The sequence below is a fragment of the Oncorhynchus gorbuscha genome, linkage group LG10 (genome assembly GCF_021184085.1).
Source record: "Oncorhynchus gorbuscha isolate QuinsamMale2020 ecotype Even-year linkage group LG10, OgorEven_v1.0, whole genome shotgun sequence".
NCBI classification, from domain to species: domain Eukaryota; kingdom Metazoa; phylum Chordata; class Actinopteri; order Salmoniformes; family Salmonidae; genus Oncorhynchus; species Oncorhynchus gorbuscha.
The window spans coordinates 89,762,905-89,834,993 of record NC_060182.1 but is presented as its reverse complement, the minus strand read 5'-3'; the positions used below and the strand labels follow the sequence as shown (position 1 = coordinate 89,834,993).

Sequence of the window (72,089 nt, the reverse complement as noted above, 5' to 3'; positions counted from 1 at the left end):
CATCGGCTCTCGGTGTGTGTACGTGTGTGATTTTAAAATAAGCGGTTCAAGGACATACATCTGGTGTATCAAAAAATATCGATATTTACACAAAGATGCCATTTTTTATTCACTAAAAGGTGGATATTTGACATATAAAACAACAGTAGGCCAATAAATGATAATAAGGACAATTGACATTATAGATTGTTGTTCTTACATATTCTTACCCATTCTTGTGCATTTTGCTGCATGTGTTAATACATACGATTGGAGGTGTACCTGTGGATATATTTCAAGGCCTACCTTCAAACTCAGTGCCTCTGCTTGACATCATGGGAAAATCAAAAGAAATTAGCCAAGACCTCAGAAAAGAAAATGTAGATCTGCACAAGTCTGGTTCATCCTTGGAAGCAATTTCCAAACGCCTGAAGGAACTACGTTCATCTGTACAAACAATAGTACCAAATTACTCAGTCATACCGCTCAGGAAAGGGACGCATTCTGTCTCCTAGAGATGAACGTACTTTGGTGCGAAAAGTGCAAATCAATCCCAGAACAACAGCAATGGACCTTGTGAAGATGCTGTACAGGTACAAAAGTATCTATATCCACAGTAAAACGAGTCCTATATATATGTAACCTGAAAGGGCGCTCAGCAGGGAAGAAGCCACTGCTCCAAAACCTCCATAAAAAAGCCATGTGCACATGGGGACAAAGATCGTACTTTTTGGAGAAACGTCCTCTTGTCTGATGAAGCAGTAATAGAACTGTTTGGCCATCGTTATGTTTGGAGGAAAAAGGGGGATGCTTGCAAGCCGAAGAACACCATCCTAACCGTGAAGCACGGGGGTGGCAGCATCATGTTGTGATGGTGCTTTGCTGCAGGAGGGACTGGTGCACTTCACAAAATAGATGGCATCATGAGGCGGGACAATTATGTTGATATATTGAAGCAACATCTCAAGACATCAGTCAGGAAGTTAAAGCTTGGTCTCAAATGGGTCTTCCAAAAATGGACAATGACTCCAAGTAAACTTCCAAAGATGTGGCAAAAGGACAACAAAGTCAAGATATTCGAGTGGCCACACAAAGCCCTGACCTCAATCCTATAGAACATGTGTGGGCAGAACTGAAAAAGCATGTGCGAGCAAGGAGGTCTACAAACCTGACTCAGTTACACCAGCTCTGTCAAGAGGAATGGGCCAAAAGTCGCCCAATTTATTGTGGGAAGCTTGTGGAAGGCTACCCAAAACGTTAAACCCAAGTTAAACAATTTAAAGGCAATGCTAACAAATACTAATTGAGTGTTTGTAAACTTCTGACCCACTGGGAATGTGATGAAAAAAGCTGAAATAAATAATTCTCTCTACTATTATACATTTCACATTATTCAAATAAAGTGGTGGTCCTAACGGACCTAAAACAGGGAATCTTTTACTGGGATTAAATGTCAGGAATGGTGAAAAACTGAGTTTAAATGTATTTGGCTAAGGTGTATGTGAACTTCCGACTTCAACTGTACTTTCATATACACTACCGTTCTAAAGTTTGGAGTCACTTAGAAATGTCCTTGTTTTTTTTTTAAAAGCACTTTTTTGTCCATTAAAATAACATAAAATGTATCAGATATACAGCGTAGACATTGTTAATGTTGTAAATGACTATTGTAGCTGGAAACAACAGATTTTTTTAATGGAATATCTACATAGGCGTACAGAGTCCCATTATCAGCAACCATCACTCCTGTGTTCCAATGGCACGTTGTGTTAGCTAATCCAAGTTTATAATTTTAAAAGGCTAATTGCTCATTAGAAAACCCTTTTGCAATCATGTTAGCATAGCTGAACCTGGCCTTCTTTAGACTAGTTGAGTATCTGGAGCATCAACAATTGTGGGTTCGATTACAGGGGTACTATTTCTTGAAGCTGCCAGTTGAGGACTTGTGAGGCGTCTGTTTTTAAGCCTAGACTGAGAAGACAGGATCTAGGTCAATGGAGAACCTTACAACTTCAGTTATACTGACAGCCTTTCTATTCTGGCATATAGTCAAACAGTCATTAATCAATAAATGAATCTAATTCTGCTCATATAGCAGTAGTTCTGTTAACAAAAAGCTAGACTCGGGATGTTAAGGGATCCATACATTGACTTGAGGTAATTATCAAACAATAGGACCAAATACTTCAATAAACCCTCTGAATAAAGCTTTTCTTTATACATGTAAAGACACTCCAGGTTGAATAGAGAAGCACACACACACACACACACACACACACACACACACACACACACACACACACACACACACACACACACACACACACACACACACACACACACACACACACACACACACACACACACACACACAGTGCTAAAATATGTTTTCAGCACAGCCAACCCATTTACAGTAGAACAAATCCATTTACTGTCTAATTCAATAGATAGAGAGAACAACAACAGAGGGGGATATAATATGGATATTAATCTAGCCCGCTAGCCCAAGGCTAGAACTGTTCAGACCGGGGTAGTAGGATCTAGCCCGCTAGCCCAAGGCTAGAACTGTTCAGACCGGGGTAGTAGGATCTAGCCCGCTAGCCCAAGGCTAGAACTGTTCAGACCGGGGTAGTAGGATCTAGCCCGCTAGCCCAAGGCTAGAACTGTTCAGACCGGGGTAGTAGGATCTAGGCCGCTAGCCCAAGGCTAGAACTGTTCAGACCGGGATAGTAGGATCTATCCCGCTAGCCCAAGGCTAGAACTGTTCAGACCGGGGTAGTAGGATCTAGCCTGCTAGCCCAAGGCTAGAACTGTTCAGGCCGGGGTAGTAGGATCTAGCCCCCTAGCACAAGGCTAGAACTGTTCAGACCGGGGTAGTAGGATCTAGCCCGCTAGCACAAGGCTAGAACTGTTCAGACTGGGGTAGTAGGATCTAGCCCGCTAGCCCAAGGCTAGAACTGTTCAGACCGGGGTAGTAGGATCTAGCCCGCTAGCCCAAGGCTAGAACTGTTCAGACCGGGGTAGTAGGATCTAGCCCGCTAGCCCGAGGCTAGAACTGTTCAGACCGGGGTAGTAGGATCTAGCCCACTAGCCCGAGGCTAGAACTGTTCAGACCGGGGTAGTAGGATCTAGCCCGAGGCTAGAACTGTTCAGACCGGGGTAGTAGGATCTAGCCCACTAGCCCGAGGCTAGAACTGTTCAGACCGGGGTAGTAGGATCTAGCCCGAGGCTAGAACTGTTCAGACCGGGGTAGTAGGATCTAGCCCACTAGCCCAAGGCTAGAACTGTTCAGACCGGGGTAGTAGGTTCTAGCCCACTAGCCCAATGCTAGAACTGTTCAGACCGGGGTAGTAGGATCTAGCCCACTAGCCCAAGGCTAGAACTGTTCAGACCGGGGTAGTAGGATCTAGCCCACTAGCCCAAGGCTAGAACTGTTCAGACCGGGGTAGTAGGTTCTAGCCCAAGGCTAGAACTGTTCAGACCGGGGTAGTAGGATCTAGCCCACTAGCACAAGGCTAGAACTGTTCAGACCGGGGTAGTAGGATCTAGCCCGCTAGCCCAAGGCTAGAACTGTTCAGACCGGGGTAGTAGGATCTAGCCCGCTAGCTCGAGGCTAGAACTGTTCAGCCCAGAGTAGCAGGATCTAGCCCGCTAGCCAGAGGCTAGAACTGTTCAGACCGGGGTAGTAGGATCTAGCCCACTAGCCCGAGGCTAGAACTGTTCAGACCGGGGTAGTAGGATCTAGCCCGAGGCTAGAACTGTTCAGACCGGGGTAGTAGGGTCTAGCCCACTAGCCCGAGGCTAGAACTGTTCAGACCGGGGTAGTAGGGTCTAGCCCACTAGCCCGAGGCTAGAACTGTTCAGACCGGGGTAGTAGGGTCTAGCCCACTAGCCCAAGGCTCGGGGCAACGGGCACATAGCCACTGGAAGTAGCTTGGGGATGAGGGTGCTGCAATTTTTATTGATGAAATAATGCAGTGCAGTTGCCCTCGCTTCAGAAGTAATCATATGTAGTGCTGAGAGAGCCTGAGGGCCCTCGCTTGTTTCCATTTGAGTATACAAGGAGCATTTATTTAGATCAATACTAAATCAATTATATTTCATCCCCACAAGAATTCCATGAAAATGACAATTACAAACCAAATAAACATGTAGACTACAGCAGTCTAGAGGTAGGTAAATGGTGGTTTCTTCCCTGTCTACCCTCTGGCTAATGACGAAGAACTGTAGGCTACATGTGTGCACTGCAGAGGCCTGTTGGGGAAACAATCGTTTTCACCGTGTCTGCCTTGATGTTCATAAAACTCCACCGACCTGCTGTTGTGCAGTGGAACCCAGAACGATATGTGACCACTTGGTAATAGAGACACTGTTCTACCGAGAGCACCCAAACCAGAGTGTCCACAGCAAAGCCCAAGACCCTGCTGTAGTTGCTTTGGCTACTTAGCCTATTGGTTATTGGTTGAGGCGCAGGGCCCATTGGTTATTGGTTGAGGCGCAGGGCCCATTGTAGCTTGGTAGGCTATGCCCATTGTAGCTTGGTAGAACTTTATTTAACTCTTTGCAAACTGGAAAACATTTATCCGGAGGCTGCATTCATTGTAGCTGGGGATTTTAACAAAGCCAATCTGAAAACAAGACCCCCTAAATTTTATCAGCATATCGATTGCGCAACCAGGGGTGGTAAAACCTTGGATCATTGTTACTCTAACTTCCGCAACGCATATAAGGCCCTGCCCCGCCCCCCTTTCGGGAAAGCTGACCACGACTCCATTTTGCTGATCCCTGCCTACAGGCAGAAATTAAAACAAGAGGCTCCCACGCTGAGGTCTGTCCAACGCTGGTCAGACCAAGCTGACTCTACACTCCAAGACTGCTTCCATCACGTGGACTGGGACATGTTTCGTATTGCGTCAGATGGGAATATTGACGAATACGCTGATTCGGTGTGCGAGTTCATTAGAACGTGCGTCGAAGATGTCGTTCCCATAGCAACGATAAAAACATTCCCTAACCAGAAACCGTGGATTGATGGCAGCATTCGCGTGAAACTGAAAGCGCGAACCACTGCTTTTAATCAGGGCAAGGTGTCTGGCAACATGACTGAATACAAACAGTGCAGCTATTCCCTCCGTAAGGCTATTAAACAAGCTAAGCGTCAGTACAGAGACAAAGTGGAATCTCAATTCAATGGCTCAGACACAAGAGGCATGTGGCAGGGTCTACAGTCAATCACGGACTACAAGATGAAATCCAGCCCAGTCACGGACCAGGATGTCTTGCTCCCAGGCAGACTAAATAACTTTTTTGCCCGCTTTGAGGACAATACAGTGCCACTGACACGGCCTGCAACGGAAACATGCGGTCTCTCCTTCACTGCAGCCGAGGTGAGTAAGACATTTAAACGTGTTAACCCTCGCAAGGCTGCAGGCCCAGACGGCATCCCCAGCCGCGCCCTCAGAGCATGCGCAGACCAGCTGGCCGGTGTGTTTACGGACATATTCAATCAATCCCTATACCAGTCTGCTGTTCCCACATGCTTCAAGAGGGCCACCATTGTTCCTGTTCCCAAGAAAGCTAAGGTAACTGAGCTAAACGACTACCGCCCGTAGCACTCACTTCCGTCATCATGAAGTGCTTTGAGAGACTAGTCAAGGACCATATCACCTCCACCCTACCTGACACCCTAGACCCACTCCAATTTGCTTACCGCCCAAATAGGTCCACAGACGATGCAATCTCAACCACACTGCACACTGCCCTAACCCACCTGGACAAGAGGAATACCTATGTGAGAATGCTGTTCATCGACTACAGCTCGGCATTCAACACCATAGTACCCTCCAAGCTCGTCATCAAGCTCGAGACCCTGGGTCTCGACCCCGCCCTGTGCAACTGGGTACTGGACTTCCTGACGGGCCGCCCCCAGGTGGTGAGGGTAGGCAACAACATCTCCTCCCCGCTGATCCTCAACACGGGGGCCCCACAAGGGTGCGTTCTGAGCCCTCTCCTGTACTCCCTGTTCACCCACGACTGCGTGGCCACGCACGCCTCCAACTCAATCATCAAGTTTGCGGACGACACAACAGTGGTAGGCTTGATTACCAACAACGACGAGACGGCCTACAGGGAGGAGGTGAGGGCCCTCGGAGTGTGGTGTCAGGAAAATAACCTCACACTCAACGTCAACAAAACTAAGGAGATGATTGTGGACTTCAGGAAACAGCAGAGGGAACACCCCCTATCCACATCGATGGAACAGTAGTGGAGAGGGTAGCTAGTTTTAAGTTCCTCGGCATACACATCACAGACAAACTGAATTGGTCCACTCACACTGACAGCGTCGTGAAGAAGGCGCAGCAGCGCCTATTCAACCTCAGGAGGCTGAAGAAATTTGGCTTGTCACCAAAAGCACTCACAAACTTCTACAGATGCACAATCGAGAGCATCCTGGCGGGCTGTATCACCGCCTGGTACGGCAACTGCTCCGCCCTCAACCGTAAGGCTCTCCAGAGGGTAGTGAGGACTGCACAACGCATCACCGGGGGCAAACTACCTGCCCTCCAGGACACCTACACCACCCGTTGTTACAGGAAGGCCATAAATATCATCAAGGACATCAACCACCCGAACCACTGCCTGTTCACCCCGCTATCATCCAGAAGGCGAGGTCAGTACAGGTGCATCAAAGCTGGGACCGAGAGACTGAAAAACAGCTTCTATCTCAAGGCCATCAGACTGTTAAACAGCCACCACTAACACTGAGTGGCTGCTGCCAACACACTGTCATTGACACTGACCCAACTCCAGCCATTTTAATAATGGGAATTGATGGGAAATGATGTAAATATATCACTAGCCACTTTAAACAATGCTACCTTATATAATGTTACTTACCCTACATTATTAATCTCATATGCATATGTATATACTGTACTCTACATCATCGACTGCATCCTTATGTAACACATGTATCACTAGCCACTTTAACTATGCCACTTTGTTTACTTTGTCTACACACTCATCTCATATGTATATACTGTACTCGATACCATCTACTGTATGCTGCTCTGTACCATCACTCATTCATATATCCTTATGTACATGTTCCTTATCCCCTTACACTGTGTATAAGACAGTAGTTTTGGAATTGTTAGTTAGATTACTTGTTGGTTATCACTGCATTGTCGGAACTAGAAGCACAAGCATTTCGCTACACTCGCATTAACATCTGCTAACCATGTGTATGTGACAAATAAAATTTGATTTGAAATTTTATTTGATTTGATTTGATTTATGTCAAGGTGGGAAATTGGAAATGTGAATTGGGCCAAGTTGGATGTAATAATGCATTTGTAGATGCATTTGTAATAATGCATCTAGTTTTTGAGATGCATGAATACATGCATTACATCTACGCAAATAAATTACATGAATTGATAGTTCACCCCTGTTAATATTTTATTCTGTAATAGGGTATATTCTAATCATGTGCTCAAGCTTATCAAAGCTGTCCTTTTAGAGTCACAAAGGGCGGTCTAATCCCCTAAAACAACCCTCCTTAAGACTTGTTGTCTTTACATCTAGTAGTCCTACTCATTAAGACCTGTTGTCTTTACACCCAGTAGTCCTACTCATTAAGACCTGTTGTCTTTACACCCAGTAGTCCTACTCATTAAGACCTGTTGTCTTTACACCTAGTAGTCCTACTCATTAAGACCTGTTGTCTTTACACCTAGTAGTCCTACCCATTAAGACCTGTTGTCTTTACACCTAGTAGTCCTACTCATTAAGACCTGTTGTCTTTACACCTAGTAGTCCTACTCATTAAGACCTGTTGTCTTTACACCTCGTTGTCCTACTCATTACGACCTGTTGTCTTTACACCTAGTAGTCCTACTCATTAAGACCTGTTGTCTTTACACCTAGTAGTCCTACTCATTAAGACCTGTTGTCTTTACACCTCGTAGTCCTACTCATTAAGACCTGTTGTCTTTACACCCAGTAGTCCTACTCATTAAGACCTGTTGTCTTTACACCTAGTAGTCCTGCTCATTACGACCTGTTGTCTTTACACCTCGTTGTCCTACTCATTACAACCTGTTGTCTTTACACCCAGTAGTCCTACTCATTAAGACCTGTTGTCTTTACACCCAGTAGTCCTACTCATTAAGACCTGTTGTCTTTACACCTAGTAGTCCTACTCATTAAGACCTGTTGTCTTTACACCTAGTAGTCCTGCTCATTACGACCTGTTGTCTTTACACCTCGTTGTCCTACTCATTACAACCTGTTGTCTTTACACCCAGTAGTCCTACTCATTAAGACCTGTTGTCTTTACACCTAGTAGTCCTACTCATTAAGACCTGTTGTCTTTACACCTCGTTGTCCTGCTCATTAAGACCTGTTGTCTTTACACCTAGTAATCCTACTCATTAAGACCTGTTGTCTTTACACCTAGTAGGTCTACTCATTACAACCTGTTGTCTTTACACCCAGTAGTCCTACTCATTAAGACCTGTTGTCTTTACACCTCGTTGTCCTGCTCATTAAGACCTGTTGTCTTTACACCTAGTAATCCTACTCATTAAGACCTGTTGTCTTTACACCTAGTAGTCCTACTCATTAAGACCTGTTGTCTTTACACCTCGTTGTCCTGCTCATTAAGACCTGTTGTCTTTACACCTAGTAATCCTACTCATTAAGACCTGTTGTCTTTACACCTAGTAGTCCTACTCATTAAGACCTGTTGTCTTTACACCTTGTTGTCCTGCTCATTAAGACCTGTTGTCTTTACACCTAGTAGTCCTACTCATTAAGACCTCATTAAGACCTGTCTTTACACCTTTAGTAGTCCTACTCATTAAGACCTGTTGTCTTTACACCTCGTTGTCCTACTCATTAAGACCTGTTGTCTTTACACCTAGTAGTCCTACTCATTAAGACCTGTTGTCTTTACACCTAGTAATCCTACTCATTAAGACCTGTTGTCTTTACACCTAGTAGTCCTACTCATTAAGACCTGTTGTCTTTACACCTTGTTGTCCTGCTCATTAAGACCTGTTGTCTTTACACCTAGTAGTCCTACTCATTAAGACCTGCTGTCTTTACACCTAGTAGTCCTACTCATTACGACCTGTTGTCTTTACACCTCGTTGTCCTACTCATTAAGACCTGTTGTCTTTACACCTTGTTGTCCTGCTCATTAAGACCTGTTGTCTTTACACCTAGTAGTCCTACTCATTAAGACCTGTTGTCTTTACACCTAGTAGTCCTACTCATCACCTATCATTACAAATAGAAGATTATCACTTCCCACAATGGTGCTTGTTTAGTAAAGTTAGATCAAAGCTGAATCAATATCTCACATGATCACATAACAATGAATTAGTATTTTCCATTACAGAACTGAACATAAACACATAGCAGTGTAGGCTTATAAAGTTACAGGTAGACCAAAAATACCTACTAATTTCAAATAAGATTTTAGTCTGTTTAGATGAAAATGAATAGTAAAACACAATTTATCATGCGCCAAAACTCCAAGCAGGATATATGCTTTGATTGAAACAAAATACAAGAAAGGCTAATAGTTGGTTAACATCCTCTGCTCTAATTCGCTCACGAAACAGTAATTCAAGAAAATCCAAATCCATTGGTTGTTCTCATGAAACTGGTTGAGATCAATCAAATGATTGCCATGAACAATTATCATTCATGATTGACAGTGATGATGGCCTAATTTGGTGTTTGAGGGTATTAAAAATATAACATTTTCTTGAGACAATATGTGTGGGCACAGGCAGACGTTGCTATTGGAGGATGCATTTCATGCATATTTTATAACAGGGATCTCAAATAGCCCCATTCATTTTATAAACCAGCTAGCCTGCTAGCCTGAGGCTAGTACTGTTCATGTGAGGTTAGTACTGTTCATGTGAGGTTAGTACTGTTCATGCGAGGCTAGTACTGTTCATGTGAGGCTAGTATTCTTCATGTGAGGCTAGTACTCTTCATGTGAGGCTAGTACTGTTCATGTGAGGCTAGTACTGTTCATGTGAGGCTAGTACTGTAAATGTGAGGATAGTGCTGTTCATGTGAGGCTAGTACTGTTCATGTGAGGCTAGTACTGTTCATGTGAGGCTAGTACTCTTCATGTGAGGCTAGTACTGTAAATGTGAGGCTAGTACTGTTCATGTGAGGCTAGTACTGTTCATGTGAGGCTAGTACTGTTCAGACCAGGCTAGTACTTTTCAGACCAGGCTAGTATTGTTCATGTGAGGCTAGTACTGTTCAGACCAGGCTAGCACTGTTCATGTGAGACTAGTACTGTTCAGACCAGGCTAGTACTGTTCAGACCAGGCTAGTACTGTTCATGTGAGGCTAGTACTGTTCAGACCAGGCTAGTACTGTTCTGTTCAGACCAGGCTAGCACTGTTCATGTGAGGCTAGTACTGTTCAGACCAGGCTAGTACTGTTCAGACCAGGCTAGTACTGTTCAGACCAGGCTAGTACTGTTCATGTGAGGCTAGTACTGTTCATATGAGGCTAGTACTGTTCATGTGAGGCTAGTACTGTTCAGACCAGGCTAGTACTGTTCATATGAGGCTAGTACTGTTCATGTGAGGCTAGTACTGTTCAGACCAGGCTAGTACTGTTCATATGAGCCTAGTACTGTTCAGACCAGGCTAGTACTGTTCAGACCAGGCTAGTACTGTTCATGTGAGGCTAGTACTGTTCAGACCAGGCTAGTACTGTTCATATGAGGCTAGTACTGTTCAGACCAGGCTAGTACTGTTCAGACCAGGCTAGTACTGGAAATGTGTCCACCTATCCGCTGCTGCACAGCTATTTTCAACTCAACTCAAATCAAATTTTATTTGTCACATATACATGGTTAGCAGATGTTAATGTGAGTGTAGCGAAATGCTTGTGCTTCTAGTTCCGACAATGCAGTAATAACCAACGAGTAATCTAACCTAACAATTTCACAACAACTACCTTATAAACACAAATGTAAAGGGATGAAGAATATGTACATAAAAATATATGAATGAGTGATGTGTAACGGGCGTCGTATGATATACAAACACATAGAATGCCCACCCAAATAACACCCTGACCAACCCCAAAAAAAGCTCTCTACGGTCAGGGTGTGACATGATGGTACAGAACGGCATAGACAAGATGCAGTAGATGGTATCGGGTACAGTATATACATATGAGATGAGTAATGTAGGGTATGTAAACATATAAAAGTGGCATTGTTTAAGGTTGCTAGTGATACATGTATTACATCAAGATGGCAAGATGCAGTAGATGGTATAAAGTACAGTATATACACATGAGATGAGTGATGTAGGGTATGTAAACATTATATGAAGTGGCATTGTTTAAAGTGGCTAGTGATACATTTTTCATCCATTTTTACATTATTAAAGTGGCTGCAGTTGAGTCAGTATGTTGGTAGCAGCCACTCAATGTTAGTGGTGGCTGTTTAACAGTCTGATGGCCTTGAGTTAGAAGCTGTTTTTCAATCTCTCGGTCCCTGCTTTGATGCACCTGTACTGACCTCGCCTTCTGGATGATAGCGGGGTGAACAGGAAGTGGCTCAGGTGGTTGTTGTCTTTGATGATCTTTATGGCCTTCCTGTGACATCGGGTGGTGTAGGTGTCCTGGAGGGCAGGTAGTTTGCCCCTGGTGATGCGTTGTGCAGACCTCACTACCCTCTGGAGAGCCTTACGGTTGTGGGTGGAGTAGTTGCCTTACCAGGCGGTGATACAGCCCGACAGGATGCTCTCAGATTGTGCATCTGTAGAAGTTTGAGTGCTTTTGGTGACAAGCCAAATTTCTTCAGCCTCCTAAGGTTGAAGAGGCGCTGCTGCGCCTTTTTCACCACTCTGTCTGTGTGGGTGGACCAATTCAGTTTGTCCGTGATGTGTACGCCGAGGAACTTAAAACTTACTACCCTCTCCACTACTGTCCCATCGATGTGGATAGGCGGGTGCTCCCTCTGCTGTTTCCTGAAGTCCACGATCATCTCCTTTGTTTTGCTGACGCTGAGTGTGAGGATATTTTCCTGACACCACACTCCGAGGGCCCTCACCTCCTCCCTGTAGGCCGTCTCGTCATTGTTGTTAATCAAGCCTATCACTGTAATGTCGTCTGCAAACTTGATGATTGAGTTGGAGGCGTGCATGGCCGCGCAGTCGTGGGTGAACAGGGAGTACAGGAGAGGGCTCAGAACGCAGCCTTGTGGGACCCCAGTGTTGAGGATCAGCGGAGTTGAGATGTTGTTACCTACCCTCACCACCTGTTGGGGCGGCCGGTCAGGAAGTCCAGTACCCAGTTGCACAGGGCGGGGTCACATAGGTATTCCTCTCGTCCAGATGGGTTAGGGCAGTGTGCAGTGTGGTTGCGATTGAGTCATCTGTGGACCTATTGGGGCGGTAAGCAAATTGGAGTGGGTCTAGGGTGTCGGGTAGCACTTCATGATGATGGAAATGAGTGTTACGGGGGCGGTAGTCGTTTAGCTCAGTTACCTTAACTTTTTTGGGAACAGGAACAGTGGTGGCCCTCTTGAAGCATGTGGGAACAGCAGACTGGGAAAAGGATTGATTTAATATGTCCGTAAACAAACCAGCCAGCTGGTCTGCGCATGCTCTGAGGACGCGGCTGGGGATGCCATCTGGGCCTGCAGCCTTGCGAGGGTTAACACGTTTAAATGTTTTACTCACATCGGCTGCAGTGAAGGAGAGTCCACAGGTTTTGGTAGCAGGACGTGTCAGTGGCACTGTATTGTCCTCAAAGCAAGCAAAGAAGTTGTTTAGTCTGTTTGGGAGCAAGACATCCTGGTCCGCGACAGGGCTGGTTTTCTTTTTGTAATCCGTGATTGACTGTAGACCCTGCCACATACCTCTTGTGTCTGAGCCGTTGAATTGTGACTCTACTTTGTCTCTATACTGACACTTAGCTTGTTTGATTGCTTTGCGGAGGGAATAGCACCACTGTTTGTATTCGGTCATGTTTCCAGTCACCTTGCCCTGATTAAAAGCAGTCAGTTCCGCGCGAATGCTGCCATCAATCCACAGTTTCTGGTTTGGGAATGTTTTAATAGTAGCTGTGGGTACGACATCGCCGATGCACTTGCTAATGAACTCGCTCACCGAATCAGCGGGGAGGGCCTTATATGCGTCGCTGAAGTTAGAATAACAATGATCCAGGGTTTTACCAGCCCTGGTTGCACAATCAATATGTTGATAGAATTTGGGGAGTCTTGTTTTCAGATTAGCCTTGTTAAAATCCCCAGCTACAATGAATTGCATGCTGAAGAACACCATCCCAGCCGTGAAGCACGGGGGTGGCAGCATCATGCTGTGGGGGTGCTTTGCTGCAGGAGGGACTGGTGCACTTCACAAAATAAATGGCATCATGAGGACGGAAAATGATGTGGATATATTGAAGCAACATCTCAAGACATCAGTCAGGAAGTTAAAGCTTGGTCGCAGATAGGTCTTCCAAAATGGACAATGACTCCAAGCATACTTCCAAAGTTGTGGCAGAATGGCTTAAGGACAACAAAGTCAAGGTATTGGAGTGACCATCACAAAGCCCTTAACTCAATCCTATTGAACATTTGTGGGCAGAAATTAAAAGGTGTTTGCGAGCAAGGAGGCCTACAAACCTGACTCAGTTAGACCAGCTCTGGCAGTTGGAATGGAACAAAATTCACCCAACTTATTGTGGAAAGCTTGTGGAAGGCTACCCGAAATGTTTGACCCAAGTTAAACAATTTAAAGGCAATGCTACCAAATACTAACTGAGTGTATGTAATCTTCTGACCAACTGGGAATGTGATGAAAGAAATCAAATCTGAAATAAATAATATTATTCTGACATTTCACATTCTTCAAATAAAGTGGTGATCCTAACTGACCTAATACAGGGAATTTTTACTAGGATTAAATGTCAGGAATTGTGAAAAACTGTAAACTTCTGACTTCAACTGTATACAGGGGGTTGCAGGTACAGAGTCAATAGGCACCGGTTAGTATGTACATGTAGATAGAGTTATTAAAGTGACTTTGCATATTTATTTATTTTATTTTACCTTTATTTAACTAGGCAAGTCAGTTAAGAACAAATTCTTATTTTCAATGACGGCCTAGGAACAGTGGGTTAACTTCAGGGGCAGAACGACAGATTTGTACTTGCAACCTTCTGGTTACTAGTCCAACGCTCTAACCACTAGGCTACCCTGCCGCCCCGCATAGATGACAACATAGAGTGGCAGTGTTGTGGAGAGGGGGGGGGGGGCAATGCAAATAGTCTGGGTAGCCATTTGACTAGATGTTCATGTCTTATGGCTTGGGGGTAGAACCTGTTTAGAAGCCTCATGGTCCTAGACTTGGCACTCCGGTACTGCTTGCCATGCTGTAGCAGAGAGAACAGTCTATGACTGGGGTGGCTAGAGTCTTTGACAATTTTTTGGGCCTTCCTATGACACCGCCTGGTATAGAGGTCCTGGGTGGCAGGAAGCTTGGCCCCAGTGATGTACTGGGCCGTTCACACTACCCTCTGTAGTGCCTTGCGGTCGGAGGCCGAGCAGTTGCCATACCAGGCAGTGATGCAACTTGAAGCTCTCAACATGCTCCACTGCAGCACCCATGAGAATGGGTGTGTGTTCGGTACTCTTTTTTCTGTAGTCCACAATCATCTCCTTTGTCTTGATCACGATGAGGGAGAGATTGTTGTCCTGGCACCACACAGCCAGGTCTCTGAACTCCTCCCTAAAGGCTGTCTCGTTGTTGAATGTGATCAGGCCTACCACTGTTCTGTCATCGGCAAATTTAATGGTGTTTAGAGTCGTGCCTGGCCATGCAGTCATGAGTGAACAGGGAGTACAAGAGGGGGCTAAGCACGCACCCCTGAGGGGCCCCTATGTTGAGGATCAGCATGGCAGATGTGTTCTTACCCACCCTTACCACCTGGTGGTGGCACGTCAGGAAGTTCAGGTTCCAGTTGCAGAGGGAATTTTTTAGTCCCAGGGTCCTTAGCTTATTGATGAGCTTTGAGGGCACTATGGTGTTGAACGCTGAGCTGTAGTCAATGAATAACATTCTCACCTAGGTGTTCCTTTTGTCCAGGTGGGAAAGGGCAGTGTGGAGTGCAATAGAGACTGCATCATCTGTGAATCTGTTGGGGCAGTATGCTAATTGGCTACAGACGTGAGCCCTACGGGCTGGTAGTCATTTAGGCAGGTTACCTTAGTGTTTTTGGCACAGGGACTGTTGTGGTCTGCTTAAAACATGTTGGTATTACAGGTGTTTCCCATGTAGCTGACGACCCTCCCAACTCCGCCCACCTAATAAGGAAAACAAGAGGAAAGAGAGAATACGGCAGACAGAGTGGGAGGGTCATCACACTTGCGACATTATGCATTATCATGTTAAGGTGATGGCGGCGGATGAATGGCACAACATTGGGCCTTAGGATCTTGTCACAGACAGCCATTGATAAAATGCAATTGTGTTCATTGTCCATAGCTTATGCCTGCCCATACCATAACCACACTGCCACCATGTGACACTCTGCCATCTGACCAGTACAGTTGAAACCGGGATTCATCTGTGAAGAGCACACATTGTGCCAGTGGACATTAAAGGTGAGCTGAAGTCGGTTACGACGTCAAACTGCAGTCAGGTCAAGACCCCGGTGAGGACGACGAGCACGCAATTGAGCTTCCCTGAGACGGTTTCTGACAGTTTGTGCAGAAATTCTTGGGTGTGCAAACCCACAGATTCATTAGCTGTCTGGGTTGCTGGTCTCAGACGATCCCACAGGTGAAGAGGGCGGATGTGGAAGTCCCGGGCTGGCATGGTAACACGTGGTCTGCGGTTGTGAGGCCGGTTTAACATACTGCCAAATTCTCTCTCAACATTGAAGGCGGTTTATGGTAGAGAAATTTACATTTAATTCTCTGGCAACAGCTCTCGTGGACATTCCTGCAGTCAGCATGCCAATTGCACATTCCCTCAAAAAATACTTATGTGGCATTGTGTTGTGTGACAAAACTGCACATTTTAGAGTAGCTTTTTATTGTACCCAGCACAAGGTAGGCCTGTCCTCTGCTGTAAATCAGAATACTGCACCTTTCACTGGACTTTTTTCTAACTGACTGTCTCTGAACAGACCTTAGAAACTGAGATGTATGGCATGTTGGGTGTAATCTCAGTTAGACCCAGAACTAAAACCTTGCGTAATCTGGTCAGATGCTAAATTTACGTGGTCTGTCCATCAGATATTATCATTTTAACTCAACCCCCCCCCATTGGTCTCTCACACATTCAACATACACGCCGATATAGCCTACGTACACACACACACAATACTCTCAAACAATTATTTCTCGATTACAGCTGAAAGGACCATTCAGGTGATCGCTGCAGAAGCAAGTATCTTCCACGTATAATACCCAAACATACACTACACACCACAGGAGGTTGGTGGCACCTGTGTCAAATGCATCAAACACATGGTTTGGCATCATTCCATTCGCTCCAGCTGATATCAAAATAAAGACGCTCCTTCATCTCCACACTAACATCCCATTTCTACAATTTGGTAACTGAAATATATTTCCACTGTGGATTACATTAGCTACGTTAAATTATACATTTTTACAGTTAGAGGGGAGGTGCACTAGTCTAGGTTACAAAACACAAACGATATGGGTACTCACATTATCCTTTAGAATGGAAGATGAAGCTTAAAACCTGAACATACCATCATTTTTATATTCAACTTTTGTATTTCAACGTGTCCATCTCCACTCCTGGGCCCTGTTATAACAGTCATTTAAAAAGGGCAGAGTCTCTGCCAGGACTGTGATTAAACATTCTAAACTTAATTCCTGTCTGTGGTAGAGTCGGTTCAATCCCTGAAGAAACAGCTTCATGCACAGATCCTTTAAGTCAAACTAATGAAAACTCTGCTTTTTTCATTCTTTATTTGGGAGTGCTGGAGTTACACTGATTTGTGAAACAAAGTTTGTGTGGTTTTTGTTACTGTAAACAAATACAATATTCATCACCATATTACGTTTGTTTGTTGGGTTATAAATGATAGTTTTTTTGTAGTGTCTGCTGCAGCAAGTACCGCAGGCCTATAAATTACATCTTGAAATTTGACTGACAAGACTTGAAATGAAGGTATAAACTTCCCTGTTTAAATAGAAAAATAGTACAATACTGCCCCCACAGGGGGACATTTCATTCACTTTTTAGACCCAGTATTAAGTTTATCAAAAGCCCTGGTCTGTAGGTCTGGGTTCCACTGTAACATTTAGTTTTTTGGGAGGGAGTATTTTCATGGTAACAGCAACGAGCACCGTAACTTTTAAGATTAATTTCATACAATTAGTCAATAAGGGATCAAATGCATACTTGAGATGTTTGGATGTGTCAACGAATACGATTGGTGATTGACATGACGCATCAACGTGGGCTGAAGCAGTTTGATACGACGTGTGAGTTGAACACTATCAGATACATCATATCTCAATGTGTATCAGAATGTGTTAGATCTTGATACAGGGGCATTGTGTGCAGTGAGATCTCTCCCTATGGCTTCAAAAGACAGGATTATCGATTTCCTGAGCTGTGCGTGTGTGTGTGAGATAAGAGTCGAGGTGTGTGTGTGAGAAGAGTCGAGGTGTGTGTGTGTGTGACAGACTAGTCGCCGTCTGACTGAATTACAACCAAGAGTGAGAAAATGCCACGTAAGACAAAGCAAAATGAAATCATATGTACACTGATGTGAGACCATGGGTTAAAAGAGACAACGTCAAGCAAATGTGACCACAACGTTTAGTAAAACAGCAGTTATATCATTATGAACAACCAATGAGCTGGAGTGAAGTGGAATTATCAGTTATTGACACAGAAAAGACCCGTAAAGCTACAGAACTAGGTATTGGGAGTTTTATCTTATACAACTTCATGGGATAGTTTCTACAGACACACATTAAGTTCCAATGGCATGGAGATTCTCCACCAAGCATGCTTTCTAGTCCAGTAGGAATCATTTGGGTCTGGAAAACCAGCCCTAATAACAGATTAAAACAACAAGAAAGTTTATTGTACTGTTAACAGTAGTAGTAAATCAGGAGGAATAGAAAGTATAAAACAGGTTCAGAGCAAAAACACAAGAAACATTTCATATCTACAGCTTACATTGAAGAATCGCATTTCACCTGTACCACAGACAACAGACAACAGACAAATTACATTGGTAATGCAGTTTAGACATTCTGACACCAGTATTCTGTCATCACATTGGTTTGGGCTGGGGTGTTACTGGCTTTGTACAGGTTAGTTAGTTGCTATGTTACTGCACTTGGCAGTTCTCCTCTTGGCGTGATGCTGTCATCATGGCCTCTTTGCGTTTCTCCCTCTGTTCCGGAGTCTTCCGTGTGCTCAGGGACCGACGGCCACGCCTCTCCTCACCACTGGAGGTGGGACTAACACACAGACCTTTCCCACCAGGGCTGTCAGACAGAGTTGCCATGCCGACAGGGCTCTGAAGGGACAGGGGCTCCAGCACCTGCAAGAGGAGGAAAGGGTTTTAAATGGTCATGTTATGGACAGAGACATGAATGGACCCCCCCCCAGGTTAGGGTCACATCCAGCTGACTGACTGAATACAACCATCTCACACCTTCTTTTAGTGACAAGTCTGTCTCCATCTCTCCCATGGCTTAGATCACTCTCTGCTGGCCAATGACACACTGTAATTTAACTGCAGTGTGTGGCTCACCTTTAGGACTCTGCTGCCCCCCTGTGGGTGGGGATGTGTGTAACTCACCTTGTGTTGGGGGGTTACAGAGGGGGTGGTGGCAGTGTGTCGTGCGGCGGCCAGACGAGGGCTACAGCGCTGCACTGCGGTTCTCCTCATGATGAAGGGACTGGCCTCTCCTAGAGGGATATCAGCAAACCCTGAGAGAGACATGAGACAAATCAAACATGAGGCCGATAGTAGTAGCTCAGGTTTATTATGCTTCAATAAGAACAAAGTTATTGTTGGAATCCATGTTCCCAGGTCTCACCTCTCTGCACCAGCTCAGGAAGTCCCTCTGGCCTAAACTCCTCCTCTTCCTGTCTACTTCCTGGTTTGGGCGTGGTTGCTGTTGCTTTGATCCTCTTGGCAGTGTTCAGCAGGGCCTCCTGGGCTTTAAATGGAGTGTTGCTATTGTCACTAGCTGCTAGGACACCACAACCCCTCTTCCCCAACGACCCCTGACCCTGACCAGCAGGCACCGTGTTCTCAGAGTCTGTCTCTGCGGGACCCAACGGTATGAAGGCTTCCTGTGCCCTGGAGGCTGACCTCCTGCCTGACTTTCGCCTGGGTGTTTTATTGCTAGCATTGTTAGCCGTGTTGCTAGCGTTGTTAGCAGTGCTGCTAGTGGTCTGCGTGACAAGGCGCTCCAGGCGTGTTTCCAGCGTGTCGTTGGTCTCCTCCAGCTTGTGGACACGGACCATCAGGCTGCAGTATTTATCCATGCTCTCCTCCACCTCCCTGCTCCTCTCATCCAAGGCTTCAGTAAGCTCCTCCAGTTCAGACTCACGGCTCCTCTTATGCGCCTCCAACTCCCTGCTTCTCTCTGCTAGAGTCTTGCTGAGCTCCTGCACCTCCTCACTCCTCTCCTCTAGAGCTTTCTTCAACTCTTTAAGTTCAGCTTGCACCTCCTCAGAGCTCCTCTTCTGTACCTCATCACTGCTCTTTTCACCAGCTGGAACGACAGGGAGGTTTTACATAAAAAAATGGGTTTTACAAAATCTATATCTGTTCTTAGCAACATTTACAGAAATGATGATTAATGTGCATCGTTCCTGTCAATTAAATCTAATATGATGTTCCACAATCTGAAGTCTTTTCAGACAGTTGTGTAAAGTACTTAAGTAGTACTTTAAAGTATTTTTTAACTTACGTAGTTTTTTTGGGATATCTGTACTTTACTATTTACATTTTTGACCAATTACTGTTACTTCACTATATCCCTAAAGAAAACAATGTACTTTTACCTCCATGCATTTTCCCTGACACCCAAAAGTACAACTAGCATTTTGAAAGGCTAGCGGGACAGGAAAATGGTTAAATTCATGCACTTATCAAGAGAACACCCCTGAGTCATCCCCATTGTCTCTGGTCTGGAGGACTCAAACACAAGTGCTTAGTTTGTACAGTGCATTCGGAAAGTATTCAGACCCCTTGACTTTGTCCACATTGTTATGCTATAGCATTATTCTAAAAATGGATGAAATTGATATTTTTCCTCATCAATCCACACCACACACAATACCCCATGATGACAAAGCAAAAACAGGATTTTAAATTTTTTGCAAACATGTAAAAAAAAAAAAAAACTGAAATATCACATTCACATAAGTAATCAGACTCTTTCCTCAGTACTTTGTTGAAGCGACTACAGCCTCGAGTCTTGGGTATGTCGCTACAAAGCTTGGCACACCTGTACTTGAGGAGTTTCTCCAGTTATTTTCTGCAGATCCTCTCAAGCTCTCTCAGGTTGGATGGAGATAGTCACTGCACAGCTATTTTCAGGTCTCTCCAGAGATGTTCGATTGGGTTCAAGTCCAGGCTTTGACTGAGCCACTCAAGCACATTCAGAGACTTGTTCTGAAGCCACTCCTTTGTTGTCTTGGCTGTGTGCTTAGGGTTGTTGTCCTGTTGGAAGGTGAACCTTCACCCCAGTTGGAGGACCTGAGTGCTCTGGAGCAGGTTTTCATCAAGGATCTCTGTACTTTGCTCCGTTCAGCTTTTCCTTGATCCTGACTAGTCTCCCAGTCCCTGCCTCTGAAAACCATCCCCACAGCAGGATGTTGCCACCACCATGCTTCACCATAGGGATATAGTGCCAGGTTTCCTCCAGATGTGACGCTTGGCAACAACCTTGGTTTCATCAGACCAGAGAATCTTGTTTCTCATGGTCAGAGTCCTTTAGGTGGCAAACCTAAAGTGAGTGCTGCAGAGATGGGATAACCTTCCAGAAGGACAACAATCTCCACAGAGGAACTCTGGAGCTTTGTCAGAGTGACCATCGGCTTCTTGGTCACCTCCCTGACCAAGGTCCTTCTCCCCAGACTGCTCAGTTTGGCTGGGCGGCCAGCTCTAGGAATAGTCTTTGTGGTTCCAAACTTCTTCCATTTAAGAATGATGGAGGCCACTGTGTTCTTGTTGGTACCCTTCCCTAGATGTGCCTCAACACAATCCTGTCTCGGAGCTCTACGGACTATTCCTTTGACCTCATAACTTGTTTTTTTTCCCTCTCTGACATGCACTGTCAACTGTGGGACCTTATATAGACAGGTGTGTGCCTTTCCAAATCATGTCCTATCAATTGAATTTGCCACAGGTGGACTCCAAGTTGTAGTTGCCCAGCTACACTTGATCCCTGAATCCACTTGTTTAAACAACAAACGCCTTATTTTCACCTAACTCTCTCATTCTGAAAATTAACCACATACTGTAGAGGGAAAACATTAGTTTACAGATTAGTTAGTTAGCTCGTAAACTAGTTATCATTTCACACAGATTACCAGAGTCCAGTAACGCAAAGAGTCGTAGACCAGTTAATAACACTATAGCGAATTGGTTAGGTTATTAACGTTAGCTAGCTGGCGTTAGCTGTCTGATGTTATTAGCCTGCACATTTTTCACACCATAAACACAATCATTTGTTCACTTAAGCTGGCTAATGTTGCTCAACATTTCTCTGGCTAGCTAACGGATAACTTGATCAAGCTAGCAAGATAACGTTACTCAATACTTGTTCCACCACACTTCCTCACCCACCTCAAACTTTCCAAATGCCAGTTGTTTTTCAGTTACAGCTCATGAAGTACGCTTCTTCACCTTCTCACCCCTGGTCAGGCTTCTCACCTACCGTTACCCCTAGGTTATGGTTCAGGGGACGCGCTGCTGTTTACTGACAAACTGCCTTTCTACTCTTCGTCTTTACAAAGCTGATGCTGTAACTAGCAAATTGGTTGTCTCTTCTCTCTTCAGTCGCGTGTTGCATTCTGATGTGAACGATTGGCTGAGCCTTGGACACAGACAGTATCACTCTTTTGCTTACAACCAGTACTGATCCAAAGCCTCCCCCTAAACATTCACATCGGATCAACACAAACCATATTTTTGTATCCCTGCCAAATGCACTGTAAATGATGTCTGAGTGTGCCCCTGGCTACCCGTAAATAAAATACATTTAAAAATGGTGCCGTCTGGTTTGCAATATAAGGAATTTGAAATGATTCATACATTTACTTTCAATGCTTAAGTATATTTTAGCAATTACATTTACTTTTGATACTTAAGTATATTTAAAACCAAATACTTTTAGACTTTTACTCAAGTAGTGTTTTAGTGGGTGACTTTTACTTGAGAAATGTTCTACTAAGATATCTTTACTTTTACAAATTGGGTACTTTTTCCACCCCTTGTTTCAAATAATGTAAGTATTCATGTGGGGTTCCCCAGGGTTCAATTCTGGGGCCCCTACTGTTTTCATATATCAATGATATTTATTATTGATGGTAATGTAGTTGATAATGGTACCTGGTATCTGGCTGGCCTGTAGTTTCTGGGTCTCCAGCACAAGAGCCTCCCTCTCCTTCTCCAGCTGTTTACAGGAGTTCATCCACAGGTTAATCTTACTGAGGGCTGAGTCCCTCTCCTTAGACAGATGGGCCACTCTGGAGCTCAGCTCCGATACCTTCCAGACAGGACACAGATAAAAAAAAATATTAGTTACCATAAGAATCACTCAAAGATTTTTTTAAAAGTAATACATTTTCAAGTGGTTTTCACTCCTAATTTAATGCAATGAATTTCCAGGCCGTAAAGCAACAATGTGACAAGGGCTGTATACCTGTTTGCTGCTGTCCTGCTGTGTGATGGTAGTGCTGAGCTCCTCCATTCTGGTTCTCAGACTGCTCAGCTCTAACAGATGACCTCTGACCTCCTTCTCCGCTGCAGCCAACTGTCCCCTCAGCACCTCCTTCTCAGAGGTAACCTCCTCCAGGGATAACTAGGGAGGAGTCAGTAGTGTGTTAGAAAGAGGACATACATAGTGTGACGGACACACTGCATTGCTGAACCAGAAGACCGGCACAGTTTAACACATCTGTTTCCAACGCGTTAACCGTGGTTGAAAAGTACAAAGTACCAAGATCATTCCAGTCTCGTATGGATGAATGAAAGCCTATATTCTTAGTATTTGGGGTTATTCTACATGATATCAATAGGACTATAGAAAACGACTGACCTTGTAGCTTTCTGACTGCTGCTGTAGTTCTAGTCTCTCTGCAGACCGAGCCTGTTCTTTCTGCTCCCGCTCCGACAGTAGTGCCTGCAGCTTCTCCATCTCTTGCAGCAGGGTGTTGTTGTTCTCGCGGATGTCCCCCATCTCTCTCTGCTGTGCCTCCAGGTCCTCCTGCAGTCTCAGAGTCAGCATCTCTCTCTCCTTCTCCCGCTCGATCTTCAAAGCCTGCAGTCGATCCACCTCTTTCTTCAGCCTCTCCCCCTCAGTCTTCCATTCCCCGTTAGAGACCGCATTCTCTCCTTCTCTCCCTCCAGGCCTTCTCTGCATTTCTGCAGCTCAGAGCTCACAGAGCCAAGCTGGGCCTGTAACTCTTCCACCATTGCACTCTGTTTTTCCTCTGCCTCTCTCATCCCTTTCTCCAGTTCCTCAGTGGCAGCTCGGTTTGCTGCCTTCATCTCCTCAATCTCTGCGTTCTTCAGAGAGAGCAATTCCTCAAGCCTCCCCTTCTCATTTCTCAGGCTGTCCAGTTCGGCGGTCATCTCCTCAATCTTACTGGCCAGTTCCCTTTTCTCTTCCTCCAACTCTTCAAGTTGGGCCGTGGCCGTCTCAGCCTGAAGCACAGCCTCCTCTAGGTTTTGGTCAGCGTCTTCCCTCTCCCTCTCCTGTTTGTCTAGCTGGTCCTGAAGAGCATCTGCTTTCCTCTGGGCAGCCTTCAGCAGTTCGCTCATGTGTTTTTTCTTTCTCTCGTCTGACTCTATGCGGACCCGGAGCTTCTCGATGCCCGACCTCATTTGGGCCACCTCCTCCTGGGTTGAGTTGAGGCGTGAGGCTATCTCTCCTTTCTCTAGCAGAGAAGACTCCAGAGACTGGGCTAGTCTAGATATCTCCCCTTCCAGAGACTGGATCTTAGAGGCCATGGACTCAGTGTTTTTGCTCACAGAGTTCTGGTTATCTTTGAAGCTGTTCAGTTGGTTAATCAGGTTGTCCTTCTCCCCGCTCTGCAGGGTGATGGTCTTCTCTAGCGCCTGACACTGCAGCACCAGCTGACCGCTCTCCATCTGCAGACTCTCCAGGTTAGCAGAAGTCACATCAAACTCCCTCTTCCCATTTCTGATATCTTCCTCTAAGATCTTAATAACCTCTCTAGTATCCACGTTTGTCTTCTCCAGACTCTCTGCTTTATCCCTCCACTGTGCCACTGACTGTTCCAGCTCATTCCTATCCTCGCTGCAGGACACTATCTCTTGTCTGAGTTGTCCGTTCTCTGAGGTCAGGGTGGCCAGCTGCTGGGCCAGGTCACATTTAGCTTTGCGGCTAGCCTCCATCTCCCTCTCCAGCGTGACTTTCTGCTCGGTCAGGCACTCCAAATCAGCCTCCATGGAGAGGATGTGTTTCTCCAGATTGGCCTTCTCAGAACGAACCCTCTTCAGTTCGCTTTCCACCTGGAAGAACTTCTCGCTCCAACCACCTTCAGGATGGAAGAATCAGATCTTCATTCATTCATATATAAAGTAAAAAGCTTTTCACTTTCTATACATTAGCCTAAAGCACAAAAATTAAACCAATTAGATGCAAACACTATTAAAATGAGGTATATTACAAAGATTAAATTAGAGGTCCAGAATTTGAGTTTCTGGTCCTTACCTTTGGCCCTCTCCAGCGTCTCTAGCATCTCCATGACATCAGAGAGCTGACATTTAGAGGTCTGCAGCGCCAGTCTCAGGGATTCTGCCTCCTCTGTCAACTCTGAGATCTGGTCACCTGATAATAATAAATACATGTTATTGTCATCATTAAAACACCCTTGAGAGTAAACATAAAACACAGGACAAAAGATTGAAAACAGCAACCCGAGGAACTTACAGTTACTGCATGAAACCAAGGTTGGTAAGACAATCACATATCACCGTTATTGAGAATATAAAACCTTGGACATAAAAGCAGCGATAAGCCAAATGAGTGCTGGTATGTGTTAGTGCAAGAAAGACAAGTACAACAGTATGGCGTTTGTTTATATTATGGAGGGGCCAACAAAGGAGAGATAGTGTTTAGTTAAAAACCAACCTAGCGTCCTTCTCTCCACTACGGCAGCGCTAATCTTCTCCGCGGCACCACACATCTCTTTCTCCATCTGTTGGACCTTCACCTCTAACCCTTCAACTTTGACCTCCAGCTCAGAGCACAGCTCCTTCCTGAAGGTCATCTCAGAGGTAGCGAGGTCAAGCTGGGAGTGGAGGGTCTGTAGCTCCTCCTCTAGCTTTCTGACCGCCTCCCTGCTCTGGGCCAACTGGTCCTGGTCACGAGAAGCTTCAGAGACTGCTGGATGTTCACTGCTGAGGGTCACATCATCATCTAGGCTTTTACTGAGCGCTTTCTGCTGCTCTACAGGGACTTTATCCATGCAGTCACTGAACTTTTCAGCCGGCTCATTGTTGCCGTCACTTCCTGTCTGTTGAGGTACCTCAGAGTTGTGGAGGTCATCTGATTGCTCAGCTGATGAGATCAATGAAATAAATCCTTGTGAACCTGAAGCATATTATATTAACATTAAGATGTGTAAATGGAAAACATAACTAGAAATTCAATGCCTTATCATATTATCATCAACAAACCTGTGGGTTTCATCTCCACGGTATCTTCTTTTAAGGGGAAGCTGACGTTGAAGAAGGAGCCTGACGTCTGTCTGGAAGTCGGTCCGTCCGCCTCTCCTGCAGAGACCTTCTGGTCTCTCTTGGTCTGAAGCTGCTCTATGAGAGACTGCTGCTGGCTTGCCTGTCATAATAATAATAATACATTTACTAAACACATTTTTACTTCCAAGGACCTATACAATACAGGCCATCGTTGTAAATAAGAATTTGACCTGCCTTGTAAAATAAACACAAAAAAATGAAATCACAAAATGACATACACAATTAGCTCTCCCACTTTATGGATTTACCTGAGTCATCAGGCTGTCATAGTGCTCTCTGAACAGGGCTAGTTCACCCTGCAGTCCGCTCAGTCTCTGCTGGAGCTCGGTTTGTTCCCTCTCAAACGTTCCGATCCGCTCTCTGGTTTCGTCCTCGCTCTGCCGGGTCGCTCTCTCAAACGCAGACTGAACAGCCTCGTAGTTCTCCGTCAGGCTCTGTAGAGTACGCTGGAGACACTCGTTCTCCTGTTTGACCACGTCTCTCTCATCCCCAGCGTTCAGACTGTGCCTCTGCAAGTCAGCCTCAAGTTGCTCCTTCTCCACAGTCAGCTGCTCCTTCTCCACAGTCAGCTGCTCCTTCTCCACAGTCAGCTGCTCCTTCTCCACAGTCAGCTGCTCCTTCTCCACAGTCAGCTGCTCCTTCTCCACAGTCAGCTGCTCCTTCTCCACAGTCAGCTGCTCCTTCTCCACAGTCAGCTGCTCCTTCTCCACAGTCAGCTGCTCCTTCTCCACAGTCAGCTGCTCCTTCTCCACAGTCAGCTGCTCCTTCTCCACAGTCAGTGAGCTGCTCCTTCTCCACAGTCAGCTGCTCCTTCTCCACAGTCAGCTGCTCCTTCTCCACAGTCAGCTGCTCCTTCTCCACAGTCAGCTGCTCCTTCTCCACAGTCAGCTGCTCCTTCTCCACAGTCAGCTGCTCCTTCTCCACAGTGAGCTGCTCCTTCTCCACAGTGAGCTGCTCCTTCTCCACAGTGAGCTGCTCCTTCTCCACAGTGAGCTGCTCCTTCTCCACAGTGAGCTGCTCCTTCTCCACAGTGAGCTGCTCCTTCTCCACAGTGAGCTGCTCCTTCTCCACAGTGAGCTGCTCCTTCTCCACAGTGAGCTGCTCCTTCTCCACAGTGAGCTGCTCCTTCTCCACAGTGAGCTGCTCCTTCTCCACAGTGAGCTGCTCCTTCTCCACAGTGTGCTGCTCCTTCTCCACAGTGTGCTGCTCCTTCTCCACAGTGAGCTGCTCCTTCTCCTCAGTGAGCTGAATGATGTCCATCTCCAGTTGGCCGTGTTTTCTAACCTCCTCCTCCAGTGTCTCCATCAGCCCATCAACAGTGGTCTGGAGTGATTCCACTAAACCTGCTGTGGACAAGGCAGCCTGCATCTGCTGGCGAGTGTCTTCAAGAGTTGCTGTCACCTGGGTGACTTCACAGCTCTTTTCTGACAGCTGCTCTTTGACAGAGCCCAGCTCGGTCTCCAAGGTGGACCTTTGCGTCACGCTCTCCTCCAGTCTCCCGTTCAGAGAGGCCACAGTTCCTTTAAGCTCCTCTATCTGGGTTTCAAAGGTGTTCATGCAGGCCTCGTTGTCCTCCAGATCCATCTGAAGCATCTCCAGCTGGACCTTGATCTTGTTCATGCTGATGACCTTCTCTTTCAGGGCGTCGGTAGCTTTGTCTTGTTCAGACTCAGCCTGGTTCAACCTCTCTTTCAGACTCTTGATCTTACGGCCTTTCTCATCGACACTGTTTCTGGCAGAAGACAAATCTTCTCTCAGCTTAGACAGTTCTAGTGAGGCCCTCTCCCACTTCTCCTTAGCCTCTGCTCCCTCCTGGCTTTTACTCTCCAGCTGGCTCTTTACAATCTCAAGCTGCTCCTTCAGGCCTCTTTGTTTCTGGAGGTAAGTCTCCAGCTCTGTGACATGGATCTCAGCTTCCTTGTGGAGTCTCTCTGAGAGCTCTTTGACTTGCATCTCCTGAGAAGAGATTAGGTTTGTTTTCTCCACTAGGCTGCTCTCCAGGTTGGAGTTGAGCTCCACGGCAGCCGAGTGAGTCTTCTGCAGAGCTTCCAGGGAGTTATTCAGGTCAGAAGACAGCTGGGCGGAAGCAGCATTACTCTCAGTGAGTAGGTCCTTCAATGTAGAGATCTGCTTCAGCAAACCATTCCTCTCCTCTTCCTGGGAGTCCTGAAGGCTTTGATACTTCACAGAAACCTCTTCAGCTTCCCTCTGGATTTTCTCTACTTTCTCTGCCATCTCTGCCTTTTCCCTCTCAAGATCTGAGGCCTTGGTCTCAGCTTCGTTCACCTGAGCCTCTAGTTTTTCAACCACGTCTCTCAGTATGTGCAGCTCTGATTCAGTCTGGGTCAGGGTCTCGGTCATGTTCTGCAGAGCGCTTATGGACTCCTGTGCAGCAGCCGTCAGAGTATCACAGTGCTCCTGTAGAGAGCCAACAGTCTTCGCCTGCTCTGAGAGGCTATTGACTTCACCCTGAAGACTTTCCCCCCTCTTTTCTGCCTCAGAAAGCTTCTCCACAAGATCCTCTTTAGTATTGACAATGTTGTCATACTTGGCCTGCAGTTTAAGAGCCAAACTTTTCTGGATCTTCAGGTTGGACTCCAGTGAAGACACCTGGTCCTGGAGGAACAGCAGCTCCTGCTGAATCTTAACCAGACTCAGTTTGGCGTGCTCAACCTCGTCTGCCTTCGATGCTACGCTTTCCTCACACTCCTTCAGGAGGGAGGTCTTCTCCTGGGTAAATCTGGCCAGTTGTTCCTCCTGTAGGGCTATGGTCTGAGCCAGACTCTCCCTGAGCTGGGCTACATCGCTCTGGCCTAACTCCACCAGAGCATCTTTGGACCGGGCCAGGTCGCAGGCCGCCTGATACTGCTCCTGGAGCTCAGTGTGAAACATTTCGGCCCGCTCCGCCCTGCCAGTCTCCACCTGCAGCCTGGACCCCAGATCCTTCACTTGTCCCTCAAGCTGGGTCATCTGCAACCCAACGTTTTCCAGGTTTTTTAAGTGTTTCTGGTCAGACTCCTCCAGCTGTTTCTGGAGCTCTTCGTACATGCGGCCCTTCTCCTCCAGGTCGGTACACTTGTTGAGGAGTTCTCCTTTCAGGGAGTCGATCTGCCCTGATAGACGAGCCTTCTCAGCCTCCAGAGTTTTCAGCTGCTCCTGTAGACCTATTTTATCGTCATTCAACGAGCCCAGACTCTTCTCCAGCTCAGTGATTTTGTCGACTAAGCCTTGCTGCACAGCCTCAGTCTCGTTAACGAGCGTCTCCTTCTCAGTTTTCCATCCCTGAAGTGTCTCGTTCTCTTTCTTCAGCTGCACAAACTCGCCCTGAGTGGTGGTCAGGGTTGTCTTCAGTTCCTGGATCTCCTTCTCCAGAGCGCTGTGTTTGTTTGTGATCTGTTCCACTTCCTGTTTTTGGGTATTCAGCTCACTCTGAGTCTTGTCATTCTTGGTCTCTGCGTCTGTGAGCGTTTTCTTTAGGTTCTCTAGATCTTGGGCTGACGATCTGGTCTGGCTTTCCAGTTTAGTGACAAGTCCTTTCAGCTCTTCGGACTGGGCTTCATTTTTGGCTGTTGAACAACAGACACACAGAAACCACATGTAATGCGGGGAAGCCAAAACCAGAGATATGACATGACAAGGCATGGAATGAAAATGAGCTCATTCCCCATCAAACAGGATTTAAAACATTACTTTTACATTGCTAGATCATAATAGATAGGTTTGGAAACCACGCACAAAGTCTCACTTAAACAAGAGATTTTATATCAATGAGTACCTGGACAAATAAAGGTTAAACAAAACAAACAACCTACCTCTGAAGTCATCCAGCATGCTCTGGGTGCGTTTGAGGTTCTGCTCGGCACTCTTCCTCTCCTCCTCCAGCTGAGAGAGCCTCTTGCTACCCTGGTCCAGCTGGGCGCTCACAGTGTTCTTCTCTCTCTGCAGCTCCTGGACAAGTTAAACACACAACAATCAGATTACTTCTGGTTCCAAGATGGAGGACATCCAATGTCCTTAAAGACCACCAAGACTAGGGGTGAAACATTGTGTGCGTATATTAAAACAGTAGTTTTTTGGTGTGTGTGGTTTCATTGTGTTTAAAAATAATAACAATTTAGTCCAGCACATTTTTCCACAAATGAACACATTACAGAAGAATACATAACAGGTTTAAAAGAGAAATTCCATGAATCATGGCCCACCTCAAATTTCTTCCTGAGGTCCTGCTCCTTGTTTTGGCTGGCCTGTTGGCTCTGTTCTGACCTCAGCAGCTTCTGTTTCTGCTCCTCCTGGTCTCTCTCCAGCTGGCTCCTCTGGCATGACACCTGGCAGAGGGCAGTGACATACTTGGTAACAGGAAGTGAACTTTGAGTGGTTGTCAGTGACATGTAGAAATGAATAACTCCAGCCCATAATCACAATGTATTACATTACCTTGTCCATCTCAGCCTGCAGGATGTTGTGGTCTTTCTTGGCTTGCTGTATCTCCTGGTTCAGCTTGGTCTTGGTCTGGTTAAACTGCTGCTCTAGGGAGTGGTGGCTGCTCTGAAGGTGGGACAGCTCCTACACACACACACAAGAAAATATACATTTATACACCTCCCTTCAGCAACAGCTGTTCCACACAAAAAAAACAATACATGGGTAACAGAGATTGAAGTTGCCACAGGTGGATTCCCAGTATTAATTTCAACTACAGAGTCTGAAAGAACAGAGGACAAAGCGAGCAAACCTTCTGGCTCTCCTTCTCCTGGTCTTTGACCTTCTGTTCCAGAGCTCGTCTGCAGCTCTCAGCGTTGTGCCTCTGGCAGGACATCTCCTCAGAGACCTGTTTCAATTTCTGCTCCATTGACACACACTGGGAGGAGGCACAGTAATGATTCATACATTTTCTTATGTTCAAAACAGTCCTCAGAAACCCAACAGGAATGCATTAGCAAATTATTGTAGTTTTTGAATACGCCATATATCCCCTACCTTGGCGATAGCTTGTTCGTGCTGAGTGGTAGCCTTGCTTAGTTCATCTCTGCTCTTGCCCAGGGTCTTGTCTCTGTCGGTCAGGTCTCTCCTAGCCTGGTCCAGCTGGCCCTGGAGCTCCTGGAGCCTGCCGCTCTGCATCCTCGCGTCCTTCTCCTGTGACTGCAGATGCTGCTCCAGCTCAGACACTTTACCCCTCAGCTCTGACAGGACATTAAAAAACAGGACCAAACATTGAAAAACCACCGGAATTTCCCAAGTCAGAACATTTATTATTTTCCGTTACAACGCGTTCTCACACAAATGTGCCTACTGACAGGGTCTGTAAAGGATAGTATTAGTAAAGGATAGTATTAGTAAAGGATACTATTAGTATAACAGGGCGTGGCCTAAGAGATAGCATTAGTATAACAGGGCGTGGCCTAACCTTGATTCAGCATCCTCAGCTGTTCCATCTGCTGGGAGGAGCCATCAGAATCAAACTGGGATACAGATGTGCTGATTCGCTGGGTGGATTTGATTGGTGTATCCTCAGTGTTCCACATGAAGCCGCCAGCGGATGTCCCGCCCCCTGCCCGCCTAGCCAGGGGCGTTTCAATGGTGCCCTGGGACTGACAGCTCTTGTCTTGCTGTTGCCATGGGAATATGGAGGAGCCTGCTTGTTGCCGGGTGGCAATGTCCTTATGACTGACGGACGACTGGTTCAACAGCTAGAAGACGAGACAGAAGCATGCATCAGTGTGCATCGTATTAAAGTCCCTCCAGGATTTTGCAATTGCAACTCTTCTGTGTGCAAAATCAACAATTCCCTGCATATTAAGAGGGTTTGCAAATTGGACAAATCACTGCAATATCACAGCATAAAACGGTCTGCTCACAGCATTACAAAAGGAGGGATCGCAATTTTAACTTATTGCCGCACTTTAACCACATAAAATGAGTCAGCGTAGTTTTGGGACAATTGGATAAAAATCATAGTAAATTGCCATGCAAAGTTAAAGAACTGCAATATCAAAATCAAACAATTTTGCCCACAAATAACAGAAAAGCACAGTACAATCCTGGAGGGGCTGGTATTACACCATCCAGACGTGGTCAAATTTATTGGCACCCCTGCAATTTTATAAAAAAAAAAAAACATGTTTAATTGCTATTTTTACCTATAGGCACCTGCACTACAGGTGAATTAAATTACACAAATGAGAATCAGCCTCCAACCAAACTAACTATAACTTTAAAAAGTGAACTATAAACTTAAGTGAAAAATAACAGTGTCAGTTTAGATTTGTTCTTCTGGGTCCTGTGCAGTTGCAAATCAAACAATTACACCTGTAAACACCAACAGTGACTGCCATTTAAAACCATTTCAGGAGAAATAGTGAATTATGCAAGGGTGCCGATACTTTTGACCGCATCTGTATATACCATGTGTTATGCTACTTCAAAGCAACAACAACGCTTTGATTTGTATGACTAGTTTCAACAGGTATAGATGTTTTATTGTCACATACACTAGATAGGTGCAGTGAAATGTGTTGTTTTACAGGGTCAGCCATAGTAGTATGATAGGTGCAGTGAAATGTGTTGTTTTACAAGGTCGGCCATAGTAGCACGATAGGTGCAGTGTAATGTGTTGTTTTACAGGGTCAGCCATAGTAGTACAGCGCCCATGGATGAAATTAGGGTTCAGTACCTTGCTCAAAGGCACATGAAAAGACTCTGGTATTTGAAACAGGGACCTTTCAGTTCCAGAGTGTCATAGTGGATTATCATGCTAACAAAACCACTACAAATGTAGTCCCTGCACTGCATCTGACTGTGTGGTTGTGCTACTGAGCATTTCAACTCACTTTGACCTGTTTGATTTTCAGTTCGGATTCCAGTCTCTTCCTCTCTTCCACCTCCTGGTTGTATCTCTCCTGAAGGTCCTCCAGCCTGGAGTCTGGGAGGGAGAGAAACTGTTCACACCACAACCATGCACTTAAAATAGACAGATGATAGTTATGGAGGCGGCTACCAGGGTCCGGGTCAATTTCCTTTAAATTCCAGTCCATTCGGGAAGTACACTGAAATTCCCTCCAATTGTTTTTGATTAGTAGTATTTGGAATTGAAATCAAATGTATTTATAAAGCAGTTTTTACAGCAGCCAAATCAGAATTTGGTTTACTTTCTGTGACACATTTTTACCAGGTAAGTTGACTGAGAACACATTCTCATTTACAGCAACGATCTGGGAATTAGTTACAGGGGAGAGGAGGGGGTGAATGAGCCAATTGCACAGAATATAAGTGGGCCATATTGTGGTACTCTACCATGCTGTCTGTAGCTGGGAGTAGCAGCAGGAGTGGCAAAGGTCTTCTGAGGAGTGCTGTAGGACTGTAGATCAGAGGAATGGGAGGGCTGAGAACGGTCCTTTTCATTCTTATATCTGTAGAGGAATACAGTGTTATTATTACCATGTTGTAACCATCCTATTCCTAGGCTAGCTAAGCATCTCCAGTATGTGCACAAAGCCAACGGATTTCTCGTACAGCCCTAGTGTACAGTAGTACTGAGCAAGCGACTCACTTCTTGAGTTCCTGCTCTAGTCGTTCTATGGTCTTCTTGCTGGTGCTGAGCTGACCCTCCAGGTTGCTGACCTGTTGCACTTTGACCCCCAGGTCGTGGGTCGCCTTCTGACGGGCCTTCTCCACGGCGTCACATGACTCTACTAAGGCCTGGTTCTCCCTCTTAATGGCAGACGCCTCGCTCTTCTCACTGTCAACCTGGAGAACACACAACTTTGAATGTCTAACACACAAACCGAATGTAAAAACAGAAATTCCCCTAGGATAAAGTATTGTTAATGTTTTGGAATTCAACACCATAACTTAAGTCACCAACCTTTTGTTTCTGTTTTTGTAGCGCAGCCTCCAGTGAGTCGAGCTGGAATTGTTTCTGATTCCTCTCCTTCTTCAGCTTGTCCAGCTGTGCCTCAATCTCTTGTATCTTCTGCAGGGCTTTACCTGAAAGACCATCTTTCCACTCCTCCACTACCCAGCTCATACTGCTTCAATATCTGTAGCTAGCTACGTCAAGCCTCAACCGGCATATCCTGGGAGGGGAGAAGTACCACCAAAACTAACGTTAGCTAGCTAAGCATATTTGAATGGAGGCAGTGCTAGTGAAATTGCACTAAATAGTACACCAGATTCATGTTTTATATTGAATTTCACAATTCAGATATTTGATTTTATTGATGTAAAAAAATACAAATACAATATCCAAATGTAAAAGTGCATATAAAATTAGTCACATTTATAGGGTTACTAGTGACAAAGATTATCTGACAGGTTTGACTCAGTAAATAGTGTTTGGTCGTCACAGTTTACACACACATGTATAACTAACTATTAGCAAGTTTATTCCATTCGGTCCTGGGACGAATGAGAGCAAGTTTTTCAATAATTTTTATCAAAATGTATCGCATACTTTCATTAGTGGAGAATCATGAACTATCAAAAACTAAAATAAATCTCAAACTCTCTGCTACTTACTCGTTTTGAATCATATGTCTTATGGTTATAAATGAGGCATAATTCTACTGCCTTTTATCAAATATATTATTTCTCTGCGTTTATGCACTTTAGCTTAGATAGCTAACGCTTGCTAATCAAACTACCGTTAGCCTAATTTAGCGCTAGCTAGACCGCTTTTCATATCGAATGTAAACAACGTAAAAGTCACAGCGGACGAACAGAGAGTAGTTTTTGCAACTACCAAAACTGTTCAAAACAAATATTGGGTCCTATTTAACTATCTGCTTTTACCAACCTGTTGCAAAAAAAAAAAGTTGTAGGTAGAAATCTGAACTCACCTAAAAGCGGTGATTCTTGTTCTTGAGATTTCGCTCCGAAAGACAAAGTGCTGCTGAGAATTCAAAATCTCCAGTAATCTCCGATGTGGCGTTTGATTGGATGATTATAGTGACTTTGTCAGAAACTCACCATTGATTGGACGCTTGAATTTGAACAAAGTCCCCGCCCCCAGAATATTGCGGTAGTTTATTTGTCACGTGACTAACCAAGGCACTGAAGGGTTGGTCGGAGGGAGGGATCAGTCTTCAAACTCCTGTATTGTATTGGTTTGTAGTTACTCATTCTCATCTGGTAAATTGTTGTAACGTCTCCTAAACTCAGTTTATGCACATTACAACTACTATGGTTTGCATTGTTTTAATTGATAGGAATTTGCATCCAGTTGTTTCATTATAGCTAATGCCGTATTCACTCGGAACTAAGAAACTCGAACCGGCACGTGTATAATAACTACAACCAGTTAACAAGTAGAACATTTCAGAGTTTCCTAGTTCCGAATAGCAGGTGAACGTGGCTTTAATATCAAATTAAATTCAAATGGCTTTATTGACATGGGAAACATGTTTACATTGCCAAACCAACTGAAATAGATAATAAACATCCCCCTTTCCCATTGTCTTTTTTGCCTCAGTGGATCGACTAAATTGTTTTGCCCAAATTCCAAAAAGCATTTGCAATTGGCATGTATTTGGCTAATGTAGTTAGGCCCTAAAGTTTAGGCATAGGTGACGCACTAACATCAGATAAAAAAGAATGAAAGAAAAACCTAATGTAGCCTATTGATATGAATTGCACAAAAACTATAGTTTTAGGTATTTTTAATGCATTGTTTTCTCTATTCATACCGCATCACACACACAAACACTTTATGGGTCACAGTACCACTTTCTGTTGGTAAACATAAAGCAGAAACGGATTATTTCAAAACGTTGCGGTCTTGAATGGTACATTTAATTTGCGTGCCAAAAGCCGCAACAGAAGATGCAATAAACACATATTTTGCATTGCTAAATTGCTAAACTAGAAAATAAAATACCACCCATTGTGTGTTTTTCTGTGACATTAGAGAGCTGTCAATGTGAGCAGTATATTTTACAGTTTAAAAAACTGCTGAGAAGGGCGGTTTCAGGTAAACGGAAGTAGAAACGGTAGATTAGTTGACCTAAACATGGCGCCTTTGCTGGATCACAAAATTGGCGACGCTATGTTATCTTCTTCTTTACCTTGGCGATCAAAATCGAGTCTCTTGACATGTTCACTCGTTTTGCTTATTTACCTGACGTCGCATCCATCCTCGGCCAAACCGAGCAGCCTCAAAGAGATCACGGACGGAAACTGGGAAGACATCTTGGCAGGGGAATGGATGATTGAATTGTAAGTCCATCTAGCTAGGTAGCAAGCATGGTAAAACTAACTGCTTAGTTAGGCTGGCAATTACATTCAGCTAACGTTACTTTGCAATAGGTCGTTCTCTAGTCTCGAATCGGCACTTGTTGATTACCACGCCACACCTGGCTATAGTTTCTTATCTTAGATAGCTTGCTAACGTTACATTGTTTCATAGGTTTGCAACTAACAATCTAAAAATCAACGCTTTCAGATTAATCTCAAACGATGTGACAGACCATGGCATGGTGGAGTTGGATAGATAGAGCTAGGCTGCTGGACTACTGAGTGTTTTTGTTAGGTAGCTAATGTTATTTGCATGGTGTAGTGAAGACATGTTGACCTGTCACTCATAACATGCTGCCATTGAATTCTTGGATAGCCGTGTCAGATATTGCTGTTGTTGAAAAACGGTATCTAACGTTTAATGTTATTGTCATGCCAATGTTTGGCCCCACCTCACTTGTCCCCGGCAGTTTTGCCCCGTGGTGTCCGGCGTGCCAACAGCTCCAGCCGGTGTGGAATGAGTTTGCCGACTGGGGTGAGGACATGGGCGTCAACATAGCGAAGGTGGACGTTACTGAACAGCCTGGTACGTGATGTATATCTCCCTGGCTTCCTGACTGCCTATGAATAATTCCCCTTCTCACGTTTCGTGAAGTTTCCCATGGTACAGATCATCCTAGCTTCTCCAAACCTTAACCTTTAGTGGGTAAAATGCTAAACAGACCAAAGATCACTGTCTCTTGGGCCAGCTGCACCCTACTGCTTTCAGAGGAATGAGAAGGGGAGAGGTCCACTATGTTTTGTAGTTGAGACTACGCATGTAATCTGATCCAGCTATAGCCCACTATTACCATTTGATATAATTTGTTAGGTCTATCGTGTTTTTGTAGACCCTTTGTATAATATCAGTCAAGAACAAGATGATGTTGGACTCATTCAGAGAGATATTTAGTCATATTCACTAACATTCTGCTCTCTCCCCCCCCCACCCACGCCTTAGGTTTGAGTGGGCGATTCATCATCACTTCACTTCCGACCATCTACCAGTAAGTTATCTCTCTAGTGCCTCAAGCAATTGTCTCACATCCTGTTCCTCTCACAGACGCAGGCCAACAAAACTCAACCACCACCCATCATCCCATCATAGACTAATCAGGAAATGTGATAATCTTACAACCACATTTTAACCAGTAACCCTCACTGTAATGTGAGATGCTGTTATATACTTTAGCTTCAGACTTTGTCAGGAAGAGGAAGTGTCTTTCTAGCATGTTCTTTTTGTTGTTGTTGCTACTGTTATGATTCTAGACTCAGTTTAGACACTAGCCTTATATGTTGCTATAAAACGTTGTCTGTCAATGGTAGAAGAACTGTAAATATATGACCCTATTATTGCTTAGTGGCACAATGGGCAAATAATCTAACTGTTGCTTTGTTGTGTGTAATGCCACAATATTGGCTTCTTAATTTGGCTTTAATTGTGATAGATCTCTATGATGACACCGTGTGTGTGTGTGTGTGTGTGTGTGTGTGTGTGTGTGTGTGTGTGTGTGTGTGTGTGTGTGTGTGTGTGTGTGTGTGTGTGTGTGTGTGTGTGTGTGTGTGTGTGTGTGTGTCAGCTGTAAGGATGGTGTGTTCAGGAGGTACCAGGGGGCTCGCACCAAAGATGACTTGCTAAGCTTTATTGATGAGAAGAAGTGGCAGGGCATTGAGCCCGTGTCTTCCTGGTTTGGACCATCTTCCTTCATGTGAGTGGATTCATAATTGATTGATTGATTGAGTGAGTGATTGATGTGAGTCTCCTCTCAATACGGGGCCTTAATGTGTGAAACTGGAGGGGGAAAAAATACTGAAATGTAATGCATGAAAAGGTCCTTTTGAAGGAAAGATGTTTATTTACCCTTCTGTCTAAAAGGATTGTTGAGAAATTATGAATTGAAGTTGGGATATTTGTGACATTTTACCCTCAGCCAGGCCTCTTAAGATATATATATAAGATATATATATATATCTCTATCTATGTATATATGTGTGTGTTTTTTATGCGTGGCCCTACAAAAGGGGCCTGTGGATCACCAGTTAACCGTCCCTGCTTTACAACATGTAGTGACTTGAGTCTGAATGTAGCCAGTATGTTTTAAAGAAGTAGATAACAGTGAATAAATAGCTGCAGTCCACTTCCATGTGTAGTCGTCTCTAAAACCACAACCTGTTTTTACTCCTAACCAAGCACATTCTTCTTATCACACCGAACTGCAAACATCACTGAAGCTGGAGATTCCCATCTCCCTCACTAGCTTTAAGAACCAAATCAAGTCAAATGTATTTATATAGCCCTTCGTACATCAGCTGATATCTCAAAGTGCTGTACAGAAACCCAGCTGTATTATTGACTGTATGTTTTGTTTATTCCATGTGTAACTCTGTGTTGTTGTATGTGTCGAACTGCTATGCTTTATCTTGGCCAGGTCGCAGTTGCAAATGAGAACTTGTTCTCAACTAGCTTACCTGGTTAAATAAAGGTGAAATTAAAAATAAATGAAAACATATCCAAATGCTATGCTTGAGGACAACAGGACATATCCAAACACTACACTTCAGGACAACAGGACATATCCAAACACTACACTTCAGGACAACAGGACATATCCAAACACTACACTTCAGGACAACAGGACATATCCAAACACTACACTTCAGGACAACAGGACATATCCAAACACTACACTTCAGGACAACAGGACATATCCAAACACTACACTTCAGGACAACAGGACATATCCAAACACTACACTTCAGGACAACAGGACATATCCAAACACTACACTTCAGGACAACAGGACATATCCAAACACTACACTTCAGGACATATCCAAACACTACACTTCAGGACATATCCAAACACTACACTTCAGGACATATCCAAACGCTACACTTCAGGACAACAGGACATATCCAAACGCTACACTTCAGGACAACAGGACATATCCAAACGCTACACTTCAGGACATATCCAAACGCTACACTTCAGGACATATCCAAACGCTACACTTCAGGACATATCCAAACGCTACACTTCAGGGCATATCCAAATGCTACACTTCAGGACATATCCAAACGCTACACTTCAGGACAACAGGACATATCCAAACGCTACACTAGTTACTCAGCCTCTTAGTTTTGTGTTTAAACATCCAAGAAACACACCCAAGTCTGTATACCCCAAATGGCACCCTATTCCCTGCATAGTGCAATACTTTTCATCAGAGCCCTAGTCAAAAGTAGGAATATAAGGAATAGGGTGCCTGTCAGCCACTCCGACACTTCAAATCACATTTTATTTGTCACATGCTCTGAATACAACAGGTGTAGACCTTATAGTGAAATGCTTACTCGCAAGCCCTTAACCAACAATGCAGTTTAAGAAAACGGATTTAAGAAAATATTTACTAAATAAAGTAACACAATAAAATAACAATAATGAGGCTATATACAGGGGTACCAGTACCAAATCAATGTGCGGAGGTACAGGTTAGAGGTCATTTGTACATGTAGCTAGGGGTAAAGTAACTGCATAGATAATACACAGCGAGTTGCAGCAGTGTAATAACAAGGGGCGGGGGCAATAGTCCGGGTGGCGACTTGATCAGTTGTTCAGCAGTCTTATGGTTTGGGGGTAGAAGTTGTTAAGGAGTCTTTTAGACCTAGACTTGGTGCTCCGGTACCGCTTTCCGTGCGGTAGTAGAGTGAAGTCTACGACTTGGGTGACCTGAGTCTTTGGCAATTTTTTGGGGCCTTCCTCTGACACTGCCTAGTATTTGGGGCCTGGATGGCAGGATGCTTGTTCCCAGTAATGTACTGGCCGTACGCACTACCCTCTGTAGCGCCTTACAGTCGGATGCCGAGCAGTTGCCATACCAGGCGGTGATGCAACCGGTCAGGATGCTCTCAATGGTGCAGATCTGGGGCCGACGATGACAACTTTTCATTCTCCTCAGGGGGAAAATGTGTTGTCGTACCGTCTTCACAACTTTCTTGGTGTGTTTGGACCATGATACTTTGACACTTTAACCAGGTTAGCTGGTAATTCTTAAATTATCTAAATTTAAAATGTCTAAAAGGTATTTCTCCCTTTTCTCCCCCTGAAGGATGAACACAATGTCTGCTCTCTTCAAGCTGTCAATGTTCATTCGGGTGAGTGCTGCTTTTGCCTTCGCTTTTGCCTTCACTTCTGTGAGCTGTCAGACACCAACACCAACACCACACAAACACCGGCTGCATCCCAAATGGCTCCCTATGTAGTTTGAACTTTGACCAGGGCCCGGTTTCCCGATAGCGATGGAATTTGGGCTTACAGAGTGTTGTTTTTTTAACGATGCATCTTTCCTACAACGCCAAAGATGTACCATATTTCCCATAACATCATGCAGAGCGAAGGTTCCATACGTGTGTCGTTGAGGCATGTGTTGATACTGATAGAATGGAAAGAAACGCAGTGCTGCTCTCAGATCAGGTTTCTCCATTCAAATCTCACCTTAACCTTTGCCCTCAGAACAGCCTCAATTCGTTGGGAGCATGGACACTACATGGTGTTGAAAGCGTCCAACATGCTGGCCCATGTTGACTCCAATGCTTCCCACATATGTGTCAAGTTGGCTGGATGTCCTTTGGGTGGTGGACCATTCTTGATACACACAGGAAACTGTTGAGTGTGAAAGAAAAAAAACAGCAGCTTTGCAGTTCTTGACATAAACCGGTGCGTCTGGCATCTACTACCATGCCCTGATCAGAGACACCTGCCGCCCCACCCCGTTCAAAGGCACCTGCCGCCCCACCCTGATCAGACACCTGCTGCCCCACCCCGATCAAAGACACCTGCTGCCCCACCCTGATCAAAGACACCTGCTGCCCCACCCCGATCAAAGACACCTGCTGCCACACCCCGATCAAAGACACCTGCTTCTCCACCCGGATCAGACACCTGCTGCCATACCCTGATCAGACACCTACTGCCCCACCCTGATCAGACACCTGCTTCTCCACCCTGTTCAGACACCTGCTGCCCCACCCCGTTCAAAGGCACCGGCCGCCCCACCCCGTTCAAAGGCACCTGCCGCCCCACCCCGTTCAAAGGCACCTGCCGCCCCACCCCGTTCAAAGGCACCTGCCGCCCCACCCCGTTCAAAGGCACCTGCCGCCCCACCCCGTTCAAAGACACTTACATGTTTTGTCCTGCCCATTCACCATCTAAATGAATAAACGTCTCAATTGTCTCAAGGCTTAAAAATCATTAATTAACCTGTCTCCTCCCCTTCATCTACACTGATTTGAAGTGGATTTAACAGGTGACATCAATACGGGATCAAACCTTTCACTTGGTCAGTCTATGTCACAGAAAAAACAGATGTCCTTAATGTTTTGTACACTCAGTGTATATAGTCTATATTGTAGTTACTCTATTTATCTTTTAATGCAGTCATCTCAGTTTTCATTTCAAGCATATTTTTAATCCTTCGCTTGTTTGTAAAAAATTGACAGTTGACTACTTGTTCTCTCCCCTCCAGCGTTGCCATAACTACCTGATAGAGCATTTGGCGATTCCAGTGTGGGGCTCATATGTCATCTTTGGACTGGCCACTCTCTTCTCTGGCCTAGTCCTGGGACTGGTACGTTAGTCATACTCCTTGATATTCAATCTCTGTGTGATGTGTCTTTGTTTGATTTGAATTGAACTAGGATTTGATTTATCTTACACTTTTGATTTTGATGTACTTTTTAATGTAAGGTGTCCTGAAAGGCTTCCGGTCACATAAAGTGTTGTTATTATTTAGTATTATGTGCGTGCCCTCACATAGTGGACCACCAAGACACATGTAAACAATGGAGCAAATGCATCTCATTTTGTATTTTGTTGGAAAAATGACAGGCTGTGGAAGTTACTGGAGGCAAAGAAATAGAGAGATCCCAATATTTTACAGTAACATCTGCTCTCCTCACCAACTGAGACAACTTCTCTTGTGCCTTCTCTTCCAGATACTGGTGTTCATTGCAGATTTTGTCTTCCCATCGCGACGATTTAACTCCCCAAACTACTACCAGAGTGAGTATGAGATGACAGAGAATCCACGTCCATGCAAATGTAACTTTGTGAAATGTGCTGTGTAGCACTGTGTTATGTAGCACTGTGTTATGTAGCACTGTGTTGTGTAGCACTGTGTTGTGTAGCACTGTGTTGTGTAGCACTGTGTTGTGTGCTGTGTAGCACTGTGTTGTGTGCTGTGTAGCACTGTGCACTGTGTTGTGTAGCACTGTGTTGTGTAGCACTGTGTTGTGTAGCACTGTGTTGTGTGCTGTGTAGCACTGTGTTGTGTGCTGTGTAGCACTGTGTTGTGTGCTGTGTAGCACTGTGTTGTGTGCTGTGTAGCACTGTGTTGTGTGCTGTGTAGCACTGTGTTGTGTGCTGTGTAGCGCTGTGTAGCGCTGTGTAGCGCTGTGTAGCGCTGTGCTGTGTAGCACTGTGTTGTGTAGCACTGTGTTGTGTAGCACTGTGTTGTGTAGCACTGTGTTATGTGCTGTGTAGCACTGTGTTGTGTAGCACTGTGTTATGTAGCACTGTGTTATGTGCTGTGTAGCACTGTGTTGTGTAGCACTGTGTTGTGTAGCACTGTGTTATTATTTTTTTTTTTTCACCTTTATTTAACCAGGTAGGCTAGTTGAGAACAGGTTCTCATTTGCAACTGCGACCTGGCCAAGATAAAGCATAGCAGTGTGAATAGACAACACAGAGTTACACATGGAGTAAACAATTAACAAGTCAATAACACAGAGAAAAAAAGGGGAGTCTATATACAATGTGTGCAAAATTCATGAGGAGGTAGGCGAATAATTACAATATTGCAGATTAACACTGGAGTGATAAATGATCAGATGATCATGTACAGGTAGAGATATTGGTGTGCAAAAGAGCAGAAAAGTAAATAAATAACTGTGGGGATGAGGTAGGTGAAAATGGGTGTGCTATTTACCAATAGATTATGTACAGCTGCAGCGATCGGTTAGCTGCTCAGCTAGCTGATGTTTGAAGTTGGTGAGGGAGATAAAAGTCTCCAACTTCAGCGATTTTTGCAATTCGTTCCAGTCACAGGCAGCAGAGTACTGGAACGAAAGGCGGCCGAATGAGGTGTTGGCTTTAGGAATGATCAATGAGATACACCTGCTGGAGCGCGTGCTACGGATGGGTGTTGCCATCGTGACCAGTGAGCTGAGATAAGGCGGAGCTTTGCCTAGCATGGCCTTGTAGATGACCTGAAGCCAGTGGGTCTGGCGACGAATATGTAGCGAGGGCCAGCCGACTAGAGCATACAAGTCGCAGTGGTGGGTAGTATAAGGTGCTTTAGTGACAAAACGGATGGCACTGTGATAAACTGCATCCAGTTTGCTGAGTAGAGTGTTGGAAGCAATTTTGTAGATGACGTCGAGGATCGGTAGGATAGACAGTTTTACTAGGGTAAGCTTGGCAGCGTGAGTGAAGGAGGCTTTGTTGCGGAATATAAAGCCGATTCTTGATTTGATTTTCGATTGGAGATGTTTGATATGGGTCTGGAAGGGTGCAGCATGTAATATAATGACTTTGTTATTGTCCTGTTATTCATATAGTCTTTATTGTCCTGCTATTCATGTAGTCTTTATTGTCCTGTTATTCTTATTGTCCTGCTATTCATGTGGTCTTTATTGTCCTGTTATTCTTATTGTCCTGTTATTCTTATTGTCCTGTTATTCTTATTGTCTTTATTGTCCTGTTATTCTTATTGTCCTGTTATTCTTATTGTCCTGTTATTCTTATTGTCCTGTTATTCTTATTGTCCTGTTATTCTTATTGTCCTGTTATTCATGTAGTCTTTATTGTCCTGTTATTCTTATTGTCCTGTTATTATTATTGTCCTGTTATTCTTATTGTCCTGTTATTCATGTAGTCTTTATTGTCCTGTTATTCATGTAGTCTTTATTGTCCTGTTATTCATGTAGTCTTTATTGTCCTGTTATTCATGTAGTCTTTATTGTCCTGTTATTCATGTAGTCTTTATTGTCCTGTTATTCATGTAGTCTTTATTGTCCTGTTATTCATGTAGTCTTTATTGTCCTGTTATTCATGTAGTCTTTATTGTCCTGTTATTCATGTGGTCTTTATTGTCCTGTTATTCTTGTGGTCTTTATTGTCCTGTTATTCTTATTGTCCTGTTATTCTTGTGGTCTTTATTGTCCTGTTATTCATATAGTTTTTATTGTCCTGCTATTCTTGTGGTCTTTATTGTCCTGTTATTCATATTGTCCTGTTATTCATATAGTCTTTATTGTCCTGTTATTCTTATTGTCCTGTTATTCATATAGTCTTTATTGTCCTGTTATTCATATTGTCCTGTTATTCATATAGTCTTTATTGTCCTGTTATTCTTATTGTCCTGTTATTCTTATTGTCCTGTTATTCTTATAGTCTTTATTGTCCTGTTATTCTTATTGTCCTGTTATTCTTATTGTCCTGTTATTCATATAGTTTTTATTGTCCTGTTATTCATATAGTCTTTATTGTCCTGTTATTCATATAGTCTTTATTGTCCTGTTATTCATATAGTCTTTATTGTCCTGTTATTCTTATTGTCCTGTTATTCTTGTGGTCTTTATTGTCCTGTTATTCTTATTGTCCTGTTATTCATATAGTTTTTATTGTCCTGCTATTCTTGTGGTCTTTATTGTCCTGTTATTCTTGTAGTCTTTATTGTCCTGTTATTCATATTGTCCTGTTATTCATATAGTCTTTATTGTCCTGTTATTCTTATTGTCCTGTTATTCTTATTGTCCTGTTATTCATATAGTCTTTATTGTCCTGTTATTCTTGTGGTCTTTATTGTCCTGTTATTCTTATTGTCCTGTTATTCATATAGTTTTTATATTGTCCTGTTATTCTTGTGGTCTTTATTGTCCTGTTATTCTTGTAGTCTTCATTGTCCTGTTATTCATATTGTCCTGTTATTCATGTAGTCTTTATTGTCCTGTTATTCATATAGTCTTTATTGTCCTGTTATTCTTGTGGTCTTTATTGTCCTGTTATTCTTGTCTTTATTGTCCTGTCTTTATTGTCCTGTTATTCTTATTGTCCTGTTATTCATGTAGTCTTTAGTCCTGTTATTCATGTCTTTATTGTCTGTTATTCATTATTGTCCTGTTATTCATGTAGTCTTTATTGTCCTGTTATTCATATAGTCTTTATTGTCCTGTTATTCTTGTGGTCTTTATTGTCCTGTTATTCTTATTGTCCTGTTATTCTTGTGGTCTTTATTGTCCTGTTATTCATGTATTGTCCTTATTGTCCTGTTATTCATGTCCTGTTATTCAGTCTTTATTGTCCTGTTATTCATGTAGTCTTTATTGTCCTGTTATTCATGTAGTCTTTATTGTCCTGTTATTCTTGTAGTCTTTATTGTCCTGTTATTCATATAGTCCTGTTATTGTCCTGTTATTCTTGTGGTCTTTATTGTCCTGTTATTCTTATTGTCCTGTTATTCTTGTAGTCTTTATAGTTTTATTCATTGTCCTGTTATTCTTGTGTCCTGTTATTCTTTATTGTCCTGTTATTCTTGTAGTCTTTATTGTCCTTTATTGTTATTCATATTGTCCTTTATTCCTGTTATGTTATTCATATTGTCCTGTTATTCATGTAGTCTTTATTGTCCTGTTATTCATATAGTCTTTATTGTCCTGTTATTCTTGTGGTCTTTATTGTCCTGTTATTCATATTGTCCCTGTTATTCATATAGTCTTTATTCTGTTATTCATATAGTCTTTATTGTCCTGTTATTCTTGTAGTCTTTATTGTCTTTATTCATATAGTCCTGTTATTCATGTAGTCTTTATTGTCCTGTTATTCATATAGTCTTTATTGTCCTGTTATTCTTGTGGTCTTTATTGTCCTGTTATTCTTGTGGTCTTTATTGTCCTGTTATTCTTATTGACCTGTTATTCATATAGTCTTTATTGTCCTGTTATTCTTATTGTCCTGTTATTCATTGTCCTGTTATTCATGTCTTTATTGTCTGTTATTCATACATTGTCCTGTTATCTTTATTGTCCTGTTATTCATATAGTCTTTATTGTCTTATTCTTATTGTCCTGTTGTTCATATAGTCTTTATTGTCCTGTTATTCATATTGTATTCATGTCTTTATTCATGTAGTCTTTATTGTCCTGTTATTCATATAGTCTTTATTGTCCTGTTATTCTTGTAGTCTTTATTGTCCTGTTATTCATATAGTCTTTATTGTCCTGTTATTCTTGTGTCCTGTCTTTATTGTCCTGTTATTCTTGTCCTGTTATTCATGTCTTTATTGTCCTGTTATTCTTATTGTCCTGTTATTCATAGTCTTTAGTCCTTTATTCTTATTGTCCTGTTATTCTTATTGTCCTGTTATTCATGTAGTCTTTATTGTCCTGTTATTCTTGTCCTGTTATTCATGTAGTCTTTATTGTCCTGTTATTCATATAGTCTGTTATTCTTGTCCTTTATTGTCCTGTTATTCTTGTGGTCTTTATTGTCCTGTTATTCTTGTGTCCTGTCTTTATTGTCCTGTTATTCTTGTGGTCTTTATTGTCCTGTTATTCATATAGTCTTCTATTATTCATGTCCTGTTATTCTTATTGTCCTGTTATTCATGTAGTCTTTATTGTCCTGTTATTCTTGTGGTCTTTATTGTCCTGTTATTCTTGTCTTTATTGTCCTGTTATTCATATAGTCTTTATTCTTTATTCTTATTGTCCTGTTATTCATATAGTCTTTATTGTCCTGTTATTCCTGTTATATAGTCTTTATTGTCCTGTTATTCTTGTCTTTATTGTCCTGTTATTCTTGTCTTTATTGTCTGTTATTCTTAGTCTTTATTGTCCTGTTAGTCATAGTCTTTATTGTCCTGTTATTCATAGTCTTTATTGTCCTGTTAGTCATATAGTCTCTATTCTCCCATTCCAGAGAAACAGACAATGGAACAAGCCAGGCTGATTCAGCAGCTGGAGGAGGAGCAGGAGGCGGACGGAGAAGAGGATGATGAGGACGATGAAGATGGAGAACAGGACGATGTCTGGAGGAGGAGGAGATTCTTGCGTCTCCCGAGGGGTTATTCGTCCAGAGGAGGTGCTGCGAAAAGGGTGGTGGGCAACCGTGAGGACCAGGATGAGGACTCCTAGATGCTTGGAGGGATGGAACTGAAGATGCCCCTTCAAACAGCGAGGAAGGGGAGGGGGCCTAAGCTCATTTTTATAAAGTGCCTCAGAATAGGAGTACTGATCTAGGATTTTTAGATCATGATAACTAAGATGCCATGGACAGGTGGAACTGATCCCAGATCAGCACTCCCATTCTGCGGTGCTTTATGAACACGGGACCTGGTCCTGAGCAGCAGTAGAGTTTACAGCTTACAGAGCCATAGCAACACGCTGGCAAGGCCTCGGCGACGCCTTGCTTCTTCTCCCTTCAGCTTCACCAGGAGTGCCCCGTATTCTGACCGCTCTGCTCTCACCACCAGCACCCTCCCCTGGACTGGAGGTGCTACTGCATACGCCCAACACCATTATCATGTTCTTTAGGCATCAAATGAAGATAAACAGACTGGAACAGGAAGTGTTTATCCATTTCCAATATGAAATTATCCTTTTTCATTCTCCGTTGGTAAAGATTTTTACAAAAATTGTCCCTAATGAACACAAACCTGTTCATCCTGGTTCTTTTGAAACGGATCAATTGGGTGGTTCGGTGAGGTTTCAAGGAAAATTCCACCACAATTTTAGTCCATTGTTAACATAGTCCCAAAATATGTGTAACTTTCAAAATCCAGAAATCATCCCCGTGAGATGCATTTTGCCTCATATGATGCTACATTTAGCCTCATATGATGCTGCATTTTGCCTCATGATGCTGCATTTTGCCTCATATGATGCTGCATTTAGCCTCATATGATGCTGCATTTTGCCTCATATGATGCTGCATTTTGCCTCATATGATGCTGCATTTTGCCTCATATGATGCTGCATTTTGCCTCATATGATGCTGCATTTTGCCTCATATGATGCTGCATTTAGCCTCATACGATGTTACATTTTGCCTCATATGATGCTGCATTTTGCCTCATATGATACAAACTGAATCATGCGGGGATGATTGCTATATTTTGAAAGTTGCATATCTTGAAAACTTGAGTGCTGACAGGTAAAATGTTTTGTGACTTTGTCAGCAATGGACTAATGAAACAAATCCCTTCGGATCGTGTTTGGGTGGAGTTTACCTGACGGTATGGAGGGCACTAGAACAGGATCGTGTTTGGGTGGAGTTTACCTGACTGTATGGAGGGCACTAGAACAGGATCGTGTTTGAGTGGAGTTTGCCTGACGGTATGGAGAGCACTAGAACAGGATCGTGTTTGGGTGGAGTTTACCTGACGGTATGGAGGGCACTAGAACAGGATCGTGTTTGGGTGGAGTTTACCTGACGGTATGGAGGGCACTAGAACAGGATCGTGTTTACCTGACGGTGGAGGGCACTTTGTTTACCTGACGGTATGGAGGGCACTAGAACAGGATCGTGTTTACCTGACGGTATGGAGGGCACTAGAACAGGATCGTGTTTACCTGACGGTATGGAGGGCACTAGAACAGGATCGTGTTTACCTGACGGTATGGAGGGCACTAGAACAGGATCGTGTTTACCTGACGGTATGGAGGGCACTAGAACAGGATCGTGTTTACCTGACGGTATGGAGGGCACTAGAACAGGATCGTGTTTACCTGACGGTTGGAGGGCACTAGAACAGGATCTGACGGTATGGAGGGCACTAGAACAGGATCGTGTTTACCTGACGGTATGGAGGGCACTAGAACAGGATCGTGTTTACCTGACGGTGGAGGGCACTAGAACAGGATTACCTGACGGTATGGAGGGCACTAGAACAGGATCGTGTTTACCTGGAGGGCACTAGAACAGGATCGGTATGGAGGGCACTAGAACAGGATCGTGTTTACCTGACGGTATGGAGGGCACTAGAACAGGATCGTGTTTACCTGGAGGGCACTAGAACAGGATACCTGGGAGGGCACTAGAACAGGATCGTGTTTACCTACCACTGAACAGGATATGGAGGGCACTAGAACAGGATCGTGTTTACCTGACGGTATGGAGGGCACTAGAACAGGATCGTGTTTACCTGACGGTATGGAGGGCACTAGAACAGGATCGTGTTTACCTGACGGTATGGAGGGCACTAGGAACAGGATGGAGGGCACTAGAACAGGATCGTGTTTACCTGACGGTATGGAGGGCACTAGAACAGGATCGTGTTTACCTGACGGTATGGAGGGCACTAGAACAGGATCGTGTTTACCTGACGGTATGGAGGGCACTAGAACAGGATCGTGTTTACCTGACGGTATGGAGGGCACTAGAACAGGATCGTGTTTACCTGACGGTATGGAGGGCACTAGAACAGGATCGTGTTTACCTGACGGTATGGAGGGCACTAGAACAGGATCGTGTTTACCTGACGGTATGGAGGGCACTAGAACAGGATCGTGTTTACCTGACGGTATGGAGGGCACTAGAACAGGATCGTGTTTACCTGACGGTATGGAGGGCACTAGAACAGGATCGTGTTTACCTGACGGTATGGAGGGCACTAGAACAGGATCGTGTTTACCTGACGGTATGGAGGGCACTAGAACAGGATCGTGTTTACACTAGAACAGGATCGTGGATGGGGGCACTAGAACAGGATCGTGTTTACCTGACGGTATGGAGGGCACTAGAACAGGATCGTGTTTACCTGACGGTATGGAGGGCACTAGAACAGGATCGTGTTTACCTGACGGTATGGAGGGATCACCTAGAACAGGGATCGTGTTTACCACTAGAACAGGATCGTGTTTACCTGGGTATGGAGGGCACTAGAACAGGATCGTGTTTACCTGACGGTATGGAGGGCACTAGAACAGGATCGTGTTTACCTGACGGTATGGAGGGCACTAGAACAGGATCGTGTTTACCTGACGGTATGGAGGGCACTAGAACAGGATCGTGTTTACCTGACGGTATGGAGGGCACTAGAACAGGATCGTGTTTACCTGACGGTATGGAGGGCACTAGAACAGGATCGTGTTTACCTGACGGTATGGAGGGCACTAGAACAGGATCGTGTTTACCTGACGGATATGGAGGGCACTAGAACAGGATCGTGTTTACCTGACGGTATGGAGGGCACTAGAACAGGATCGTGTTTACGGTATGGAGGGCACTAGAACAGGATCGTGTTTATGGGTAGGAGGGCACTAGAACAGGATCGTGTTTACCTGACGGTATGGAGGGCACTAGAACAGGATCGTGTTTACCTGACGGTATGGAGGGCACTAGAACAGGATCGTGTTTACCTGACGGTATGGAGGGCACTAGAACAGGATCGTGTTTACCTGACGGTATGGAGGGCACTAGAACAGGATCGTGTTTACCTGACGGTATGGAGGGCACTAGAACAGGATCGTGTTTACCTGACGGTATGGAGGGCACTAGAACAGGATCGTGTTTACCTGACGGTATGGAGGGCACTAGAACAGGATCGTGTTTACCTGACGGTATGGAGGGCACTAGAACAGGATCGTGTTTACCTGACGGTATGGAGGGCACTAGAACAGGATCGTGTTTACCTGACGGTATGGAGGGCACTAGAACAGGATCGTGTTTACCTGACGGTATGGAGGGCACTAGAACAGGATCGTGTTTACCTGACGGTATGGAGGGCACTAGAACAGGATCGTGTTTACCTGACGGTATGGAGGGCACTAGAACAGGATCGTGTTTACCTGACGGTATGGAGGGCACTAGAACAGGATCGTGTTTACCTGAACAGGATCGTGTTTACCTGGAGGAGGGCACTAGAACAGGATCACTAGTGTTTACCTGACGGTATGGAGGGCACTAGAACAGGATCGTGTTTACCTGACGGTATGGAGGGCACTAGAACAGGATCGTGTTTACCTGACGGTATGGAGGGCACTAGAACAGGATCGTGTTTACCTGACGGTATGGAGGGCACTAGAACAGGATCGTGTTTACCTGACGGTATGGAGGGCACTAGAACAGGATCGTGTTTACCTGACGGTATGGAGGGCACTAGAACAGGATCGTGTTTACCTGACGGTATGGAGGGCACTAGAACAGGATCGTGTTTACCTGACGGTATGGAGGGCACTAGAACAGGATCGTGTTTACCTGACGGTATGGAGGGCACTAGAACAGGATCGTGTTTACCTGACGGTATGGAGGGGATCACCTGAGAAGGGCACTAGAACAGGATCGTGTTTACCTGACGGTATGGAGGGCACTAGAACAGGATCGTGTTTACCTGACGGTATGGAGGGCACTAGAACAGGATCGTGTTTACCTGACGGTATGGAGGGCACTAGAACAGGATCGTGTTTACCTGACGGTATGGAGGGCACTAGAACAGGATCGTGTTTACCTGACGGTATGGAGGGCACTAGAACAGGATCGTTTACCTTTACCTGACGGTATGGAGGGCACTAGAACAGGATCGTGTTTACCTGACGGTATGGAGGGCACTAGAACAGGATCGTGTTTACCTGACGGTATGGAGGGCACTAGAACAGGATCGTGTTTACCTGACGGTATGGAGGGCACTAGAACAGGATCGTGTTTACCTGACGGTATGGAGGGCACTAGAACAGGATCGTGTTTACCTGACGGTATGGAGGGCACTAGAACAGGATCGTGTTTACCTGACGGTATGGAGGGCACTAGGGATCGTGTTTACCTGGCACACTAGAACAGGATCGTGTTTACCTGACGGTATGGAGGGCACTAGAACAGGATCGTGTTTACCTGACGGTATGGAGGGCACTAGAACAGGATCGTGTTTACCTGACGGTATGGAGGGCACTAGAACAGGATCGTGTTTACCTGACGGTATGGAGGGCACTAGAACAGGATCGTGTTTACCTGACACTAGGGATATGGAGGAGGCACTAGAACAGGATCGTGTTTACCTGACGGTATGGAGGGCACTAGAACAGGATCGTGTTTACCTGACGGATATGGAGGGCACTAGAACAGGATCGTGTTTACCTGACGGTATGGAGGGCACTAGAACAGGATCGTGTTTACCTGACGGTATGGAGGGCACTAGAACAGGATCGTGTTTACCTGACGGTATGGAGGGCACTAGAACAGGATCGTGTTTACCTGACGGTATGGAGGGCACTAGAACAGGATCGTGTTTACCTGACGGTATGGAGGGCACTAGAACAGGATCGTGTTTACCTGACGGTATGGAGGGCACTAGAACAGGATCGTGTTTACCTGACGGTATGGAGGGCACTAGAACAGGATCGTGTTTACCTGACGGTATGGAGGGCACTAGAACAGGATCGTGTTTACCTGACGGTATGGAGGGCACTAGAACAGGATCGTGTTTACCTGACGGTATGGAGGGCACTAGAACAGGATCGTGTTTACCTGACGGTATGGAGGGCACTAGAACAGGATCGTGTTTACCTGACGGATATGGAGGGCACTAGAACAGGATCGTGTTTACCTGACGGTATGGAGGGCACTAGAACAGGATCGTGTTTACCTGACGGTATGGAGGGCACTAGAACAGGATCGTGTTTACCTGACGGTATGGAGGGCACTAGAACAGGATCGTGTTTACCTGACGGTATGGAGGGCACTAGAACAGGATCGTGTTTACCTGACGGTATGGAGGGCACTAGAACAGGATCGTGTTTACCTGACGGTATGGAGGGCACTAGAACAGGATCGTGTTTACCTGACGGTATGGAGGGCACTAGAACAGGATCGTGTTTACCTGACGGTATGGAGGGCACTAGAACAGGATCGTGTTTACCTGACGGTATGGAGGGCACTAGAACAGGATCGTGTTTACCTGACGGTATGGAGGGCACTAGAACAGGATCGTGTTTACCTGACGGTATGGAGGAGGGCACTAGAACAGGATCGTGTTTACCTGACGGTATGGAGGGCACTAGAACAGGATCGTGTTTACCTGACGGTATGGAGGGGCACTAGAACAGGATCGTGTTTACCTGACGGTATGGAGGGCACTAGAACAGGATCGTGTTTACCTGACGGTATGGAGGGCACTAGAACAGGATCGTGTTTACCTGACGGTATGGAGGGCACTAGAACAGGATCGTGTTTACCTGACGGTATGGAGGGCACTAGAACAGGATCGTGTTTACCTGACGGTATGGAGGGCACTAGAACAGGATCGTGTTACCGCTTTGTGTGCTATGCATTTCTTAGGTTTTTCTTGTATTCCTCATTAATCCCTGTTCAACAAATTATATACAGCTCTTGATCATTATTTCATTGTACACTGTGTGTCCAAAACATCAGGAAAACCGTCCTAATATTGAGTTTCACCCTCTTTTGACCTCAGAACAGCCTCAATTGGTCAGAGTGTGAACTCTACAAGGTGTTGAAAGCATTCCACAGGGATGTTGGCCCATGTTGACTTCAATGCTTCCCACAGTTGTGTCAAGTTGGCTGGATGTCCTTTAGGTGGTGGACCATTATTGATACACACAGGAAACTGTTGAGAGGGAAAAACCCAGCAACGGTGCAGTTCTTGACACAAACCGGTGCGCCTGGCACCCAGTACCATACCCCATTCAAAGGGCACTTAAATCTTTTGTCTTTCCTATTCACCTTCTGAATGGCACACATACACAATCCATGTCTCAATTGTCTCAAGGCTTAAAATTCATTCTTTAACCTGTCTTCCTCCCCTTCGTCTACACTGATTGAAGTGGATTTAACAGGTAACATCAATAAGGGATCATAGCTTTCACTTTTATTCACCTGGTCAGTCGGTCATGGAGAAAGCAGGTGTTCTTAATGTTTTGTCCACTCAGTGTGTATCTTCAATCTGTATATTTCTGTTTCTCCTCTTCCACTTTTAATTTTTTAAATTTATTTTATTTACCTCAGAAAGCGTATTGTTTGTTTTCATCCAAGTCTTCCTTGACAGACCTGGTATCCGCCCACCCTTGAACTTCATAATGCTTTAGTGAGCGCAGTACAGTTTGCTTTTCTACAGGCAACTAAGATCAAATCTCTTCGAGCCCTTCGTATGTTTCTGTTTGGTCGACACCAAGATGTTGAGTTGTACATTTGTTGCTTTCATCTCTGGTGGAAGGGAACTGCTATTTGCTGCCTGCCTGGTTTTGAGGAAGTCTCACTCCACTTTATAAAAAGATTGTGGTGTTTACTAAAACTCCCTGGAGGTGGACGTTGAACAGTATGGATCATTAAGGATTGAACTGTTTTGGAGTTGTGAAGACGCCCCTTGTTTGGCCAGAACAGGGCTGCGTTCACAACCCCAGCATGATACCTAAGATATTGTGGTGTAAAATGTTAATAACCTTGTTTTGTTGATCTTTGCTGTAAAGCTAATATCCACCTATTTGTAAAGCTGGCAGTGGAATGTACATTTACATTACATTTAAGTCATTTAGCAGATGCTCTTATCCAGAGCGACTTACAAATTGGTGCATTCACCTTATGACATCCAGTGGAACAGTCACTTTACAATAGTGCATCTAAATCTTAAAGGGGGGGGTGAGAGGGATTACTTATCCTATCCTAGGTATTCCTTATGTGAGATTTGTAATCTTGTGTTCATCTCTGTGTGAGATGTTCTTCCATATTAATTGGAAATAGTTTGTTAATGTGCTGTCAGGTCAGTCAGACACAATGCATGCTGTCTTTACAACTACAATTATTATGGGGGTTCTTCAATATCCTGGTCACAAATGGCACTCTATCCCCTATATAGTTCACTACTGTTGACCAAGACCCCCATATAGCTCTGGTCAAAAGTAGTGCATTATATAGGGAACAGGGAGCCATTTGGGATGTGTGACAGGTGATGTTATTTTAACCCTACTTCTGCTCCTTAGTTTTCTGGCTCCTGCTTTACTCTCTCTGTGTGAGAGGGGGAGAGTGGAGAGAGGGGGAGAGTGGAGAGAGGGGGAGAGTGGAGAGAGGGGGATGGCGAGAGAAGGGGGATGGGGGTAGAGGTGCTTTTTGAAGTTTAACTGAAATTTCCTGGATGCCGATTTAAGCCTAATCCTGGAATGAAAAGCTATCTCAATGTACATTCTTCAGGACTATGCTTAATTGGCCTCCAGGAAACTGTCCCTAAGAGTTTGAACTCGAGGTCATTAACCTATTTTCATGGTTTGAAAAGAGGCGAAGGTAAATCCCCAGGGCAGTCGATGCAGAGTACCAATGGTCATAGCCAGGGCCTGTAAAGCGTCTGAGTAGGAGTGCTGACCTGAGATCAGTTTTAACCTTTTTGAATCCTATGAATAAGATGTGTCAACTGATCCTAGATCAGCACTCCTATACCGAGATGCTTTATGGATTTAGTTTGGTCTTGTTCTTTCAGTAGAACAGGACGTCTCACAAGAAGGACTTTGTAACTGAACTGTGCATCGTTCATAAAATAGTGTTTTACATTTTCTGAGTGGGCAGTAGAGTTGGCATTTTAATCGGGGACTAGTATTTTACTGACATTTCATTATCTGTAAGAACTGACAGATGCTCACAACCTGTTTTTATGCATTTCATCTTTGTATAACAGACCGGTTTAGACCTATGACCTATGACCTATGACCTGTGTTGAGGTTCCACATTTTTAGCAATGACTTCTCTTTTGACTTCTCTTTTTAGATGCTATTATTTCTTTCCTACAAGTTATTTCCTCAAGTTGTGACAAGGGTACAACATCAAAATACGCCCACCTGAACATTTAACATGGATCCATGTGGTTTAAAATGTAACTGTGGCTTCTAGCTTTCATCGCTTCAGCTGCAGGCCGTATCCTAAATGGCTCCCTATATAGTGCAGGTCAATAGGAGTGCATTATATAGGGAATAGGGTGCCATTTGAGAAGCATTGAGAGATGTCACATAGAACACTGAGACAACTCTGTTCTTACCGGTGTCCAACGAGAGCTCTTTCAATAAAGAATCAACTCCTGTTTGAATCGATCTGTTCTTGTCACTCTGTGTGACGGCAATGTCCATTTTTATTAGGTGACTCACAGTGAGTGATGGACTGTGAGGTTTTACAATAACTTCTAGAAATTGCATAGATTAACTCTATCAAATGTATTTTATAATGCACTTTTTACATCAACATTTGTCACAAAGTGCTTTACAAATACACAGCTGAAAACCCCAAAGAGCAAGCAATGCAGAGACAGAGGCACAGTGGCTGGGAAAAACTCCCTAGAAAATGCAGGAACCTTGTAAGAAATCTAGAGAGGAACCAGGCTCTGAGAGGTGGCAAGTCCTCTTCTAGCTGTGCAGGGTGGAGGTTATAAGAGTACATGGCCACTAAAGCCAAATCATTCTTCAAGATGTTCAAACATTCATAGATGGTCAGATAATAGTACCAGTGGTTATAGAGGGTGCAACAGGTCAGGACTAAAAGTCAGTTGGCTTTTCATAGCTGAGCATTCAGAGGTCGAGACAGCAGGTGTGAGAGTGAAATAGAGACAGAGGGAGTTGAAATAGCAGGTCCGGGACAAGGTCAGGGTTCCATAGCTGCAGGCAGAGCAGCCGTACAACCAGGTGGAACAGCCAGGAGTCATCAGGTCAGGTAGTCCTGAGGCATGGTCCTTGGGCTCAGGTCCTCCGGGAGGGGAGAGAGAGCGAGACCACTCTTCAAGATGCATGTACCTTAGAGTTGTACAATGACAGACCCCAAGCTTTTAATTCCTGTATTCATTACAGGGTTTGAGCCCGAGTAGGCCTACAGTACAGCTTAGTGTTTTATAGCAGTTTTGTAATACTACTAATGTCCAATAGGTGGCAATGTTGTTTTCCACTGTCTTGAAACAATTGCATTTGTGCTACCATAGTAGCTATTTATCCTGCATACTTTTCAGTAATGCTGAAAACCCTACTGTAAATGTTTAGTGCATAATGGTACTTGCTAGGTCAATGTGTTAGTAGCTTTAATAAAAATGGGAATTGGAAACAGGAAATTGCAATCCTACTCATGTTGATTTTTACTTCATTTGTTTTTGTTGGGGAGTGGGGTTATTACAATGTTAATTCTACTGAGCCATTTACTTTGTGTAGGTTTTCTTATATTTTCTTGTTATTGTTGCATTGTTCAGAAGGAACCTGCAAGTTAACTTTTCGCTGGATGATGTATACCATGTGTATCCTATACATACGACTAATAAAACTCTAAGCTTGCTGTGCTCTCTGGCCTCTGGGGGATACCTTCTAGTATGTCTCAAATGGCACCCTATTCCCTATATAGTGCACTACCCTTAAAAGTAGTACACTATATAGGGTGTAATTTGTTCTAGATACTGACTAGAGCTGAGGGAGGGTGCAGAGAGAGTACTCAGACTGGAGCTGGTGAAGGTGCAGAGAGAGGACTCAGACTGGAGCTGGTGATGGTGCAGAAGGTGCAGAGGACTCAGACTGGAGCTGGTGATGGTGCAGAGAGAGGACTCAGACTGGAGCTGGTGATGGTGCAGAGAGAGGACTCAGACTGGAGCTGGTGAAGGTGCAGAGAGAGGACTCAGACTGGAGCTGGTGATGGTGCAGAGAGAGGACTCAGACTGGAGCTGGTGATGGTGCAGAGAGAGGACTCAGACTGGAGCTGGTGATGGTGCAGAGAGAGGACTCAGACTGGAGCTGGTGAAGGTGCAGAGAGAGGACTCAGACTGGAGCTGGTGAAGGTGCAGAGAGAGGACTCAGACTGGCTGGTGAAGGTGCAGTGACTGGAGCTGGTGATGGTGCAGAGAGAGGACTCAGACTGGAGCTGGTGATGGTGCAGAGAGAGGACTCAGACTGGAGCTGGTGGAGCTGGTGCAGAGAGAGGACTCAGACTGGAGCTGGTGATGGTGCAGAGAGAGGACTCAGACTGGAGCTGGTGATGGTGCAGAGAGAGGACTCAGACTGGAGCTGGTGAAGGTGCAGAGAGAGGACTCAGACTGGAGCTGGTGAAGGTGCAGAGAGAGGACTCAGACTGGAGCTGGTGAAGGTGCAGAGAGAGGACTCAGACTGGAGCTGGTGATGGTGCAGAGAGAGGACTCAGACTGGACTGGTGATGGTGCAGAGACTCAGACTGGAGCTGGTGATGGTGCAGAGAGGACTCAGACTGGAGCTCAGACTGGAGCTGGTGAGCAGAGAGGACTGGAGCTGGTGAAGGTGCAGGTGACAGGTGCAGAGAGAGGACTCAGACTGGAGCTGGTGAAGGTGCAGAGAGAGGACTCAGACTGGAGCTGGTGATGGTGCAGAGAGGACTCAGACTGGAGCTGGTGATGGTGCAGAGAGAGGACTCAGACTGGAGCTGGTGAAGGTGCAGAGAGAGGACTCCTGGTGATGGTGCAGAGAGAGGACTCAGACTGGAGCTGGTGATGGTGCAGAGAGAGGACTCAGACTGTAGCTGGTGATGGTGCAGAGAGAGGACTCAGACTGGAGCTGGTGATGGTGCAGAGAGAGGACTCAGACTGGAGCTGGTGAAGGTGCAGAGAGAGGACTCCGACTGGAGCTGGTGAAGGTGGTGATGGTCAGACTGGAGCTGGTGATGGTGCAGAGAGAGGACTCAGACTGGAGCTGGTGAAGGTGCAGAGAGAGGACTCCGACTGGAGCTGGTGATGGCGCAGAGAGAGGACTCAGAGTATAATGGAAAAAGTGTGTTAAAAGATGCTTAAATTGTATTAAAATACCATTGTTACCAATTATTAATACCAATTATTGAAATTATTCTGATTGTTGAATTGTCTTTAGGAAACAAAGATAGACATGGTTTTATGTTATCATGTGTGTGTATAGTGCGTATGTTATCGTGTGTGTTGTGTGTGTGTGTGTGTGTGTATAGTGTGTACATGTATGTTATGGGTGTACCAAGAGACCACTTATTTCGGACGAACAATGTTTTCAAATTTGTAATGTTTGCATGAATTGTCATTATTTACAGGAACACACAACATCCTGAAAAATACAGTATGTAGATGTCTTTGTTAGAAAGAATACTATATTTCCCTTGATGGAGTGATGCGGAATGTACAAAATGGCTCAACGTACCCCACTCTCCCCTACCACCCAACATCCATGGGAGAACTCTGGAAGTCCCGTCCTTTTGACTTCTATACAGCACAGCACACATGTATTTAAGTTGGTAGTGGGGAAGAGAGGCCTGTTTGACTAGAAGCCCCTGGGCCAGAGACAGGGGGGCGGGAGTAAGTTGTGGGAAAGAGGCCTGTTTGACTTTAAGCCCCTGGGCCAGAGACCAGAAGAGGTAAGGAGTGGGGAAGAGAGGCCTGTTTGACTAGAAGCCCCTGGGCCAGAGACCAGAAGAGGTAAGGAGTGGGGAAGAGAGGCCTGTTTGACTAGAAGCCCCTGGGCCAGAGACCAGAAGAGGTAAGGAGTGGGGAATGAGAGGTCTGTTTGACTTTAAGCCCCTGGGCCAGAGATGGGAAAAGCAGGACCTCTAAAATCACTGTTTTATTTAATGGTCTGGTGCTCTCACCAACACCACCACTGGGGTGGAAACAGTGACTCGGGTTAGGGTTAGGGCGCTCCCCTCCCATCCCTACCCATGCAGGGTGGTTTCACAGATGTCCTCCTCCCCACCTGTGTAAAGGGAAGTGCTTCCCGAGTAGAACAACAGCTCATCCGGCAGCAAGAGGGGCGGGTCTCAATTCACCTTCTACTCCTCCCCCTTGGCCGAACACTCCTCCAGCAGCATGATGATTCTGTACTGTGACACTGTGCTTTCAGGGGACTTCCGTAGAGGGAGGTGGAAAACAATACCCTGAGCTTAGGCTTCATGTGGTACAGCCAATAGTAGCTATGGTCCCCCATTAACCCTGTCCTCACTCACTCCTGCTACACTTACCCTGTTTTAAGGAGCTGGATGACATCAGTACATAGCGAGTATTTTCTGCCTCTTACGCCTGCCCTGTGTTTGTGTGTGTCTGTGTCTGTGTCTGTGTGTCTGTGCGTGTGTCCATTCATGTTTGTGTGTGTGTGCGTGTGTGTGTGTGCGTGTGTGTGTGTGTGTCTGTGCGTGTGTGTGTCTGTGCGTGTCTGTGCGTGTGTCTGTGCGTGTGTGTGTCTGTGCGTGTCTGCGTGTGCGTGTCTGTGCGCGTGTGTGTCTGTGCGTGTGTGTGTGTGTGTGTGTTTTTGCGAGGTGCAAGGGGTGTAGGGGACGGACAAGGCATCACTTGTTTTGTTAAGTCTGGACTGGTGTTTGCCTTCAGGGGATAGTGTTTTCGGGCTTATGCCTTTTGTATACAGTAACATTTCTCAATAAGCATGACTGTCTGTGAGTAATTGTGTGTTTGTGGTATGAATCTGTGAAACTCCGTTGTTTCATGAATACATGTTGTTGAGAAATGGACTCTGCTAACAGGTCTCCTCTCTCCATAAGTGCAGGCTGTTAAACCCCAGATAGTATTTTTAGGGAGAAAATCATGCCCTTGTTTCTGTCTCCATCCATGCGTCTGTCTCTCTGTGTATGTACACTGGACTAAAATAGCAGCATGGGCTCCTGTGAGAATAAACACAGGAATTACATCCCAGATGGCACCCTATGCCCTTCATAGTGCACTACTTTTGACCAGAGCCATGGCCAAAAGTAGTGCACTATATAGGGAATAGGGTGCCATCTGAGACGCAGATAGGGAAATGCATCTGCTGGGTTTCACACAGGTCTAACAGACAACTGGAGGTTGGAAACCTGGGGAAAGAAACTCTATAACGACAGAACTTCCTAAGATGTCTCAGCTGAGTGATGCCATAGCAACGCCTACCCTTGTTTGTTTGTTTAGTTTTTTACTCAGGGGAGGTTGTGGACGCAGTGCGCCACTACCACTAATTATGCAGTCAAGATTCCTACGTTTGTGAAAGTTGCAGGGGTCATCAATGGCCGAGCCTTGGCCCGGGGGAACCTCCTTCTTGATCGAGGTACCCTGCTAGGTAAGTCGTAACTTGGGGATTTGAGGTGGGTTGGGGTGACCAGGACGTAAAGGGATAGTTGTTTCTGGTGTTGGAACGGGATTTATGTTTATTCAGACCCAGAGATAATGATGTGCTGAGGTTTTTCGCCGAACAGCTGGGCATCCGTCCCAAATTGAACCATATTCCCTATTTAGTGCACTACTTTTGACCAGGGTCCATAGGGCTCCCCACAAAAGTAGTGCACTATGTAGGGAATAGGGTGCCATTTGGGATACAAACCAGAGTAATTGCAGCCTTTCAATCTGTTTCTGAAGAGAAACACCTCCTTTGTAACTCCCCCCATACTGTCTATTTGAAAAGGTAAAATCAGCTATTGATACTGTACTTATATTGTCTCCAGGTTTCTACCTCCTTGGCAGTCAGGATCCATATTGATCTGAAAGACGGCCGTTGTGCATATCACCCCTCTCTGGACCCTCGAATAGGCTGTGTTGAGCAGAATGTAAAAAGGAATAACTTTAATAAAAGGGTATATACTATGTTGACTCTCCAGAGGATAACAGTGGTGATAGGAGAGATGCTTCTCAGCGTTCTCAGTTATCATATCTACCTCTGTTATTACGGTTAGCCTGGGGCTCTAGGGCTACCTTTACTCAGTGCTCTGGCCCGAATGCCACCATATTCCCTTGATAGTGCACTACGTTTGACCAAGGCCCATATAGGGAATAGGGTGCCATTTGGGAAGCACACCCAGTGAGATGTGGCATCAAAGTGTACCTACATGTACATATTACCTCAATTACCTCAACTAACCGGTGCCCCCACACACCTGACACATCGCTAATGTTATTTTATTGTTGCTCCATAATCATTTGTCATTTTTCTTAGTTTTACATTGTTGTATTTATTTATTTTTTTACTTTCATTTATTTGAGTAAATACTTATTTTTTTCCTTAAAACTACATTGTTGGTTAAGGGCTTGTAAGTAAACATTTCACGGTAAATATCTACACCTGTTGTAGTCGTCACATGTGACAATAAAATGTGATTTGATTTGAGTGCTCCCTGTAACCGGTAGTGACAGGTTGTTATGCCCTTTAGGACTGTCCTGTGCGGTCACAATGGCACCTCCCAAATGGCACCCTACTCCCTACCTTTGACCAGTAGTGCGCTGTATAAGGAGTAGGCTACTATTTAAGGACACAGTAACTTTGAATTCACCTCAGACTGCAGAAGTAAAGCTATTACTGTATTGAACGACATGTGAGAGCAACGAGCGCATAGATCATCTAATAGGACAGGCAGGCAGAACAAACTTGACACGTCAAATCAGTGTGTGTGCAGAATAGAGAGATACATTTGGATTCATTTAACCTTTATTTTATCAGGGAGTCATACGGAGGTCAATATCTATTTTTACAGATGAGCCCTGAATGACATAAATTACATAATAACACACATAAAAACCAGACACAGTCATCAGTTATAAGTTCCTCAATCAGCTTTCTGAATTGCCCTAGACCAGTGGTTCTCAAACATTTTATAGCCCCGTACCCCCTTCAAACATTCAACCTCCAGCTGTGTACCCCCTCTAGCACCAGGGTCAGCGCACTCTCAAATGTAGTTTTTTTTGCCATCATTGTAAGCCTGCCACCCACACACTATACGGAACATTTATTAAACATAAGAATGAGTGTGAGTTTTTGTCACAACCCGGCTCATGGGAAGTGACAAAGAGGTCTTATAGGACCAGGGCACAAATAATAATATAATAATAATCAATAATGTTGCTCTTTATTTAACCATCTTACGTATAAAACCTTATTTGTTCATCGAAAATTGTGAATAACTCACCACAGGTTAATGAGAAGGGTGTTCTTGGGTTGTATTGCAGAGTCTCAGTCTTAAATCATTTTCAGACACAGTCTGTGTCTGTATTTAGTTTTCATGCCAGTGAGGGCCGAGAATCGACTCTCACGTAGGTACGTGGTTGCAAAGGGCATCAGTGTGTTTACAGGGCGATTTGCCAAGTCAGGATACTCTGAGTGCAGCCCAATCCAGAGATCTGGCAGTGGCTTCTGATTAAATGACATTTTCACAGAACCGCTTGTTGCAATTTTTATGAGGCTCTCTTGTTCAGATATCGGTAAGTGGACTGGAGGCAAGACATGAAAGGGATAACGAATCCAGTTGTATGACTAGTCCGTTTCAGGAAAGTACCTGCCTAATTGCGCACCCAACTCACTCAGGTGCTTCGCTATATCACATTTGACATTGTCCGTAAGCTTGAGTTCGTTTGCCCACAAAGAAATCATACAATGATGGAAAGACCTGTGTCCTTGTTAATGCAGACAGAGAAGAGCTCCAACTTCTTAATCATATCCTCAATATTATCCCACACATTAAATATAGTTGTGGAGAGTCCCTGTAATCCTAGATTCAGATCAATCAGGTGAGAAAAAACATCCCCAGATAGGCCAGTCGTGTGATAAACTCATCATCAGACAAGCAGTCAGACAAGTGAAAATTATGGTCAGTAAAGCTCATCTCTCAATTTAAAAAAAAGTGTAAATTCTTTGTCTCTTGATAACCAGCGCACTTCTGTATGTTGTAGAAGTGTTACATGGTCGCTGCCCATATCATTGCATAGTGCATTAAATACACAAGAGTTCAGGGGCTTTGCTTTAACAAAGTTAACCATTTTATGTAGTGTCCAAAACGTCTTTCAAGCTGTCAGGCATTCCCTTGGCAGCAAGAGCCTCTCGGTGGATGCTGCAGTGTACCCAAGTGGCGTCGGGAGCAACTGCTTGCATGCGCGTTACCACTCCGCGAGTTACCACTCCACTATGTCTCCCTGTCATGGCTTTTGCACCATCAGTACAGATACCAACACATCTTGACCACCAAAGTCCATTTGATGTCACAAAGCTGTCCAGTACTTTAAAAATATCTTGTCATGTTGTCCTGGTTTCCAGTGGTTCGCAAAAGAGGATGTCTTCCTTAATTGACCCCCCATAAACGTAACGGACATATACCAGGAGCTGTGCCAGGCCCAGTCTGTTGACTCATCCAGCTGTAATGCATAGAATTCACTGGCTTTTATGTGAAGCAGTAATTGTTTCATAACATCTCCTGCCATGTCACTGATGCGTTGTGAAACAGTGTTGTTTGATGAAGACATTGTCTGTATCGTTTTTTTGGCCTTTCCCCCCCTCATTGTCCCAGCCATATCCGCGGCAGCAGGAAGTCCTCCACAATAGTATGGGGCTTTTAATTTTATTTTTGGCAGTGAAACGAGGCTACTCAGACGAGAAAAAAACCTCACCCAAATACATTTTTTTAAATCACATTTTTATTTGGTGTACCCCTGACGGCATTACGCGTACCCCTGAGGACCTGCCCTAGAGGCACGAGAGCATCACATTTAATAACATTTTGAAGATTGTTCCACAAATACAGTGCAAAAAAAAGATTTCCCCAACTGAGTACAGACCGGTGGAATTTCCAGAGTTAGCCATTTCTGAGACCGGGGGTGGTAACTCATATGTCTAGGTTAGTAATGATGATTTGTTTTGTAACAGGACTTTATAAAAGAAAACATAGCAGTGAATCAACCTACATGACATCAAAGAGGGACAACCAACATCCTGGTAGAGAATGCAGTTATGAGTAGCTAGCCAGAGGGAGAATTATTTTAATGTATGAATTAACCTTATTAAATAATTGAATTGTTATACTGTAATATAATTTGTATTGCTTTGGCAACAGTGGTATGGCACTCTCATTCATGTCGAGGAGGTGAGGAGGATGTGGGGAGGAGGAGGGGGTGAGTAGGAGGCGGGGAGGAGGAGGAGAGGAGGATGCGGTGGGGAGGAATATGAGAGGAGGAGGAGGTGAGGAGGAACATGAGGAGGAAGAGGTGGGGAGGAGGAGGAGGTGAGAAGGTGGAAGAGGTGGCGAGGAGGAGGAGAGGAGAGGAGGAGGATAGGGAGAGGAGGAGGGTGAAGAATGGAGAGGAGAGTGGGAGAAGAGAGAAGAGGAGAGGAGTGGAGGGAGGAGAGGAGAGAAGAGAGGTGAGGAGGTGGGGAAGAGGAGGTGGGGAAGAGGAGGAGGTGGGGATGAGGTGAGGAGGAGGTGGGGAGGAGTTGAGGAGCAGGAGAGGAGGTGGGTTGGTGGAGGAGGTGGGGAGGATGAGGAGGAGGAGAGGAGGTTGGTGGGTGGGTGGGTGGAGGAGTAGGAGGGGAGGAGGAGGTGAGGAGGAGGAGAGGAAGATAGGAGGAGGTGAGGAGGAGGAGGTGGGGAGGAAGATGCGAGTAGGAGGAGGAGGTGGGGAGGAGGAGCTAGTGAAAAGGTGGGGAGGAGGAGATGGGGAGGGAGATTTTATGACTGCTGATTAGACTGAGATAGAGGAGAAACACATCTACACACCCCCAGACAGGGCAGTGTAATGTGAGGATACAGGGTAGTGTAATGTGAGGATACAGGGTAGTGTAATGTGAGGATACAGGGTAGTGTAATGTGAGGATACAGGGTAGTGTAATGTGAGGATACAGGGTAGTGTAATGTGAGGATACAGGGTAGTGTAATGTGAGGATACAGGGTAGTGTAATGTGAGGATACAGGGTAGTGTAATGTGAGGATACAGGGTAGTGTAATGTGAGGATACAGGGTAGTGTAATGTGAGGATACAGGGTAGTGTAATGTGAGGATACAGGGTAGTGTAATGTGAGGATACAGGGTAGTGTAGACTCTTAGAAAAAAAGGTGGTATCTAGAACCTAAAATGGTTATTCGACTGTCTCCATAGGAGAACCCTTTCAAGAACCCTTTTTGGTTCCAGGAAGAGCCCGTTTCCGTACTTGGAACCAAAAAGGGTTCTCTTATGGGGACAGCCGAAGAACCATTTTGGAACCCCTTTTTCTAAGAGTTTACTGTGAGGGTACTGTTTGTCCCAGTGATGGAACTTATGGATTTTGTGCACAAAAGTACTAGCCTTGGGATAGCGGGCTAGCTTAATAATTTCCATCTGTGTGTAGGTCCCAGTCTCAGTCGTACAGCAAACAGAGCCGACTGTCACCTGAGTTCCAGTCGTCATAGTGACCGTAAATCACATTCACGCTACCTTCAAAGGTTCAAACTACAAAGAGAATATAAAATGAAATGGTGAAACTGATGCAAATGGGCCCTGGTCAAAAAGTACTCCATTTGGAACGCAACACTAGTGTTCAGTGGGTGGAATAGCGGTGTCATCCCTGTCTGGTGAGGGTTATGTCTGTCTGGGAAGATTCCCTTTGAAAAGCCACTGGCACAGGAGAGAGCTGTCCATAACACATCCACAAGAATCAGCTTTCCAAACGTTCCTCTTTTGGGGTAAAGTTCCCATTTATTGCCTATATAAATATAAATAGCTCCAAAACACATATTCCTGTAGAAAAGGTGTAGAGAGATGCTTTCTATAAGCTGTATCTGTGATACGGTAACAACTGTATGTGCTCTCCTCTCACCTGTGCTAACCCATCTTGTTCCCCTGTGCTACCTATGTGCACACAAGACCAGTGACCCATGACCCCTGAACGCCCTCTGGTGTTCAGATGGTGGAATAATGGTGTCGTCACCACCTGGGAGAGTTCCCTGTGTGCTTTACTAGTCATAACAGAAGCAGCAACGCTGTGGGCTCTACTCCTTTCATCCATCTGTCATATGAAACACACGCATTTCCCATCAACCAAACCATGACAACCATGGCTCTCAATCCAGCGTCTTAAAGGTGCAGAACTCTGAATTCCAACACCAATTTAGCGGTTTATTTGTGGTAACATGGCTCACCATGCAGACACAATCAAGGCTTCATTTTATGACGACAGATATCCACTGAGTGTACAACACATTAATGACACCATCCTAATAGTGAGTTGCACACCCCCGTTTGCCCTCAGAACAGCATCAATTCGTCAGGACTCTATAAGGTGTCACAAGCATTCCATATGGATTTTGATTTGCCTTTATTTAACTAGGCAAGTCAGTTAAGAACAAATTCTTATTTTCAATGACGGCCTAGGAACAGAGTTTTACCTTGTCAGCTCGGGGATTCAATCTTGCAACCTTTTGGTTACTAGTCCAATGCGCTAACCACTAGGCTACCTGCTGCCCCATGCTGGCCCATGTTGACTCCAGTTCTTTCCACAGTTGTGACAAGTTTGGCTGGATGTCCTTTGGGTGGTGGACCATTTTTGATACACACAGGAAACTGTTGAGCGTGAAAAACCTAGCAGCGTTGCAGTTCTTGACACAAACCGGTGCACCTGGCACCTACTACCATACCCCCTTCAAAGACATCTACTACTATACCCGCTTCAAAGACATCTACTACCACACCCTGTTCAAAGACATCTACTACCATACCCTGTTCAAAGACATCTACTACCACACCCCCTTCAAAGACATCTACTACCATACCCCTTCAAAGACATCTACTACCACACCCCCTTCAAAGACATCTACTACCATACCCTGTTCAAAGACATCTACTACCACACCCCCTTCAAAGACATCTACTACCATACCCCCTTCAAAGACATCTACTACCACACCCTGTTCAAAGACATCTACTACCACACCCCTTCAAAGACATCTACTACCATACCCCCTTCAAAGACATCTACTACCATACCCCCTTCAAAGACATCTACTACCATACCCTGTTCAAAGACATCTACTACCATACCCTGTTCAAAGACATCTACTACCATACCCTGTTCAAAGACATCTACTACCATACCCTGTTCAAAGACATCTACTACCATACCCTGTTCAAAGACATCTATTACCACACCCTGTTCAAAGACATCTACTACCATACCCTGTTCAAAGACATCTACTACCATACCCTGTTCAAAGACATCTACTATACCCTGTTCAAAGACATCTATCCATACCCTGTTCAAAGACATCTACTACTATACCCTGTTCAAAGACATCTACTACCACACCCCTTCAAAGACATCTACTACTGTTCAAAGACATCTACTACCATACCCTGTTCAAAGACATCTACTACCATACCCTGTTCAAAGACATCTACTACTATACCCGCTTCAAAGACATCTATTACCACACCCTGTTCAAAGACATCTACTACCATACCCTGTTCAAAGACATCTACTACCATACCCCCTTCAAAGACATCTACTACCATACCCTGTTCAAAGACATCTACTACCACACCCCCTTCAAAGACATCTACTACCACACCCCCTTCAAAGACATCTACTACCACACCCTGTTCAAAGACATCTACTACCATACCCTGTTCAAAGACATCTACTACCATACCCTGTTCAAAGACATCTACTACCATACCCCGTTCAAAGACATCTACTACCACACCCCCTTCAAAGACATCTACTACTATACCCCGTTCAAAGACATCTACTACCATACCCTGTTCAAAGACACCTGCATATTTTGTCTTCCCCATTCACCCTCTGAATGGAACATACACAATCCATGTCTCAATTGTCTCAAGGCTTAAAAATCCTTATTTAACCTGTCTCCTCCACTTCATCTACACTGATTGAAGTGACATCAATAAGGAATCACAGATATCACCTGGATTCACCTGGTCAGTCTATGTCATGGAAAGAGCAGGTGTCCTTAATGTTTTGTACACTCAGTTTATAATTCATATAACTTCTACAAACCCTAATGAAATTCATCATGCAGGCAGAGTAGATAAACGACATACAGATGGCTTTATGCAAAAAGACCAAAAATCAAGCTCTGTTCTCAACAGTAGGTGATCAGGCAACTTGTGGTGAGGATGGCTTCTAGGAATACATAACTGTAACCCTGTAACCCAAGTGTGGGTTTGAACACAATATTCTATTTTCCCCCGATTCATTCCTCAGTCGACACACATCAGACTCCGTGATGTTCAGAGATTACAGTTCGCTCTGAAAAGAAGAGGAACATCACAGGTGCTGGGATTCTGGCATTCCAGAACTCCCAGGAGGGAACTCCAGAGTGTCTAGAGCAGAGATTTTGAGATTCCTTCTATGCCTCATGTGGAAGATTCATGTCCCGCGACTAAAGAGGCTCACCCCTCACCTTTCACCTCTCACCCCTCTGATAACCCCTCTGATGCTGCAATGAATTCCACACCAACCCTGGTCATGTCTACAGGCAGAAGAATACCCTTCTAGTTAACTGATCCTCTGGCAAACACAGCCCAGTACCAGCAGAAGGGGCAGGGCAGAGACCACGTACGTGGACCAGCACAGGAGCGACACCGGACTGGAGGAGGAGGAGATTGCATCTGCAATGGATGACAGGCAGCTCTGGAAGACCCATTTTTTACTATCCCATGGAGCCCAGACAACCAGATAATGAGCAGACCAGCAGCTCAGAGACCAGATCAGACACTTAACTCTACTCTCCCCTATATCGCTACATTCCTACATATCAGACTATAACACAGGAGAGAAAAAGTCACCTCCCTCCCTCCCTCCCTCCCTCCCTGTCTCCCTCCCTCCCTCCTCCCTCCCTCCCTCCCTCCCTCTCTGTCCCTCCCTCCCTCCCTCCCTCCCTCCCTCCTCCCTCCCTCCCTCCCTGTCTCCCTCCCTCCCTCCTCTCCCTCCTGCCTCCCTCCTGTCTCCCTCCTGTCTCCCTCCCTCCCTCCCTCCTCCCTCCCTCTCCCTCCCTCCCTCCCTCCCTCCCTCTCTGTCTGTCTGTCTGTCTCCCTCCCTCCCCCTCCCTCCCTAAAACTGTTTATTGGACACACTTTAACCTTGCTTTGTTCCACAAGAACATAAATTACGAACAGCACCAGCAGGACATGTATACAAGAAGACCTATAAACTCTGACCTATGACCTCTTTTCTTGAGTCATTCTGATACCCTGGAACCATCATTTCTTTCCTCTCCATTTTCACCTTTAAGAGTGTAACTGTATAGGCTTCATCCCAAATGAAACCTTTTTCGCTATTTAGTGCACAACTTAGGGTGCATTATATACACTGAACAAAAATATAAACGCAACATGTAAATTGTTGGTCCCAAATAACAGATCCTAGAGACTTTCCGTACACACAAAAAGCTTATTTCTCTCACATTTTGTGAACAAATTTGTTTACATTTACTTTGCCAGATAATCCATCCACCTGACAGGTGTGGCATATCAAGAAGCTGATTAAACAGCATGATCATTACACATGATCATTATTGCTTGGGACAATAAAAGGCCACTCTAAAATGTGCAGTTTTGTCACACGACACAATACCACAGATGTCTCAAGTTTTTGAGGGAGTGTGCAATTGGCATGCTGACTGCAGCAATATCTACCAGAGATGTTGCTAGAGAATTTAATGTTAATTTCTCTACCGTAAGCTGTACGTCCAACCAGCCTCACAACCGCAGACCACGTGTAACCACGCCCACCCAGGACCGCCACATCCGGCACCTTCACCTGCGGGATCGTCTGAGACCAGCCACCCGGACAGCTGATGAAACTGTGGGTAAAAAGTGCTGCAGAAACCGTCTCGGGGATGCTCATCTGCGTTCTCGTCGTCCTCACCAGGGTCTTGACCTGACTGCAGTTCAGCATCGTAACCCGACTTCAGTGGGAAAATGCTCACCTTCCACGGCCACCTTCCACGGCCACCTTCCACGGCCACCTTCCACGGCCACCTTCCTGGCACGCTGGAGAAGTGTGCTCTTCATGGATGAATCCTGGTTTCAGCTGTACCATGCAGATGGCAGACTATTTTTATATATTATTTATTTCACCTTTAATTAACCAGGTAGGCTAGTTGAGAACACCTTTATTTAACCAGGTAGGCTAGTTGAGAACACCTTTATTTAACCAGGTAGGCTAGTTGAGAACACCTTTATTTAACCAGGTAGGCTAGTTGAGAACACCTTTATTTAACCAGGTAGGCTAGTTGAGAACACCTTTATTTAACCAGGTAGGCTAGTTGAGATCACCTTTATTTAACCAGGTAGGCTAGTTGAGAACACCTTTATTTAACCAGGTAGGCTAGTTGAGAACACCTTTATTTAACCAGGTAGGCTAGTTGAGAACAGCTTTATTTAACCAGGTAGGCTAGTTGAGAACACCTTTATTTAACCAGGTAGGCTAGTTGAGATCACCTTTATTTAACCAGGTAGGCTAGTTGAGATCACCTTTATTTAACCAGGTAGGCTAGTTGAGATCACCTTTATTTAACCAGGTAGGCTAGTTGAGAACACCTTTATTTAACCAGGTAGGCTAGTTGAGAACACCTTTATTTAACCAGATAGGCTAGTTGAGAACACCTTTATTTAACCAGGTAGGCTAGTTGAGAACACCTTTATTTAACCAGGTAGGCTAGTTGAGAACACCTTTATTTAACCAGGTAGGCTAGTTGAGAACTTCCGGCGCCGACTGAGATGGCCGCCTCGCTTCGTGTTCCTAGGAAACTATGCAGTTTTTTGTTTTTTTTTACGTGTTATTTCTTAAGTACCCCAGGTCATCTTAGGTTTCATTACATACAGTCGAGAAGAACTACTGAATATAAGATCAGCGTCAACTCACCATCAGTACGACCAAGAATATGTTTTCCGCATCCTGTGTTCTGCCTTACAAACAGGACAACGGAATGGATCGCATGCAGCGACCCAAGGAAACGACTCCGAAAAAGAGGGAAACGCGGCGGTGTTCTGGTCAGACTCCGAAAAAGGGCACATCGCGCACCACTTCCCAGTATTCTTCTTGCCAATGTCCAGTCTCTCGACAACAAGGTTGATGAAA

The 72,089-nt window shown here is 44.8% G+C and overlaps 2 protein-coding genes and 1 pseudogene across 2 annotated transcripts; 1 reads left to right on the top strand and 2 right to left on the bottom strand.

The window, feature by feature from the left end:
- Window positions 1-17,823: 17,823 nt before the first annotated feature.
- cenpf (centromere protein F) lies at window positions 17,824-34,969 on the bottom strand. The gene is given in 23 exon segments (XM_046367442.1): window positions 17,824-18,582; window positions 18,844-18,974; window positions 19,085-19,768; window positions 22,615-22,771; window positions 22,928-23,086; window positions 23,324-23,606; window positions 23,609-24,788; window positions 24,965-25,081; window positions 25,385-25,846; window positions 25,933-26,092; window positions 26,262-26,537; window positions 26,539-29,579; window positions 29,826-29,961; window positions 30,216-30,338; window positions 30,448-30,576; window positions 30,746-30,871; window positions 30,991-31,193; window positions 31,418-31,700; window positions 32,841-32,932; window positions 33,304-33,419; window positions 33,560-33,756; window positions 33,875-34,085; window positions 34,848-34,969. Coding segments are annotated over 22 exon segments (8,433 nt in total). The 5' UTR covers window positions 34,037-34,085; window positions 34,848-34,969; the 3' UTR covers window positions 17,824-18,366.
- A 998-nt stretch (window positions 34,970-35,967) lies between these two features.
- On the top strand, window positions 35,968-47,472 carry LOC124046977 (thioredoxin-related transmembrane protein 1-like). The gene is made up of 8 exons (XM_046367727.1): window positions 35,968-36,222; window positions 36,711-36,826; window positions 37,241-37,286; window positions 37,860-37,988; window positions 40,389-40,434; window positions 41,805-41,906; window positions 42,274-42,340; window positions 47,258-47,472. The coding sequence occupies exons 1-8, from the start codon at window positions 36,017-36,019 to the stop codon at window positions 47,470-47,472; spliced, it is 927 nt and encodes a 308-aa protein (XP_046223683.1). The 5' UTR covers window positions 35,968-36,016.
- Window positions 47,473-61,183: 13,711 nt separating this feature from the next.
- LOC124047026 lies at window positions 61,184-61,328 on the bottom strand (annotated as a pseudogene).
- Between the last annotated feature and the right edge of the window lie 10,761 nt (window positions 61,329-72,089).

Bases quoted from the DNA above. Each gene is read 5' to 3' on its own strand.
- LOC124046977 (XM_046367727.1), top strand. From the start codon at position 36,017: ATGGCGCCTTTGCTGGATCACAAAATTGGCGACGCTATGTTATCTTCT. The intron at 37,989-40,388 runs GTGAGTGGATTC...CTCCCCCTGAAG, and splicing joins TTTGGACCATCTTCCTTCAT to GATGAACACAATGTCTGCTC. The intron at 40,435-41,804 runs GTGAGTGCTGCT...TCTCCCCTCCAG, and splicing joins AGCTGTCAATGTTCATTCGG to CGTTGCCATAACTACCTGAT.